Source organism: Mercenaria mercenaria, unplaced genomic scaffold, assembly GCF_021730395.1.
Source record: "Mercenaria mercenaria strain notata unplaced genomic scaffold, MADL_Memer_1 contig_4493, whole genome shotgun sequence".
NCBI lineage: Eukaryota > Metazoa > Mollusca > Bivalvia > Venerida > Veneridae > Mercenaria > Mercenaria mercenaria.
The window spans coordinates 1-65,699 of NW_026462725.1; the positions used below are offsets into that span (position 1 = coordinate 1).

The 65,699-nt window shown below is 35.9% G+C and overlaps 1 protein-coding gene across 1 annotated transcript; it reads right to left on the reverse strand.

The window, feature by feature from the left end:
- Positions 1–28,119: 28,119 nt before the first annotated feature.
- LOC128553917 (semaphorin-5A-like) lies at positions 28,120–57,538 on the reverse strand (the record flags this gene model as incomplete). The annotated part of the gene is made up of 9 exons (XM_053535116.1): positions 57,220–57,538; positions 44,295–44,467; positions 39,988–40,056; positions 39,340–39,472; positions 38,726–38,848; positions 37,802–37,972; positions 29,995–30,165; positions 29,073–29,237; positions 28,120–28,128 (listed from the first exon to the last, which is right to left on the reverse strand). Coding segments are annotated over exons 1-9 (1,333 nt in total), but the record flags the coding sequence as incomplete, so codon positions are not given.
- Between the last annotated feature and the right edge of the window lie 8,161 nt (positions 57,539–65,699).

The window sequence follows — 65,699 nt, forward strand, 5'->3', positions numbered from 1 at the left end:
AGTCCTGGTTACGCTGTACAGTTTTCTCACCCAGTGACATATCCCTCATGGAGCAGCCTATAAGTCATTTACGAGGCAAAAAATACGGTATCGTAAGTTTACTTTTTGTGGCAACATACATTGAAATGGCTGCTTCAATATTTGACATATATATGAAGATAAGGTATCACAATTCTTTCTACGGCACGCACCGTTTGAAATATTTATGCTATATCGAATGGTATACACAGAAGTTAACTGTGCAGAATTTGATCATATTTGCATCATTATTTTTTCTACAAATGTTATTTGTACTGTTTTGAAATTACTTTAGCCATGCACCCACTGTTGTCATGGTCAGAGCAAGATCTGTATCATAAATACAGATAAATAGGCTCCAACTGATGTCATGGTCCGGCAACAACAGCTAAGGTAGGTCTGTACAAGCACTATAGATAACCAGGCCCCAACTGTTGTCATGGTTGTGTAACAACAGATAGAGCATGATGTGTATAAGTACTATAGATAACAAGGCCTCAACTGTTGTCATGGTTGTGTAACAACAGATAGAGCATGGTGTGTATAAGTACTATAGATAACAAGGCCTCAACTGTTGTCATGGTTGTGTAACAAAGCCTAGAGCATGGTCTGTATTAGTACTATAGATACCAATGACCAAACGTTTCTTATGGTTGTGTTACAACAGCTAGAGCATGGTCTGTATCTGTACAATAGATAAACCTGCTCCGGCTGTATATATATGTACTATAGATAACAAGGCCCCAACTGTTGTCATGGTTGTGTACAACAGCTAGAGCATGATCTGTAACTGTACTAAATATAACCAGGCCTCAACTGCTTTCATGATTGTGTTACATCAGCTGGAACATTGTTTGTATCAGTACTTTAGATAACCATGCTCAAACTTTTGTCATGGTTGTGTTACAGCAGCTACACCATGGTCTGCATCAGTACTTTAGATAGCCAGACCCCAATTATTGTCATGGTTGTGTTACAACAGGTACAGCATGGTCTACATCATTTCTTTAGATAACCAGACTCCAACTGTTATCATGGTTGTGTTACAAAAGCTACAGCATGGTCTGTATCAGTACTATAGATAATCAGACCCCAACTGTTGTCATGATTGTGTAACAACAGTTAGGGCATGGTCTGTAGCAGTACTATATGTAAACAGGCTCTGACTGTGGCCATTGTCCGGTAACAATAGCCGGAGAATAATCTGTATTAGCACTAACGATAACCTAGCCCAAACTTTTCTCATGGTTGTGTTACAACAGCAACAGCATGGTCTGTATCATTACAATAGATAAACCTGCTCCGACTGTTGTCATTGTCCGGTAGCAACAGCTAGAGCATAGTCTATATCATTAAAATAGATACACATGCTGCGGCTGTTGTCATTGACCGGTAACAACAGCTGGAGCATGCTCTGTATCAGTGCTATAGATAACCAGACCCCAAATGTGGTCATTGTTGTGTTACAACAGCTGGAGTATGGAATAAATCAGTACAATAGATAAACATGCCCCGGTTGTTGTCATGGTCCGGTAGCAACAGCTAGAGCATGGTCTGTATCAGTGCAAAAGATAAAATGCTCCGGCTGTTGTCATGGTCCGGTAACAACAGATGGAGCATGGTCTGTATTATAACTATAAATACACAGGCCCCAACTGTTGTCATGGTTGTGTAACAACACCTGGAGCATGGTCTGTATTAGGACTATAGATGAACATGCTCCGGCTGTTGTCATGGTCCGGTAACAACAGCTACAGCATGGTCTGTATCGGTAATGTAACAAGGCCCCAACAAATCTCATGGTTATGTAACAACAGCTAGAGCATGGTCTGTATTAGTACTATAGATACCAACGACCCAACTTTTCTCATGGTTGTGTTACAACAGCTAGGGCATGGTCTGTATCAGTACAATAGATAAACCTGCTCAGGCTGTTGTCATTGTCCGGTAGCAATAGCTAGAGCATAGTCTATATCATTCCAATAGATAAATATGCTTCGGCTGTTGTCATTGACCGGTAACAACAGCTAGAGCATGGTCTGTATCAGTACTAAATATAAACAGGTACATCATGGTCTGCATCATTACTTTAGATAATCAGACCCCAAATGTTGTCATGGTTGTGTTACAACAGATGCAGCATTGCCTGCATCAGTACTATAGATAACCAGACCCCAACTGTTGTCATGGTTGGGTAACAACAGTTAGAGCATGTTCTGTATAAGTACTATGGGTAAACATGCTCTGACTGTGGACATGGTCTGCTACCAACAGCTGGAGCATAATCTGTATCAGTACTAATGATAACCTGGCCCTAACTGATGTCATGGTTGTGTAAGAACAGGTAGAGCATGGTCTGTATTAGTACTATAGATAAACAGGCCCCAACAATTGTCAAGAATGCGTTAAAACAGCTGGAGCATGATATGTATCAGTACTATACATAAACATGCTCCGGCTGTGGTTATGATCCGGAAACATTAGCTGGAGCATGGTCTGTATCAGTACTATAGATGAACATGCTCCGGCTGTTGTCATGGTCCGGAAACAACAGCTGGAGCATGGTCTATATCAGTGCAAAAGATAAAATGCTCCGGCTGTTGTCATGGATCGGTAACAACAGATGGAGCATGGTCTGTATTAGTACTATAGATAAACAGGCCCCAACTGTTGTCAAGGTTGTGCAACAACAGCTGGAGCATGGTCTGTATCAGTACTATAGATGAACATGCTCCGGCTGTTATCATGGTCAGGTTACAACAGCTACAGCATGGTCTGTATCAGTAATGTAGATAACAAGACCCAAACTATTCTCATGGTTGTGTGACTACACCTAAGCAGGGTCTGTATCTGTAGTAAATATAACCAGGCCCAAATGCTTTCAGGGCTGTGTTACATTAGCTGGAGTATTGTCTGTATCAGTACTTTAGATAACCATGCCCAAACGTTTGTCATGGTTGTGTTACAACAGCTACATCATGGTCTGCACCAGAACTTTAGATACCCAGACCCCAATTATTGTCATGGTTGTGTTACAACAGGTACAGCATGGTCTGCATCAATACTTTAGATAACCAGACCCAAACTGTTGTCATGGTTGTGTTACAAAAGCTACAGCATGAACTGTATCAGTACTATAGATAATCAGATACCAAATGTTGTCATGATTGTGTAACAACAGTTGGGGCATGGTCTGTAGCAGTACTATATGTAAACAGGCTCTGACTGTGGCCATGGTACGGTAACTATAGCGGAGAATAATCTGTATTAGTACTAACGATAACCTGGCCCAAACTGTTGTCATGGTTGTGTTACAACAGCTAAAGCATGGTCTGTATTAGTACTATAGATAAACAGGCTACGGCTGTTGTCATGGTTAGCCAACAACAGCTTCAGCATGGTCTGCATCAGTTCTGTAGATGACCAAGTCCCAACTATTCTCATAGTTGTGTAACAGCAACTAGAGCATGGTCTGTATTAGTACTACAGATACCCAGGACCCAGCTATTGTCATGGTTGTGTTACAACAGCTAGAGCATGGCCTGTATCAGTACAATATATAAACATGCTCCGGCTGTTGGTCCGGTAGCAACAGCTAGAACATGGCCCATATCAGTGCAAAAGATAAAATGCTCCGGCTGTTGTCATGGACCGGTAACAACAGATGGAGCATGGTCTGTATTAATATTATAAATATACAGGCCCCAACTGTTGTCATGGTTGTGTAACAACACCTGGAGCATGGTCTGTATTAGGACTATAGATGAACATGCTCCGGCTGTTGTCATGGTCCGGTAACAACAGCTACAGCATGGTCTGTATCAGTATTATAGATAATCAGACCCCAACTGTTGTCATGATTGTGTAACAACAGTTAGGGCATGGTCTGTAGCAGTAATATATGTAAACAGGCTCTAACTGTGGCCATGGTCCGGTAACAATAGCCGGAGAATAATCTGTATTATTACTAACAATAACCTGGCCCCAACTGTTGTCATGGTTGTGTTACAACAGCTAGAACATGGTCTGTATCAGTACTATAGATAACAAGGCCCCAACTGTTTTCATGGTTGTGTACAACAGCAAGAGCATGGTCTGTATCAGTACAATAGATAAACCTGCTCCGGCTGTTGTTATTGTCCGATAGCAACAGTTAGAGCATAGTCTATATCATTACAATAGATAAATATGCTGCGGCTGTTGTCATTCACCGGTAACAACAGCTAGAGCATGGTCTAAATCAGTACTAAATATAACCAGGCCCCAGCTGTTTTCATGGTTGTGTTACAGCAGCTGGAGTATGGTATAAATCAGTACTATGGTTAAAAATGCTCCAGCTGTTGTCATGATTCGGTTACAACAGCTAGAGCATGGTTTGTATCAGTACTATACAATGTAGAAAACAAGGACCCAACTGTTGTCATGGTTGTGTTACAACAGCTAAAGCATGATTTGTATCTGTACTAAATAAAACCAGGCCCCAACTGCTTTCATGGTTGTGTTATAACAGCTGGGGCATTGTCTGTATCAGTACTTTAGATAAATATGCCCAAACTTTTGTTATGGTTGTTTTTGCAACAGCTACATCATGGTCTGTATCAGTACTTTAGATACCCTGGCCCCAGCTGTTGTCATGGTTGTTTTAAAACAGCTGGAGCATGTTCTGTATCAGTACTTTAGATAACAAGGCCCCAACTATTGCCATGGTTGTGTGACAACCGCTATAGAATGGTCTGTATCATTACTCTAGATACCAGGCCCCAACTGTTGTCATGGTTGTGTTACAACAGCTGGAGCATTGTCTGTATTAGTACTATAGATAACCAGACTCCAACTGTTGGCATGGTTGGGTAACAACAGTTAGAGCATGTTCTGTATAACTACTATAGGTGAACATGCTCTGACTGTGGTCATGGTCTGGTACCAAGAGACGGAGCATAATCTGTATCAGTACTAATGATAACCTGGCCCTAACTGATGTCATGGTTGTGTAAGAACAGGTAGAGCATGGTCTGTATTAGTACTATAGATAAACAGGCTCCAACAACTGTCAAGGTTGCGTTACAACAGCTGGATCATGATATCTATCAGTACTATAGATAAACATGTTCCGGCTGTTGTCATGATCCGGAAACAACAGCTGGAGCATGGTCTGTATTAGTACTGTAGATACTTAGGACCCAACTTCCCTCATGGTTGTGTTACAACAGCCAGAGGATGATCTATATCAGTACAATAACCTGCTACGGCTGTTGTCATGGTCCGGAAGCAACAGCTTGAGCAAGGTCTATATCAGTACAATAGATAAAGATGCTCCGGCTGTTGTCATGGACCGGTAAGAACAGACAGAGCATTGTTTGTATCAGCACTATAGATAACCAGGCCCCAACTGTTTTTCATGGTTGTGTAACAACAGCTAGCGCATGGTTTGTACCAGCACTATAGATAACAAGGTCCCAACTGTTGTCATGGTTGTGCTACAACAGGTGGAGCATGTTCTGCATCACTACTTTAGATATCAAGGCCCCAACGGTTGTCATGGTTGTATAACAACAGCAAGAGCATGATCGATGTGGGTTCGAGCCTAACGTAGGGCGTTGAATTCTTCATGTGAGGAAGCCATCAAGCTGGCTTACGGAAGGTCAGTGGTTCTACCCAGGTCCCCGCTTGTGATGAAATTATGCACGGAGGGTCACCTTTCGTCTTCCTCCACCATCAAAGCTGGAAAGTCGCCATATGACCTATAATTGCGTCGGTACGACGTTAAACCCAACAAAATAAGTAAAATAAAGTAAGAGCATGATCTGTATCCGTACTATAGGTTATAGGTTTCAAACCATGACAACAGTTGGGGCATGATTATCTATAGTACTCATATTTACCTTGATCCAGCAGTTGTTATCGAACCACAACAACAGCCAGAACATATTCATCTGTAATACTGATATAAACTATGCTCTTCCTGTTGTTACCAAACCATGACAACAGTTAGGGCATGGTTATTTATATCTATATAACTCATATATACCGTACTCAATCTTTCGCTACCGAACCACCACTACAGTTGGGTCATGTTTAACTATAGTACTGATAAATACTACTCTCTTCCTATAGTATTCATATATCATGTTACAGTTGCTGCTACCGAACCATAACTACAGCACGGCTGTTGTTATCAAACCACGAAAAGAGTCAGTGCATGGTGATTTATATTACTCTTATATACCATGTTCCAGCTGTTGCTACTGGTGGTCATGGTAAACTATAGTACTGATATATACAATGCTGTTGTCATCAAACTCATATATATCGAACCACAACAACAGCCAGAACATATTCATCTGTAATACTGATATAAACCATGCTCTTCCTGTTGTTACCAAACCATGACAACAGTTAGGGCATGTTTATCTATAGTACTCATATTCATCGTGATCCAGCAGTTGGTATCGAACCACATCGACAGCCAGAACATGGTCATCTGTAATTAGTGATGTTCCGATTGTCGCCGATGTTCGATTAATCATCGCCAAAGTTTCAAAGTCGGCGACATCGATTCTGACCAAAAAGAATCGATTCTAGTCGCTGATTTTGCTAAAATATTAAAATCCCGCTTTCAGGACTTTTTCAGATACTTCTCGCTGTTTAGGTTAAATACTTTTGCTCTTTTATAATCTTTGGGTAAGTATTTCAAAATATCTGCTCTTTAAATTGGAGAACGCTGTCAGGCCAGCTGTCATGCTCGCAACAATAATAAAGATTTTGTTTCCCTGGCAGTAAAAAATCAGACGCCTTGAAATATTTTGGGTTCTGCATGAAGCCTGAATGCCGGGTGTTGGCTCCTTTTAAGGAAAACCTTGATACTACTAGAGCTGTTTGCAAAATATGCTTTAAAGCGTACATTAACGAAGGTACCCCACCCACATTTTTCTAATTGGAAATAATTTTCAGATTTTATTTGACATGCTTTTATTATTCCTTCAATACAAAATAGTGGATTTACTTTAAAAAAGATGACAAAATAATTCCAGACCTGCCAGCAATGTCCCCAGCATATATTCCATGTCAAATTTGGCAGTGCATCTAGCATGACTTGAATCCTAGGCCTTCAGTCATAGAGAAAAGTTGAATTCTAGTTACTTTTGCATTTGGTCCAATAGTTCCTCCCAGACCACAGTTTGGACTTATTTGTTCGAACCTTTGAACAGCCGATAAAGCTATCGGTTGGTTAACTTTTAAGGCTATATGTCGACATTTTAGAAGAATTTGAAAAACAAATCTTTGAGTTAAGGACTGCTTTATAGTGAAATAAAAAAATCCCATTAAGACAAATATTTTGAATCAAGATCTAACCAGCAGATAGGTTAACATTCGAAAAACTGGGCCATAATTGCCCAACAGTTGCTGAAGGCTGTACAGTACAGCAGCTGTGTCATAGAATTCTTCATAAAAAGTAATAAAAGTAGTCATACAAAAATCTGAAAGTCTTGAGAAAGGTTTGCTGTTACTACCATACTGCCACATTACAAAAGTCTGTATTGATCTTTTGATTCCGATTCTTTCGATTAATCGAATCGGAGAGAGATCAGAATCGGACCGATTAATCGATTCTGCTTCAGCTGTCCGATTCTCATCACTATCTGTAATACTGATATATACCATGCTCTACCTGTTGATACCAAACCATGACAACACTTAGGGCATGGTTATCTATAGTACACATATTTATTATGCTCTCACTGTTATTGGACAACAACAACAACAGTTAGAAAATGGTTCTCTGTAATACTGATATATACCATACTCTTCCTGTTGATACCAAACCATGACAACAGTTAGGGCATAGTTATCTATAGTACACATATTTACTATGCTCCCACTGTTATTGAACTACAACAAAAGACAGAAAATGGTCATCTGTAATACTGATATATACCATGCTTTTCCTGTTGTTACCAAACCATGACAACAGATGGGGCATGGTTATCTGTAGTACACATATTTACTATGCTCCTACTGTTATCGAACCACAACAACAGTCAGAAAATGGTCATCTGTAATACTGATATATACCATGCTCTACCTGTTGTTACCAGATCATGACAACAGTTGGCGCATGGTTATCTATAGTGCTACTATTTCCCATGCTCCCATTGTTGTTACTGAACCACAAAAACAGCCAGAACATGGTTATCTGTAATACTGATATATACCATGCTCTACCTGTTGTTACCAAGCCATGGCAACAGTTGGGGCATGGTTATCTACAGTACTCATATTTACCATCATCCAGCAGTTGTTATCGAACCACAACAACAGCCAGAACGTGGTTAACATGTGTACCATGTTTCGTCTGTTGCTTCTGGTGCATTATGTACAGCTGTTGTATCATGGTTAACTCTAGTACTGATATACACCATGCTCCAGCAGTACTTAAGCAAATAGCGACAACAAGTCGAACATGGTTATCTATAGTACCCATACATCACAGCCCCAGAGCTACGCATTTGCATAGTAGGCCCACAACAAAAAGAAGCTGTAATGGAAAAATATTTCAGACGGGTTCAAACCAACTCAACTGTCATGTCATATTTATTCAAAATACTCATGCAGTGCAACCTCTGTAGAGCAACACCCTTTGGGAGATACAAATATTGACTGTTATGTAGAGGTTGTTGTTCTGGAGAGGTATATTTGATAGTATAATTCTGCTTAGGGAAATTTTGATGATGATGTTATATAGACGTTTTTCTTAAGAGAGGGCCGCTGTGGTGAGGTTGTACTGTATATATTATGCACCACCTGGGGCATTGTGAACTATAATATTGGTATATACCATGTTTCAGCTGTTGGTACCGAATCATTACTACAGTTTGGAAATGGACATAAATTCTTTTGGTAATTACCATTCTCCAGCTGGGTTTACGGGACAACAGTCTGAACATGGATATATAATATATAAACCATGCTCCAGTCGCAAAAGCAACAATTGGCACAGTACTAACTATAGTACATGTACTGTTATGTGCACACTCTAGCTGTTGTAGCCGCGGCAAAAGTCAATGTATGGTTATCTAAGATACTCAGATAAACCATGCTCCAGCTGTTATGACCGTGAATAACTATACTAATGATACATACCATGCTACAGTTGGTGTTAACTAAGCTGGGCTTCTGATTTTGCTATCGAACAATAGCAACATTTGGGAAATTGTTAACTACAATGCATGTACAGATATATGCTGTTGTTATCAAACCAGGACAAGAGTTGGTGCATGATTATTTATATTACTCATGTATACCATATTCCAGCGGTTGGTACTGGAGCATTACAACTGTTAGGTCATGGTTAACTATAGTACTCAAATATACCGCGCTCCCGCTGTTGCTAACAAACCACGACAACGGCTAAAACATGGTTAACAATAGTACTGATATATACTATGCTCCAGCTGTTGTTATCAAACCATGACAACAGTTGGGGCATGGTTATCTATAGTACTCATATATCCCCTAGCTCAAGCTGTTGCTAGCTATCACTACAGCAGGGTCATGGTTAACTTTAGTACTGATATATACAATGCTCCAGCTGTTGTTACCAAACAATGACAACAGTTAGGGAATGTTTATCTATAGTACTCATATATACCGTGTTCAGTCTTGTTTCCGAAAATGAGAAAGAAGTAAAATATTCAAGTCGTCAATGACGTTTTTTGCTGCCTCAATAGACACAAATAAACCTTGATAAAAGTCATTCTTCATAGTGAATTCCTCATCCGATTCCATGATGTTAATTGAAAACAGAAAACAGGCTAGTTATCTAAAAATATACTTTTACTTGGGATGGCTATTTTTAGATGGCTATTTTTACACGATATTTGCACATGCGCATAACAATACCATGCGCGGCCTGTTGTCGTTATCCCTCTCCTATGAATGTGTCAGCGCAATGAAATTAATGTGCAATTTTTTTTTCACAAAGATTTATGACGGAGTGCACACAATGTCGTATTGTAACGAACAATAGCTCTCTACACTCAGTTATGTTCTGTCCAATCAATGACACTCGCAGGTCATATCTTTGGTCAAAATTATCCAATGATTTAGGCATTGAAACGTTTGACCAATTTTGTAGTGCAGCCTCCGAGCAACAAATGTTAGAAATGTTTTAGGGCTTTACAGCCTTTGGCTTGACTGATACAACAAGAGTAAAATGTATGAAATCATGTCTTAATTACATGCACAAAATTACGCAGTGTTAATCAAACACTACCATCGAATGGCTTGCGGCCTCTATTCTATTATGCCTAGATATTATTACAACTAGCGGGTAATAATTTATTAATGATATGTACAATATTGTAAATAGATTACTATAATTGGATTTCGAACATGGGGCCGTGACGTATACGTTCTCCTTTGCTTTTACCGCAGCAGTTCCATACGTTAAAGGTGCAGTCACGGCAGCTGAATGACCGAAATCGAATTATAGCTATAAATTTAAGTTATTAACCATGTTTAAATGTTGATTTCATTGTACAGTATGATTTACAGTTTTCAATTAACACATCTCTTCTCATTATATTTGTTCACTAAATGCTTATATTTCGTTTCGATAAGCTTTTAAAACTTAACAAATGCGCAGGTTTTACGAATCGTGTGGTGCAATTATTATTCTTCACATATGTATACCTGTTTCTGTTACAACTATATGTAAATATAATATACATATGTGTTTTGCATTTCATTTATAATTGATATTCAATATTCATCTTATGTAATTGTGTTTTGTACATTGAAGTTATATTGTACATATTGTTTTGTAACTGTGCTTTGTAAAATGAAATGTTATATTATAATATGTACTCTTCAATCTGTGGAGGCAATAAAGATATCTATCTATCGCGGATTGTCAATGACTTTATCACGAGAAACACGTGCCGGTATTTTTACATAGTTTGACAGGTTTGACAGATAAGTATCTAGTCCAAAATATTAGACGTGTACATGCTCATTTTACATTCAACATTCATTATTTTATTGTTTTACATTTTATTTTCAATTTGCACTGTAACGTCTAAAAGGGCCCTAATCAGTAGAATGTAGCATTTTCTTACACGTAAAATATACAATGTAGGCAGGTTTAAACAGTTGAACCTACCGTTATGTATCATATTCTACTGATATCGTGTTAAAATTTACCTTTAAAACCCTTTATACCCAATTATATGTCAATACACATTCCGCCAGTTTGTATTGTCCGTAAGTATTGATCTGGCACTCATTAATCTTTGCCAATATTTTCGGGCGTTTTCGTTATTTCACGTGATATTCGTGTCCTGAAAATATCTAGATTTATCAAAATAATCAATTTAGAGAACCAACGGCACAGTGGTGTAGTGGTAAGCTCTCCGACTTGAAAACACGTTACCATGAGTTCGAATTCTTTTCTAACCATTTTTTAAAATATAATTCCTTGTGTTTGTATTTGTATCTATGATTATATATTTTTTTATGACACATTGCATTTTGTATCGCTAACAACAGTTCTTTGAATTGTCCGTGCTTGTCCGGTCCTGAAGATTTTAAACGACATTTTGTAGAACGGTTTTATGTATGTAGAAGAATGGTAATCGATAGTAGAGTATTTCGTTGATAAAACATGACAAGTGTGACAAGTTTCCGTCTTTTACAGATAAAATCATAAAAAAATAATTTGGTCAGTCAGAGGACTCGAACACTCAACCCTGAGATTAGTGGCAAAACGCTTTGTCCGCACAGCTATATCTGCACATGATACGTGATGGTATATAATTCGCTTTTCAATAGCAATATCATTGTTTGGGTTCGTACACCGAAAATTAATTTACGGAAACATACGGAATATTCATGAGTGCCAGGTCAATACTTACGGACAATATGTACATTCAGCAGGTTATTGTTCCTTCTCATGAGAAGGAACACTTATGGTAAACATGTCACACTTGACTGAGCAGGTAATGAATACAAGGGTATCATCAAAGGCATCCGAATTCCAGTAGGCGCCGCCATTTTGTACTCATGCATATCCATTAGAAATAGCCTCTTTGCCAATGTGTTTTTACGCATCTTTAAGTAAATCTTTAGTGAAATAAAACTACGTAATAAACAGACCTCCAAAAACAATAATTTAGTTTAAACTATCTAACTCCTAAATTTTACATGTCATATTGTAGAATCGAGATTAACTAAATGAATATTCATCATCTAAAAATAGACTCCCGCCCAAAAATATCGTCTACTATTATTCTTCTCGGTTGCATTCTTTGCTGCTTCCAGAGGTTCTTATTACGATTTTATTTCATACCAATCTGACTAAAGTACTTGATCTTCTAAACGAAGATCTGAGAACGGCCTATTCACATTCGTCTTCTGTATATTTTGGATTTCCATTATTGCTATTTTTATGTTATCCAATCAGACGACTTGTTCGATTGTCAAAGGATAAGAAAAATATGCGGTTATTCCAGGACTCGAACCCGGGACCCCTCGCTTACAAAGCAAGTGGCCTACCGACTGAGCTAACCGGTTATCTGATACATTACGACATAAGAATTGAAAATATCAAAAGTCAATGCTACATGTAGATTTGCAAGATGTTGTAAGCTAGGCTCTGATTGGCTAGCGAAAGAGCCGTCAGAACGAGGCAATGAATAGGTCGTTTTCAGATCCTATGCGTAGCGTAATAGGATATGTACTTTAGTCAGATTGATTTCATACCAACTTTATTACTTTGACATTTTAAGTATAACCATCAAAACATACTGTACTAATAGAGTTATTCGAGATTTTTTACTTGTCTGTGAATGCTATTGCACGCTACGTACGATCAACGGATAACATCATTTCAATTACTTCCCTTGTTTTTATCTAGAACTGTATAATGCATTTCTTCACTTTACTGAGCTATAAATATTTCGAACTTTGTAATTTCATGCCTTTTGATTAAATGTTTTCTAATTTTTAAGTTGTGAACTTTTTGTACGCACTTTTTTTCAAACCCATCAGTTTGTTGGTGCCGACTTATATAAAAGCCCTTTTTCTGCTGGTTTAATGGTTCTGGAGCTGTATCCATTCATGCAATGCAATTACTGGCATATGGCAGATCTTTTCTTCCACTGTATTGCTGATTAAAACAGGGAAACATACGACTAAATTCTGATCTGTGCCACTAGCACAGCTGTCGACACTGATTCCCGAAATTTTGACAGAGATATGATTTTTATTGTCCGGTAGGATCGCTCATCAAAAGGTGTTGTTTTTTTTTAAGTTAAATAAATGTTTGTGTGAAATAACTTTAAGTATTCTTATAATGAATAGATAAAAATACACGTAAACTAGCAAAACACATAGTTCATAATTATTAGTTCATAATTATTTTATTAAAGGTCCCTTAAAAAGAATATTTAATATGCGCTAGAAAGAACCTTTTGGTAAGCTAAATCTTGTATAATATTTAGAATCGACTTACTGTGTGGCGGCCGTAAAAAGTTGCCCCGACTTCATTTCAGTGTTGTTATATTTTCTGGTCCTTCGGGATCATTGATTTCAATTAATTTAGATTTGAAAATTGAAAACTGCTTAAGCCGGTGCTAGGGGGCGTGGGCAGTGTTGCATTTTCCATTACTGCTCATGAACAGACTCAATCAAACCGAGTCTGCAATTTTCACTGTTTGCATTGTCCTCGGTGCTTCCGAGGGATCTACTTTCCGGATTATATTAGACGAAAACAATTTTCCACGTGAACTATTTGCGAGGTCATCTAGAGGGAAAATATTTCGTCTAAAATTGATAATAAAATTAAATTGTGTTTACACAACATTCGGAATAGACCGGCAATGTTGCAAAGCTTAACACATATACACGGCAATACATACAGCGGAAAGAAACAGTCTATGTTTATACATTAAAAAGTAATTTCTTTTTTTTGTATTATTTTACCTAGGCAGTTGAGAAAAGGATTTCTTTCGGTGTAAATAGTGTTCTTTCACTTCGGATTGTGTTATATTATTCATAATTTGACAAGGAGGTTGGTCGCGCACTCACTACATCTTATGCATGGTGATCCGAGAAGATCTGACATAACCAATAGACATCAAAATGTAAATTTATGTTATGTCAGGTCTTATTTATAGGACTAATAAGTATCATGATCTATATACTGGTCGTATTCTCAAATATCAGATTCATTTGAAGTGAGACTATTAAAATCGCCAAAACTGAAACATTTGCCATTTGATTAATACTTTTCAATACCCGACTCTATCTCTCAAAAAAGAATAAAATATTTCTGTATCAATTACCGTAGAATTATAAGGCAGTATATAAACACAGCACAAAAATACATGTTCATCGAATTCAAATAAGTCTTTGGATATTTTTACCCATAATAAACCATTTTGATTTGTCTCTACGGTGTTGATATGTTTATGAAGCGAATGCCTATAGTAGTGGGTTATTCCTCCACTAAATCTCCATCTACGCACATTATGAGTTTTATAAAACTGATAAATGTACACTGTCATAATCTTGTATGTCAAGGTTTAGATGATTACTTTTAGCAAATTTAGACAACCACGTCTCTGACAGAAATATTAAGTCATAGCTTGTACTAATATATATGAAATCTGGGTTATGGATTTTTCGTGTCAGCCCATTAATGTTCCAGGTGAGTAATATCCTCCTGACAGTCCTAATATGATTTTCCCATCTACGAACTTTTTGGTAGTTTTGTGTTTCACAAATCCTAGCCTATCCTCATAAGTATGTCTAGGAATACGGAACTTCCGTAATCCTACAATTACGGTACCGTAATCCTAGCCACTGCCAATTAAAGAAGCGGGGTTATTGCAATGGCTGCAAATATCTGGAATTATGGATCCGTTTTAGGAAGTTTATGTTCCATTACTAATTTAGATCTATTACAATTATTTGTATTAATGATAATTCATGATATGAGTTTGTTATGTCTTAGACTGCATTAAGATTAAATCTCGGAATGTGAAAACTCGACAAATATTCTAAACAAAAGAAAGTACGGTAAAAATTTACATCTGCACCAAGATGAAGAGAAAAGCGTATTTTGATAATATCTGTTACTCGTATTAAAAATTTACATCTGCACCATATGAGTTTGTTATGTCTTAGACTGCATTAAGATTAAATCTCGGCATGTGAAAACTCGACAAATATTCTAAACAAAAGAAAGTACGGTAAAAATTTACATCTGCACCAAGATGAAGAGAAAAGCGTATTTTGATAATATTTGTTACTCGTATTAAAACGTACTGCATCAACAATTTTACATAAATTATTATCATAGAAACCAGTCAAAAATGATAACTGTTTCAAATGGAAAAAGTTGGACTGTGAAATTTTTAAACCTAACAGATTCTCATTAGGCATTTAGCCTTAGAAATAGTGTCTCTTTTCGTGTGAATGTTTGGAAACGTAGACTTAATGTAAAAATAGTTTATGTTCCAGTTCTAAAGTTTATAGAGATCAGAATTTACGTAATCCTGGGATCGTAGACAATGACTATTGTAATTCTTTTTAATGTCATTATTGTCAAATTACGTTCTTTTTGGAAGGAAGAATGGGTTCAACTTCCAGGCAAAAATACTGCTATGATAGATGTCTGGTATGGGAGAATGACAATCATTTACATGTTCAAAGCTTGTTTTAAATTCAAAAGACGAACCATTTTTAAAAGTTAATTATCAGAATTTTACTCAAAGAAAAACGCAGTTTGCCGAAATTCTCAAAAAACAACAACAACCCCTGTTTAATTTACTGAACTGCTAAATTAACAGTCTATGGCTTTTTTAAGGTTAATATTTAAGCTCTATAGAGTAGGGATGGTAGTAGGAACCTTTTTGATATTTATTGATAATTCTCATCATTTTGTATAGCCAATAGGTTTTTTTTCCTAGTGTTAAACTCTGGTCAGTGATTTTTAAGATAGCGGATGAAATATATGTGAAAGGGGAGAAGAGCAATATGTGCTTTTCAAAGTTCAAGGCCTGTAAATTTTGACCCAAAAACTTTTTTTTAAAAGTAATATCCACTGTACAGGCAGTACATTGGAGTCTGACATCAAAACAAAACGCTTGTTGAAATTTCACATGAATGATTTTTGTTTCAATAGTTTCAAAATTTATATCTAAGTATAATAAGAAAAAAACAAGAGAAATAAAAAAAAAAAGAAAAGAAAAATGCCTGGTTATGATCGAAATCCCGACCTCTGGATTGCAAAGCGAACACGCTAACCATTAGGCCACAGTGACATCGTACCTTAGAAAAATATGTATATATAATAAATTTCAGTTACGGCAGCGTGACGAAAATCTATTCACATTGAAAATATTGTATTTTATTTTATTTTTCTACGTAGAAAATATATTTAGCGCTAATTTCTTATTATCAAACGCTCATTTACCTTTTTATTCAATGTTCAAAGCAGTAAGCGAGACGCTTTTATCATCCGTAAACAGCAAGCGTCTACTGACTCCAATAATTACTATGCGCAAAGTGTACTGGAAGAAACCCGAACATTACCGGTTCCAAAAAGTACCACGAATTTTCAACTCGATAGTATACACTATATTCATTTTCTTTTTCACACGTCTAACAGTAATGCGACGCTGTCGGCGCCGCTTTGCGGCGCCGGTAGCTCTGCTATAAACATAAAAGTGAAAATAAAAAAAATGAAGAATTTTAAAGATTACCATTTTATTATTTACTGGAATAAGGAAATGGTTCATTTTTTACTTCTGAAAATGTAGTTTACAATGGTTAATTGTTATTTCAAGTTTCGTCGCATTACGACAGTCCGTTAAAAAATAATGCAGGAAAAAACTTCAAAAAATGTCCCAAGTGTACTGGTTTTAGCGTGACTTTTAACTGAAATTATGTTTTCAACTTTATATTACTTTGTAACCACCTTACATATTAAAGAAATGTTTTCTTTATGCTGAAGTGTAATGTGTTGGTTATAGAGTTAGCAAAAGTTTAGATAATATTAATGAATAAATATTCTTCACGTCTTCTTAGAAATGTAAAGGTGTCGGGTTTTAATTTGCTCTGAAAATGGCCAATTGATACTTTTCTACACACAGCATTGAAAAGCATTATTAATTAGATGAAGTCTTTTTTCTTCATGTAGTACTGATATGTTTTTTATTTATTTTTTTCAAATTTCTTTCGACTAATTCATTTTGATCGGCACATTATTTGTCATATTGAACAATGTGTACAAAAATGTCCCAAGTGTACAAAATAGCAAAATTAATAAATATTTTTTCCTGTACATGTGAATTTGTCTATTTATTTGCATATTCTTACTAAGAGGAGGACCCTACAAATCAGTCCTAACACAGATTTGACATAGTTATGCCATATGAGATTTTTCCTGCAAATTATATGTTGTCCCAAGTGTACATGACTTTTGACATGTTTGATTTTACAGGTGTCTGTGCCCAAAAATATAAATGACATATCAACTAGGTGCATGGCAGCATTTAATATGGTTCAGTTTTCTTACAGAAGTGTCTTTTCAGTTTTAATAATGATAATCTGGCAAAATATTATGGATTATTCCAAACTGTGACAGTAAGAAGTTTTTTTTTAGATAAGTGTCCATTTTTATTGACTAACTAAATTTCTAAATCATATACTTTAATGTATACTACTATTATTTTAGCTTAAAAGAATGCATGTTCTCTTAAAAACTAATGATTTTTAGGGTAAAATGCTGCAGGTTTAAATTATTGCTATTTTTGTACACTTGGGACATGAAAATAACTTAAATATGATAATTTACAAAATATAAATAGAATTCTATTTTTTTTTTCACAGAAACATCTGAAGTGAAAATGACTACTCCCATGATAGTAAATTTGTTGTCATTTACGTACATGTTCACAAAGTTTGCACTGCTGAGAAACTGAGTGAAGTTGAAAAAACACCAGCAAGCAATACTTTAGCAGAGATCACTATAACATGAAATCTGAAAAAAATCTATTATTTGCTTAATAAAGCTACCAAGAAAATGTTTTTATCCATATGATTGTACAATGTCAATGTTTTCTTTTGAAAAACAATTAATCTAATAAGGGCTTATAATTGTCCCAAGTGTACAGACTAATGCTTACCTTAAAATATGTTGTAATAAAGTGCTATCGTATTTGCTCATTATATATAATGTCATATTTGATGCAAAGAAAAGGTTGTTAACTTAGTTCTTAATTAATGTTCTGCAGTTGTACATTCCTTGCCAAATATTTCCATCTGAAAACTTATGGAATTATAATTATTATCAGCAAATGTTCATTTTGAAGGTTATTAACAAGAGCACACATCTGCAAGACACTTTTTCATCTCTCTATTCTTCAATGATTTATTTTGTTTGTATACAACTGAGAGATATTGGTATTTTTCTTCAAACATTGTAAATATAGTAACTGACACTGTGTGTTTTTGTGTACGGAAAATATATAAAAATATGTTCTTATGAAAATCTCTATATCTTTGACAAAATTTGATATATTGTTATGAAACTTGGCACAATTCATGCATACATCCTGAAGTTTTGTAAATGTAGAAATTTACCACTAAAAATGAAGCTGTAACTGAGCTAATCAAACTTCAAGTGGTACAAGTGTTAAAACCTGACCCTTGCAAGTATAAAAAGTTTGATTTTGACACATTTTTTGTATCACCTTGATTGTTGACTGTTTAAATGTTGTATATATATTGTATTTATAATTATATTGGTCTAAAACAGCTTTAGACCTGTTATGTTTTAATTGTTTTAATATTAAAGTTTGGTACTCATTTTAAAAAAAGTTCAATAATTTTTTAAAAATCATTAGTTTGCAATTTTTTCTTGTTTTTCAAGGCACTTGCCCTTTTGATACATTTAACTACAACCTTCTTGCTATCTAATTCAATGCACAACTTTCTCCTAGCACATGGTGTGAAATTGACCCCTTAATCACGCTCAGGCTTCATTTTTTTTCACCCATAAGCAGATGAAAACATATCCAAAAGAGAGAGAAATTGACATTCATATATTTATATTTCTACACATAACTGTGAACCGCTGATTTTGATTTTTATTCTGTTCTTTTTTAAACAAAAAATAAATAACTATGCAATCCGGATTTTATTTGCAAAGAAGATGAATTTAGCTAATTGACAAATTGACTTTTTAGATTTAGAATTCATAATCGAATCGAACATTTTCAAAGTTGGCCATCGGCAGTAATAAGGTTTAAGTTATTTTTTCTAAGTTCGCGGTAATTGGGATACACTAGCAAGAAATTAATTCATTTTTTAATGCATTCATACTACAATATTTACAAATACGTTGATTGCATTCAGTGTTATCATAGCGGCCTGTTTCAATAAATAATTTGTGTGAGGATGTTCTAAATTTCGATAGTGCAACTTCGTATTTATTTTCCGATATCGAATTTAAATACTGTTCAATTTCACAGCTATGTTTAAAGATACAGTATGATTGCAAGGGGGTAGAGTTATTAATATTAGTGTACCAACGTTGTAAGTATACATAAAAAAATAAGCTGTTCAATAACGTGAAATGGAATACTTATAATAAATCGATGATTCCAAATATAATTCAATCCGCGTGTATCCAATATTGTTTTACTTGGCCAGCCCAATTTTTGCCTCTGTAGCCTATACCGTTTCAACGTCTGATTTAAGGAACATATATGTTTGTTTAACTAATGGATTATCGGGATGCTTAACGATTTTAATCAAGTATTTTATAACAGAATAGCAAATCCCCAAGCCTGGATGGTATTGTAAATGAATACATAAACAATTCAAAAGACAAAATGTTACCTCTATATATTTCCCTATTTAACATTATATTAGAAACAGGTATTATCCCTCAACATTGGACCGAAGGTGTCATAATACCAATCCATAAAAATAAGGGTGACTCTGGGGCCTCAGAAAATTATCGCCCAATTACACTGCTAAGTTGTGTCAGCAAACTATTTACATCAATTTTAAATGAGAGACTAGACAAATCCTTGATGTAAATCAAGTACTCTCAGAAAATCAAGCCGGATTTAGGAAAAACTATTCTACCAGTGACCATATTTTTACTTTGAACTCAATAGTAGAAATTTTAAGATACTATAAAAAACAGATTTTTGTATGTTATATAGATTTTTCAATAGCTTTCGACTCAGTCTGGCGTGTCGGCTTGTGGAGAAAAATTATTAATTGCAACATAAATGGTAATTTTTTTTAGATTAATCAGAAACATGTACTCTAATATAAAATCCTGCGTCTCTAATGGGGTAGTAAACTTTCCATTTTTCACATGCAATTGTGGTGTGCGACAGGGAGAGAATTTGTCCCCTGTCCTCTTTTCCCTTTTCCTTAATGACCTTGAGAACTTTCTGGAAGCAAAGCAAAAGGTCATCACGGGGTAGAGCTTAATAATCCTGAAAACGACATTGCCACTTTCCTCAAAATAATTGTGTTATTATATGCTGATGACACAGTTATAATAACTGAAAATGCTAATACCCTTCAAAGTTGCCGTAACGACTTTGTTGAGTACTGTAAAACTTGGAATTTAATAATAAATAAAGAAAAAACTAAAGTAATGATTTTTGGATCAAGAGTAGATAGAAATTTGTCTTTTAAAATTGAAGATACAACATTGGATATTGTCAATACATACAAATATCTAGGAGTATACTTCGCAAAATCTGGAAGTTTCCTAACTGCAAGAAAACATCTTGCATAACAAGCAAGGAAAGCAATGCATCTTCTTTATGCAAGAATCAATAACCTGAATTTACTACTAGACTTAATCTTTAAGCTCTTTGATAACACAATTTTGCCATTGCTTACATACTCATCTGAAATATGGGGTTATGAAAGTACTATTATATTAGAAAGAATACATACTGAATTCCTAAGGAAAAGTTTTAAATTAAGAAAAAGCACACCATTGTATATGCTTTATGCCGAACTAAGAAGATATCCATTAGAAATAACTATAAAGTGCAGAATGATTGCATTTTGGAATAGGTTAATGACAGGCAAACAAGATAAATTATCTTACCGTATATATAATTACATGTTAAATCTTCCAAATTTTGAATCAAAATGGATAAATTATATAAAAAACATTTTTAGACAAACTGGCAGAATGGATATCTGGTTAAATCAGCATGAACTCCAAAATAAAAATATAAAGTACATTATAAAACGTACCTTGCTTGACCAAAATCTACAAAATTGGCAAGCATCTTTACAGAATTCAACAAAGGGCCTTAACTTTTCAATTTATAAAGAAACAATTGAATTGGAGAAGTACCTAATAACTAATAACATTGACTAAATATGAGTCATCCCTGCTTATTAAGTTTAGAACAGGTAAACATTTCTTTCCAAATGAAACCGGAAGATGGGCAGGCCAAGATATTAATCAAAGAACATGTCCACTGTGTTTAAGTAGAGATGTGGCGGATGAGTTTCATTATCTACTAAAATGCCAGTTTTTCCATGAACAAAGAAAACTGTTTATCAAAAAATATTATTATATTAGAACAAATATACTGAAATATAAAGAACCGCTTACATCCAGGTCAATAAAGGAATTAAAAAACCTCTGTAAGTTCATAAAAATTCTATTTCAGACACTTAAAAGATAAAATTTGTACACACAATTATTATATAATCTGCCGCAACCGAATGAATAAATAGTGAAAATATTTAAAATAAAAATAATCTATAAGATATATGACAAAACATTCAATACCGCATTGTATTTACCTGTACAATTTCCTTTTTTTGTATTTTGTTTGTTTATTTGTTTGTTTTTGTTTTGAACTGTGTTACTATCTCATAGAAGCATGAAATCTATATGAGCTTTGAATGTACACTATACAAGAAATTCTGTTCTGACTCCCCATTAAAAAGTTTATTTTATATTTATAAGGTATGAAAAGTCTTGTAATAAGTGTAGGTTTTCACAATAAGCATACAGCAACCCTATGATAGATTCTGCTCTGCTTTGTAATGAAAAATAATAATGTGTAACAAAATTTCTAAAGTATGGGTCCTCACAGGTCATGAATTGTACTGCTACATCATGCCTTGATTTTTCTGTTTTGACCACATATTGAGCATGTTGAGAGATGCAAAATTTATTCCAATGTTAATCAATACGAACATACACTTTCACACCACGCCATATAAATTTTAAACACTTTTTATTCCTTTTGAATCTACTTAAACGAAAATTCCTTGTCTATGAATAAATTGCACGCTTCTGACCCGTATCTGGGTTTAATACACAACTGACACAGTTTCAATTGACACAGCGCGTGATATAACGACCAATCAAAATAGATTATTAAAATAGAATTGTTTGGAAAATCCAAAATTATGGTCTGTTTCTCTAGATCGCGTGTGCATCAAATATGTTTAAAAAAAATAGGCCAAAGTATACATTCCCCATCATTTCCTTGAATGAAATCCGCCTTTTAATTCTTTTTCAGTTTTTCTTCTTCTTTTTTCTATAATATATTGTATCTTATATCTCAAGTCAATGTAAATTTTGTCTTTTTTGTAGCTACACCATGTCACACTTTTCAGATATATGTAATGTTTTACTGTATACTCTTGTGTCACTTTGTGATTTGAGTTTAATAAAGATAATGTTGTTGTTGTTGTTGTTGTTATATAATGTTGATTTTCCTAATGACAAAAAGTGGCATACGTCCAAGCTCACCAAATAGAGCGGATAGATTTGTAGAGCGTTTTACGCGTAATACTCGACGCAAATATTTAGTATGAACTAATTCAATATCTTTTGCTCCGTGCATTCCCCATATTTCAGAGCCGAAGTGGAGGATTGAACCTACGAGACTGTCAAACAAATGAAGCATCTGTTTAATCGATAATTCGATGTTAATTAAAATTAAGAACAGGCTATATAAAGCATGTAAGGCAATAAAATTTAACACAGGTGTTGTGCGTACAAAGAACTAATTAAATACGGAATTAAACACAATTTCCTACTAATTTGTTGTTTGTAACAGTATCGCTACAATAATTGATAATTATGAACCTTCTTGCATAAAAACTACTTTTTTTGACTTGATCCGCCCATGTATTAACGGGAGAAAAATCGTGTGCAAACAAGGCAATTCACGTGCTGTTAATACATGATTTTTATTTTTGAAATGCTTTCCCAGGGACGTATGTATGTATTTTTGCGCAGACTGATATTTTGCATCTGCGTCTTGTTTCTTTCCTTTATAAGCTCGTCTTGTAGCATTAAAGATACAATGTAATCCGTAGTATATTTAGCTGTATCAGTTTCCAACTCTATTTAAACATACTGCCCCCAACAATGTACGCACCTGCTCCTCTTAGAGTTAACTCCCTCTACAAAGCGTCTGTTCAGTTGTTGTAAATAACCGTTAATGTATACTTAACTAAACAAACAACTTGAATGGATGTAATCATGACATATGCCCAATGGACCCCTTTCTTATCCACTTAATTAGTATTATACTTTGTTACCAAAGTATCGCGTGTAACTTGTGCGATTGTTAGTTTTTAGGAATCATATTAATGATTTTGGTAAGTATCATTCGGTATGTTTTTACCTGATTTTTCGAAGAACTCATATAATTATCCTTGAAAGCTAGTCACTACCTTTGTACTTATCCGTACTCTAAATGTGTTCGTACTCAAAATAATTCGAATGTTAAGTTATTATTCTTAAAATTGTGTTCCTGTTTATCAAATATTTAGGTAATATGCAAAATTATGGGTAATGTCATGTTTTTAATAACGATAAATAAAAATAAAATGCTCAAAAACCTTCAAATCATGCTTTTGGTAGTGTTGTTAATGTGTGGGCACCGGTTATGGATATTTAAAACACATTTACCGTTTCCAAGGACAGCAGAATGATAAATAAAAAATGTACCGGAATCGTTAAGTCATCACGTATGAAAACAATAAATTTAGTCATCGTGTCGTGTTTTTTATGCAAGAATAGCGACAATACACGTTTGTTTTGTGTTTTGTGTTTTAACGTCAGCAAAAGCAATTGGGATATGTTTGTGACCGAGACTTTCAGACAGAGTTAATACACGGTCTCGGTCACAAACAATCCCGCGGGCTTCTGCAGACGTAAGTACGCAAAAAAAAAAAACGTGTATTATCCCTACAACTTAACTAAACAAACACTTGAATGTATGTTATCATGAAATATGCCAAATGGACCCCTTTCTTATCCACTTAATTAGTATTATACTTTGTTACCAAAGCAAGCATAGAATGACCAGTCACAAAGAAACCATTATTTAATCAATATAATATTGTTATGTTAATAATATGAAATTAGGCGCTGCCTATCTGACGGGAAAACCTAGTGATAGTGATACGGATTCTTTCTTTTTTTTCTGCATTAAATTGTTCTTTCTGATATTTTCTGTTTGGCTTTCAGTTTTGACAGTAAGCCTGATGGTTTTGCTATTGTTATAAAAATAAGAAGAGAAAATGTTTTAAAAAGTTTTGTTTAAATGAACATAGATCTAATCATTTTTCAAATGTATCCAGACTAGACAGACAATGGAAAATAGTGTTCATGAGTTAAAGATAATAGTGATATTTGAGTGCACAGAATCTAGTCCCAAAATGCACCATTAGTTGTACTGATGATAAAATAGAGAAAAGTGGAAACTTCACATGTCGCTCAACACGACAAAAACGAAACTGTTGCATAAACCCGGACAGATAACGGCGAATTTTTGACCTGTCACTTTTTTATTTCTGCAAACTGTTATCATTTATTGGTATCAAAATAATGCCTTTGCTGAAAACTTTACATAATTCAAATTTATATCTAGTAAGCAAATTTTAACTCACACGAAGTGAGCGCCGGAAAAGAGTATGTAGAATGGGGGCTGTACGAACATTGATAAATTCGAACACTTTGTCATTTACAAAAATTTTCCTCATGATAGTATTATATATGGTGCAATAGTCATTCAAAAGTGACCCAATATCAGGCCTTTATGTGTTGTCAGTGAGCATGCGTAAAACACACTCTTCCTCAGTAGTTTTGGATAAATATTTTATTATATACAGATGCAAGTCATTTATTTATACATAACATTACCAATTTTGTTTCTGTTTACAACGATCATGCCTTTGCTATCAATTTGTTTCTCTAATACAAATTTCTGAATCCAGAAATGCACATATTCTTTTCAGTTCATTTGTTACAAACAAATAGTTTCTAAAAACGATAAAACAATCCAAAAAATAAAACACAACAATTTACACATTATGCCTGCGTAACATCACATTCAATATCATCTTGTACTGATATTCTTTTGTAGTATAGATACCGGAACTTACTTAATCCTGCTATCCTAAACAAGGACTATTTTAATTCTTTTAAATGCCATTATTGTCAAATGACACTATTTTAGGACAAATTGTGTTCCACTAATACAGCTATGGCAAAACTCGTGTACGTGAGAATGACAAACAACCATTTACTTGTGAAATTCTTATTTCAAATTCATTGTAAAAAGTTCTTGACCAGAATTTTATATATAACACAAACACTTTGGGTCGAAATTCAATTTAATTTACCTAACTGCTAACAGTCTGGGACCTTTTTTTTGAATATGATTAAGGTTAATTTCTTAGCTTGATAGTGATCGTAGTGAGCCTCTCAAGTTTATAGCCAACATTTTTTTTCATGGGCGTAGGAGCGAGTTTAAATTTGGGGGGGGGGGGGGGGGGGGGGGCCAAACCTTTTCGACCGGCGGTTTGTAGGGGGGGGGGGGGGGGGGGTGGTTAGCGGCAAGGTATCCTCGGTGCATTATTCGTGACAAAGCCTCAAAGCCTTGTACAGGCCATAGGCCCCCTCAAACCTTTATGTTTTAGCAATCATTGAGTTATTCTGATGATACACATATGACTAGGCACTGAACTGTCTTTTAATCAGTCATATTATGTATTGTTCTAATGAAGTGTGCCATTTTTTTTTACATTCTTCTGTTGAAGCCCTGGACATACAATCAATTAGCACTGCATTTGTCTAATTGTGGTATAAAGTTGTGGAAATATCATTTCCCTTGAATGGACAATGAAAAACAAAAAAATACATAATTTTTACATGCGTAAACAGGCTTAATAGTTAGGCCTACATTGATTTTGCAGACGCTCAAACCGGAACTGTAGTGATTGCGCTCAATGATATATTATTTTTATAAAATGTAAACAATTCTTGGCGTGGCGCGTACAGATTTCAGTTCTCACACTACGGAAAGAGACAAGTCAGAATACAAGGAAAGGCCAAATGCAAATCAGAAATCAGGTTGAAAAGAATTATATGATGCTAAGTAAATGTTATATTAGACTGCAATTTATATCTCTTTTCCAAAATATTCGGGGGCCAAACTATACTTTGGCCCCACCTCTCCTAGCTTGGGGGGGGGGGGGGGGGCCCTGGCCCCCGCTGCCCCCCCCCCCCCTGCTCCTACGCCTATGTTTTTCCAAGTGTAATTTTACTAAAACTCTAGTCATTGAATTGACTTTTAGAAAGTAGTTGCAATGTATGTGAAAGATTGTGGAAGGGAGGGGAGATAAGCAATATCGATATATGCTTTTCCATGCCTTCGAATATTTTGTTCAAAATTTACAGACAGAACCTTGGTTAACTATACTTATTATTGATTTGTGTTCCAGTAATTGAAAAAAGTGTAATAAATATAAAGAAAAAAAAAATAAATTGGGCCTAAGCTAAAAAAAAAAAAATATATATCAAGCACCTTACGAGATTCGAACTCGGACCTCGCGCATGGAAAATATGTGCGCTAACCACTGGACCACAGTAACATGTGATAAAATTATGTATATAAATAAATTTTGTTAGGACAGCGTGTCTATATTCGTTTTACATTGACATTTTTGAAATTATTGGCTTTTCTACATTCAAACAAATAAATAAACAATGGTTTTGTTATTTAAACAGTGCAGTAATGTAGCTTACATCATAAATCATTATTGGAAATTAAAAGCGGGCCGCTTGAATCATCCATAAACTCGTTTCATGAAAAAACCCGAATAACACCGATTTCTATTGATACCGCGAATTTTCAACTGGATAGAATAATTTGTTTTAATAATGCGGCGCTCGATCGTTCATAAGAAATTTAATCTTATCAAATGTCGTCCTGAAAATTATTTATTGCGCAAGCACGGCAGCAGGTCCGGTAGAATTATGGGAGAACAACAACAACAAAACCGGTGAAGGTATAGAACATATTCTCAAGTTGAACGGTATATAGGTTTACTTTGACATATATACACGTACACATTATCTATAGACGGAAAAACCTTCGGTTTTCCCGTATTATCATGTAGTTTTTTTATATGAAGTCATTAAGAAGCAAATCTATATTCAATATATTTATTTTTTGTCCGAACTGACTTAGTGGAAAAATACTTTAAATAATTCACTCATATCTTTCTTATTTTAGCTTTTTTTCTTAGATTTTTCTACAGGTTCTTATTGTATCCTTAGTGCCCACTTAGTAGTCCTTAGTGCCTCTTTAGTGGTACTTAACGGTCCTTAGTGGTATATTGTATGACTGTAATTAAAATACGGAGGCAAGCATGCAACGCACTTAAAACAAGAAGGCAAGAATAAGCTAAAAAAGGTATTGGGAATAGCACATAATCATAGAAGCACAAGATGTATCTACTTAAGGACTGGAATAAGGATAATAATTTATAACTGTACTGGGAGAAGCATGCAAAAATAATCCAACAGACAAACAAGCAGGGGCTGGGAAAGGCAAGCATGTCACTGCATTGTGTACAAGCACACTCGGACTCGTTGGCTGACCGGAAGGATATAAGAGTTTTAAAATTATTAGAATTATTGGTTTGCCGAAAGTTGTCAGGTAAGGAGTTCCACAATACAGGGGCAGCATACCTGAAACTGTTCTTACCAAACTTAGTTGTACTGACCTGAGGTACCTGCAATATATTAGAATATCTAAATCAGTATGAATTTGAACTTTTATTCATTAGGTCTGATAAAACTTGAGGTGCCAAATTGTATAAAATTCTGAAGGTTTCTATAGCCGTTGCTCTTTCAGTTTGTCTTCTTACATGCAGTGATGGTAATTTTGCTTTAACTAGTAGCAGGTCATAAGTACTAATATAATCATCATATAAAAATGTTAAGGCTCTTTCTGGTATTTTTTCATTTCTTTTTAGTATTAGTAACACTACAGAAATGCCACGATAAAGGACAGAAATTAAAGTTTGATTAGATGAAGCTATGGAAAATTGTAAGTCTATTTATTTTACTGAGATGTTTACCAATTCGTTTTAGAATATTAATTTGTTGTGCAGATTCTTTACAAATTGTTGTTATATGTTGATCTAAGGTCAAGTTGAAATCAATTTCCACACCAAGTAATTGGTAATTACAGCAATTTTGTCCATTATCAAGAACCATCGAGCTCTCGTGGCCCTTACCATTCTTTAAATTTCAGGAATATTGCTAAAGAAATGATGCTGCTAATATAATAACAATAAAAAATAATGCAATTTTGACTACTTCAAAGGCCAAAACTCCCGTATTACTAGAGAGGTTTTGCTAATTATCGCAGTTGTCCTAAATCTTAAAATCATTTTAATTCTGTGTGAAAACAAGGATACAGATACAACGTAAATGTTTCATGGATATTGCTAAAATATAGGGGTCTTAAATGCTACAACAGTTAAGCAGTTGAAGGACGACTGTATTTGTCTCCCTCTCCCATATCTTTGAGAATGTATACTATTTTCCGTTATATCATATCAGGAAACGCCATAAAAACAATTTGACTTTGGCGGATGCAACAGTTTTCAGTAGTTGGGTTAATTCACGCAGATTAATTCACTATTAAAATGTGTGATACGATGTATATTACCACACGATTTTGTGTTACACAATTCCATCTCAAAAGGAGTGCCGTCACAAAACTTCCCTAGTGTCGAAGGCCATGGATTTGTACAACTTCTAGAGTGAGAGCGCAAACCTCCACCACATGACGAACTGCAGCTTGTCCAGCCAGTCCACGTAGACCATCCACCGTCTGTATGTAACAAGTTCAACTGATGAAAAGCGTTTAAATGGTAAAACATATAGTTATAAAGGAAAGTAAAAGTAAACTTTATTTTCAATACGTTGTTCGTGATTCGCACTACATAAAATTATGTCTTTCTCATTACTGTTAGATAGGAAATTCCTTTAATGTGTTGTTTTAAAGAAACATAGCATTGTAACATCCTTTTGTATCTAAATGGGCGAATTTAATCTTCGTATGCATTGCAATATGCAACTTGAATAAGTAAAACATTAGAATTATGTTCATGAGAGGTTATGAAATGTGCCGCACCCCTCACGCTCTCGAGCACCCGGTTTAAGTGGAACTCTTTTACGCGTAAACATTGCATGGAATCCATTATCTAAAAGGACCAAAAAATATAACAACCCTGATATCACACTAAACTGCTTGTAAAATGTCTCTTGGTTTGGACACTAATATGTTTGGTCGCAAAGGACAATTTTTTGTGTTGTGTTAAAAATGTTCTACACATCGGGACGTTCTTTCTTAATTTTACAGAAAATATGCTAATACTCAAACATTGTTAATTATCAAAGGAAAAGATTTATGTGAACAGGCCGTGAAAACTGATCGCAAGTTTATAAACATAACGTTCGTCGAAGTCCCTTATAGTAGTACTTACTAGTAAGTTTAATAATATCTCAATAGAGATTTTTGTTATATACTTTTAAATACCGAAACGGCTAAACAATTTTCCTAACGAGATTATTTATTTCAACTTTACTTGAGCATGGTCCCGGCATGCAAATTCTGTCATCCAAAGTGTCGCCGAAACAATGGTCCCCGTATTTTGAAGGATAGGGATTCGAGCAGTTCCGATGTCTTCTCTGAATACCAACATCACAGGTGACTGAGCACTTCTCCCACTCGGACCAAAGTGTCCAACCACCATGGACTGTTGTTTAACAAATATAGAAGGTGATATTACAAACATCAAGAAGAGCTGTCACTATTAGTGACAAATGCCTCCGAAGCGTACCCAAGAATGCTACAGTTATCTGCGCAAAATATGCCAGAATAGTTTAGGTAAGAATTATTTTGTTACCTTGACCTTGACCTGAGGAGACCGTCGTCATAAGCGCGACACACCTTCTCAATATGGTTAACACTCGTGTTAAATTATTTTCAAATCCCTTGATAAATGGAAGAGTTATGGACAAAACAAGAAACAAACCATGTTAACCTTTGACTTCTAAGTGTGACCATGACCTTGGAGATAGGGGTCTGGGTCTTCGGCATGACACGTCATCTCATTATAGTGAACATTTATGCCAAGTAATTTTAAAATCCCTTCATCGATGGCAGAGTTATGGACCGGACAAGAAATATACCATGTTAACCCTTAACCTCTAAGTGTGACCTTGACCTTAGAGCTAGGGTCTGGATCTTGCGCATGATACGTCGTCTCATTATGAGGAATATTCAAGCCAAGGAATTTTGAAATCCCTTGATGAATGGCAGAGTTATGAACCGGACACGAAACAGACCCTGTTAACATTTGACTTCTAAGTGTGTGACAGGAAAGGCCGTACCGGCGACAGTAACCATCAGAACAAATCAACACCCTTTACAATATTTACAAATTTATTTACAAAAGATGATTATTTACAATGAATAGATGATATGAAGAAAAAAAAAACAAAAAAAAAAAACTGATTATAAGAAAAAAAAAGAAAGTTCAGTATCTCTAGATACAAAAGTTCTTATAGTCCATTCTAATCTGACGTGACACAGGTCTTTAATGTAATTGTGAACTTTAAGTAGCACAAACAAAACATAGCTTCTAAATTCAAAATACAGTCCCTTTAAACCGTGAATACGTTGATTCCGTGTTGGCTCCCTATTGTGGTAGGTGATTGCATCCCTGAGCTGACTTCAGAGGATAACAAAAATCATCGTCTTTGCGGTTTACGGCACAACCATGGGACGAAAGCTCTGCGCTGGGAATATCACATCCAGGCGAGTGAAGACAAGTGAACCTCGGGCATTGTACTTCCGGGTTATGACATCACCAGGAAAAATCGTCTGGCGGAAGAAGCTCGATCGAGCATAAATTTCTAGCAAGAAAATAATTCAGACATAGATTCGTCTATAAAGTCGTAAGGTGGTGTGCGCAAGGCATATCTAGTCCAGTCTATTTAAAGGATAATGTCCCGCCAAATACTAAATTTCATAGGATTCACGGCTAAGCCGTGGACTCTTACTATTTCTATTTTCACGGGATTCACGATATAGCCGGGGAATCTAACTACTTTGGCGCGAATTTAAATTGACAATTTGAGGCCCATTATAGTGGTTTTGGGGATAAAAACATAAATTACTGAAGTTTATAAAATATCAACTTTCTTATTACTGAACAGAATTTAATGAAATTTACATGGAAATTTAAGTTATGAAATACAGAAAAACATGAGAGGTATTTCATGCGTGAAATCTGACATTTACCTCAATAACTCAAAAATTTACAAAAAGATGATGCAATACCTGCATTTACACGACAGATAAAATAAGGCCCGTATGTCAATTTGTGACACACGTCCCCCCTTAAAAAGAAAATTTATAATTTTCTTAAATGAAAACAAAATGACATACTGAAAAAAGCAAACACAAAAGAAAACGCACACTGTCACTATCTGTACATCATATAATATAGCCACCTGCCTACACTCTACTCAAATAATCTGCGCCTACATTTTCTCTACCAGGAATTGCTCTAATACTGATCCTATATGGCTGTAATGCCAATGCCATCTCATCAGCCTGGAATTGCTAAGTTTCGCTTTATTCAAATAAAGTGAGCGGCTGATGATCTGTCTCTAATACAAAGTCTTTACCGAACAAATACGATGAAATCTTAGCTACTGCCATACTATCGCTAAACACTCCTCTCTATCACTGAGTACTTTTGCTCCTAGGTAGCAATTTTTACTAGCATACGCTACAGGTATTTTTTCTCCATCACTTTCCTGAAGTAATACTGAGCTAAACCTAAATCTGAAGCATCTACTCTCAATATAAAAGTCTGATCTAAATCTGGCAACTTCAAAATAGGCGGACCATTAAGCTAGCCTTCAAAGTCTGATAGCCTTTTCTTGACTTGCAACTTACTCTACAAGATTTGGCTGACCCTTTTTCGTCAAATCTGTGAGTGGAACTACAATGGCGCCGAAATTTGAGATAAACTTAAAAAATATCAATAAAAATACACATACAAAATAAATATCTGTCAATACATTTGAGAAATTGTCTAACAAGTCTACTACTTCCTGCTTACATTCTACTGGTAACTCCGGATTTATCTCTACATCTTTGTACGTTTCTGTACCCTGCTTTATAGGATACAAAACTATATCCTTTTCTACTCTACTCGAAAACTCATCACTTCTTTCATTCGGATCTAATCTGTCATAATCTCTCTGATCCTCCTCTACAATAGCTGCTCCAACCTTACTTAAAATACCCTTATCTGGTATAGACTTACTTCTGTCTGACGTAAACTGCGATCCACAATCGGTAAGCATTTCCTCTGGCACTCCTAATCTACTATACATATCTACTAATGCCTCTGCTACTCTCTCAGTTTCAATACTAGGTAGTGCTATGGCTTCTGGATATCTAGTAGCATAATCTACCATAGTCAAAATGTACCTGTTTTTCCTATCAGTCATAGGTTCGATCGGACCAACGATATCGACGGCAACTCTCTTAAACGGAGTATCAATCAAAGGCATTTTTCCTAACGGAACTTTACTTACTCTACCCTTAGCTATAGTACGTTGACAAATACTACATGACTGACAGTACCTCCTAACCTCTGCCATTACTCCTGGCCAGTAAAATTCGCCTAATACCCTATCACTAGTTTTCCTTATACCTAAATGGCCTGACAGTAACGAATCATGTGCAACTTTCATCACAGTTTCTCTAAGACATTTAGGTACAATCAACTGTCTACTTTTGTCTAATTCTGGGCGGTATACTCTCTATATAACAATCTATTCCTTATCTCAAACCTAACTGAACCTTTACCTCTACACTGCTTAATAGTACCTTCCTCAGCCTTCTTTTACACAAATCTAACGTGCTATCTTTCTGTTGCTTTTCTAAGAATTCTCTCTAGATACATCTAAAATCTGAGACGGAACTTAAGCTTACTTGCTTCTTAACTTTGGCTTGCGCCCTAGTTTCTACTGCTGACGCTAAACTACTAAACTGAGGTTCTACAGCTCCTCTACATTACCAATTATAAACATCATTGGTAGGATTTATCTACAACCAACGCCTCTACTGTACCCTTGAAATACGGACAATCAATATCTATTCTAGTACATCTGCCTATGTTCACTCCCATCTATGTACTTACATCTACGGGTTTTCTCTAAAAACTGACTTGCTTCTACTAAGTTCCGTTTCACTATCACACATGTACAACCTGTATCCCGCATAGCGATTACATCCCTTACCATTACAAGTACCGGGTTTGTAGGACATGTACTTACACTAAGCATACCTAACTCCTCTACATCACTTAGTTCTATAATACTATTTCCACTCTCTGACCTACTTGACTTACTCCTATCTCTATCTCTATTCTTCTCTACCTCTACTCCTAGATCGGTCACGGCCTCTACCTCTATTTCTATTTTCCTTACTATTTCTATTCTCCCTTTACTACTTTCTGTTCCTGCTCTACTTCTAAACTCTGCTGCTGCATTAGCACTGTTACCGCCGTATTTCCACTCTACAGTATATAGAGCTATGTCCTATTCGACCACACTATTACACTTCAGTACACCAAAGGGTTGAAAACCTCTACTCTATTAGCTACATTGCTACTACCTCTATTACTAGTGCCTACATTACGACTACTAGGATACTGTCTCTGAGGTATTTCATATGGTTTATAGCTCCGGTCCTTATTGGTTCGATTCACGACATACTTGGGACCTCCACGAGTCTTTGCAAACAAATCTGCATCTTCTGCTACATCCTTAGCTTTACCTAACCTCTTATACTCAAATTCTGGTATAGTTCTTATTACATACATCTAAAAATTGGTCCCTAAGAATAAAATCTAACAATCCTTCGTACGTTTTCTCTACTTACTCAATCTAAGCCAACCATCTAAATATCTACTTATTCTGGCTAGAAACATCACAAAGGTCTCATTATCCCGAGGCCTCTCAGTTCTAACTTTTTCTTATAGCCATCGTCAGTGAGTTCGAACTGACGTAGCAAAGCGGCTTTCAGTTTATCATAATCCTTCCTATCTTCCAACGGAAGCCTATCAAAACTCTCTTGCCGTACCCTTTAGAAGGAACGGTAAGTTAAGTGACATATCTCTTTATCCAATCCTGCGCAACAGCGTACGTTTCGTACACATTCAAGTACGCATCATGGAATCAATTTTCTCATCAAAGGGAGACATCTTAACCTTTACCTTTTTCTTACTCATCTTTTCTAGTCTGTCTTAAATTATGCTCTGTTTCTAATTTCCTACTTTCTGCTTCCTCCTTTTCTGTTTCTAACTTCATAGCTAACATTAACTTCTCCTTTCCATTTCTAACTTATCTAGTTCTAACTTACGTTCTAACTCTAACTTTTCTTCTCAGCCTCTAAGCTACTACGTCGTTCATATTCTATCTTTTCCTTCTGCAACCTAACTTCTAACTCTAATCTTTCCCTATCTGCTTCTAACCTTTCCTTCTCTCTTTCTCTCTCTGTTTCTACTCTAATTCTCTCTGCTTCTAAACTACTTTGTTTTTCATATTCTATCTTTTCTTTCTGCAACCTAGCTTCTAACTTAATCTATCTTTCTCTGCTTCTAACCTATCTTTCTCTGCCTCTGCTCTTAATTTCTCTGCCTTAATCTATCTTTCTCTGCTCTAATCTATCTTTCTCTGCCTCTAATCTACTATGTCTTTCCTCACGTTCCTAGCCTGCTCTTCCTTAACAAAGTTACGTAACTCATCTCCTTCATAACCTAACTCTTTCCTACCTTCGTTAGCTCTACTACACTAGTCATGATTACACTACGTTAACCTATATAACACTACAGTACAACAGCTACTATAACAACCTGAGACACTAGTTAAACAAACGTGAGGGATACTAGACTACACTAGTTTACACTAAGGCTATACAGTTACCACTGAAGCCAAAAACAAGTACTATACACTACGTATATACTACACAAACGTCTCACTAAAATAATACACTAAGTTGCGAACAGTACTATGTGTCAATCAAGGTTGCATAGGCAAACAATCAACAAAGTACAGTGACAGTAGGCTGTAACAATACCTTAGCCTTATCAAATATCAATCAACTGTAACTGGTGTTAACACTTTAGTGTAACAAATTTAAAACAAAAATAACCAAAGTGCTTTATCCTAAGATAAAGATAGGTATAACACAACAGTGTTAGCACTAAAACATAAGAGTAGGTTAAAGTAAATGCAAGTAAACAAGCTTGCTAACACACACAAATGAAAAAAAAATAATACTGTATCTGGTATGTATACAGCACACTAATACCTAATAGGATCACTGGGAGAAGTAGGGCGACGCACAAGTAAGAGTGAGTAGGATAACTCTCCTTGTCAAGGGCGGTCACTCTCAGCACAGATATATGATGGTTAATCATAGAGTGACACAAAACCCAAAGAAAAATAAAAGGAACGAACTCACCCCAGAATCCAAGTGTCGTAAACAACTGTCTATCAGTCTGTGACCCAAAAGCTGGTTAGCTGAAGCTACGGATCTGTCTTGTCTTGTCTGAGGTAAGGACGTCACTCTGAAAAATGAATAAAACTATTATATGTGTAACAATAAACAAACAGAGGAATCTTTACAAATTATTGCTGCAGTTAAATGGGTGTTAATACTGTTCGAATAGCTACTGTGTCTGGTCGACCAATCCACTTCGACACCATTGTGACAGGAAAGGCCGTACCGGCGACAGTAACCATCAGAACAAATCAACACCCTTTACAATATTTACAAATTTATTTACAAAGATGATTATTTACATGAATAGATGATATGAAGAAAAAAAAAACAAAAAAAAAACTGATTATAAGAAAAAAAAAGAAAGTTCAGATCTCTAGATACAAAAGTTCTTATAGTCCATTCTAATCTGACGTGACACAGGTCTTTAATGTAATTGTGAACTTTAAGTAGCACAAACAAAACATAGCTCTAAATTCAAAATACAGTCCCTTTAAACCGTGAATACGTTGATTCCGTGTTGGCTCCCTATGGTGGTAGGTGATTGCATCCTGAGCTGACTTCAGAGGATAACAAAAATCATCGTCTTGCGGTTTACGGCACAACCATGGGACGAAAGCTCTGCGCTGGGAATATCACATCCAGGCGAGTGAAGACAAGTGAACTCGGGCATTGTACTTCCGGGTTATGACATCACCAGGAAAAATCGTCTGGCGGAAGAAGCTCGATCGAGCATAAATTTCTAGCAAGAAAATAATTCAGACATAGATTCGTTATAAAGTCGTAAGGTGGTGTGCGCAAGGCATATCTAGTCCAGTCTATTTAAAGGATAATGTCCGCCAAATACTAAATTTCATAGGATTCACGGCTAAGCCGTGGACTCTTACTATTTCTATTTTCACGGGATTCACGATATAGCCGGGGAATCTAACTACTTTGGCGCGAATTTAAATTGACAATTTGAGGGCCCATTATAGTGGTTTTGGGGATAAAAAACATAAATTACTGAAGTTTATAAAATATCAATTTCTTATTACTGAACAGAATTAATGAAATTTACATGGAAATTTAAGTTATGAATACAGAAAAACATGAGAGGTATTTATGCGTGAATCTGACATTTACCTCAATAACTCAAAAATTTACAAAAAGATGATGCAATACCTGCATTTACACGACAGATAAAATAAGGCCCGTATGTCAATTTGTGACAAAGTGTGACCTTGACCTTGGAGCTAGGGATCTGGATTTTGCACATGACGCACCATCTCATTATGGTAAACATGTAAGCCAAGTTATTTCAAAATCCCTTCATGGATGGCAGAGTTATGGACCGGACACGAAACAGACCCTGTTAAGCTTTGACCTTTAAGTGTGACCTTGACATTAGAGCTAGGGGTCTGGATCTTGCGCATGACACACCGTCTCGTTATGGGTAACATTTATGCCAAGTTATTTCAAAATCCCTTTATGGATGGCAGAGTTACAGCCCGGACAAGAATTCACACACACACACACACACACACACGGACGGACGGTGCAATTTTAATATGCCCACCTTCGAGGGCATAAAAATCAGAATAAAAAACAGACGATGAAAAACGCGACAGCTTTGATTATTTAATAAGCACATGTTAGGCAGGTTAGTTAAAATAAAACTAATTGAAACGTTTTGAAATAACAGTTAATGACAACTGAATCCTTCGCCGAAAACATTATCTATGAATCAGCCAACTAGCCAAGTAATAGGGCAATAAATGTAATATCATGGTTACTAAACTAGAATTTATAAGTTTCATTACCTGGACAAGGTTGCTTAAGACAAACTTTGAAATCAGTTGAGTTCCCCTCACAGTCAAGGCCTTTATTTTCAGGAGCCGGATTTGTGCACGTCCTCTTTCTTGTCTGTTGTCCAGTTTCGCATGTTACATCACATTCTGACCACTGGGACCATTCCGCCCAATTTCCGTCAACTGTTTAAGTAAATGATTCATAGAAAAATAAGCAATGAATATAAAAGATACAAAGGATTTGTTGAAATTTGATTTTTGATAATGCTGATTATTTAAACTTTTTCAATTTGCACGTTAAATAAACTGCATTAATGACTAACTAATGTTAATTCGTATTGCACTCAAACCCTACAGCTGCATTTACTTAAATTAACAACGTGTAAGTTACAACAGAGTTTTATGAAATCCAACATTTTTTAGTTTCCTGATTAACTTTGACTTTAAATGGAAGCAAGAAGCTTTTACCCTATTAAAATTGTAAATATACTATCTTATTGTACACCTACATATTTGCTAATAAATTGTCTTATTTGGGAAAACATTATCTATTTGCCTATAAAGTGTATTTTATTAGATGCTAAATATGTGATGGTGATACCTTAAAAAACTGAAAGTAACATGTTCAATTAAGTTAAAACATCAAAGTGAAAAGTAGCAACTGCCGTATATTGTCGTTACTGCTAAAATATTAACAAATACAGACTTATTTGAAATTAACCATTGAAAGTAATTGTTTCCCTATAGAATCGTTTGCTGAACGTTTTATCAGCCGTAAACCGGGTATTTACAAGGGGGACAACCTACTATGATATGATGATGAATGAATTTTTGTGTGAAAAAAGGAAAACGTAATTTTAAGCAATTGGTCTGAAGGAAGAACCGTTTCAAACTCGTATTTATATTTAAAGAATCGAGTTATTTTAAAATATTTACCTAAAGAACATAATTGACAGAATTTAGGACAAACTGTTTTGGCGTGGTGAATATCCTGGCATATGTTGAAGAGTCCGCTCAGAAATGGACAGTCGACTTTGGCATCATCAATGCATGCAGACGCTGTAACATAGCTGTCAATAGCTATTCATATATAGAGCAAATACACAAAAATGGAGATATTTTCTTCCAAAGCAAAATAATTTCTAATTAATTTAAACACAAACATACCAGTACATGCAGTACTGTGGAATCATCTAATTTAGTGGGCATAGAATTTCGTGGTTTGGCAAAACTGGTTATCTCTTTGAGGAATGAATTTATGGATTCATATTTTAAAGATATAATCATTGTTTGTTGGAATTTAATTTTGTGGAATGAGGCAACCATAAAATCAACGAAAATAAGTTCCCGGCGAATATTGACTGCACGGTAATTACATTTACAATTTCCGACCATTGTCGCGAAAACTGTTTTAACTAAATGGTGATAATGTCTTACTGGCGAAATGCAGTAAAAATTTATTTATTTATTTACATTCTGGATTGTTTTTATTACAAACAAGTCATAAAACACCTTAATGATTTGATATGAATAATAAATAGTTTACGTACGTTTTAAGTGACTGCACAGACGGCTATTACAATGATCTGATCCACAACATTCATGGCAGTGATCGGTTTGAAGTTCATTGATCCCTCGCCCGACTATTCCGGGGCCTCCTGCGGCCGTAATTGTTCCACATTGCTACAGATAAGGATTATTATTGCTGTTAACTGGACGAGCATTCGGTTAATTGTGAAAGTACAGAACAAAAAATATCTCGAGTAATATGACAGTATCCTTCCCAGGTATTTTACGGGCTATCCTTTCCAGGTATTTTACGAGCAATACATATACACAGGGATTTCCATACGAAAACATATAAATGATGTAATACTTAGAACTTCTCTGATTAAATTTACCGTGAGCGGTCACGTAACAATGGTCAAATTGTGAATGTTTGGTTAGAGTAGGAACAAAAGTGTGCCCACCACCTTGAAGGTCAACGAATAATTTTAGATGCTGCATGTTTAATTAGCAAGTCTGAAAATTGCAAACAAGAATTTTATGTTGACCTTCCTTATTCGAATTATGTATATCCGTTCGAGAGGTACAGAGCAGTACGCCATTATTTAAGTTTTTGTAACAACGCGCGAATTAAAGTATACTTAGTGAAGTTTAAAGCATGTCAGGATTTTAAAAAAGCAGTATTAGATTACCTGATTATCAATACATCCGAGTGTAAAGGTCCGCGTTTGCCCATTAGAATGCGAATTTGTATAGCACGCCTAAAGTGAATGTAAATGAAAACAAAATACTTTTAGCCTGAAAAAAGCATGCTTTTTCTATTGTATCAGTTACATAATGACCTTCTAGTAGCAATGCTGTGTCCCAAAATGCATTAAAATTTTCTCATAGCAATCGAAATTGCAGAAATGAGTGCAAGGACACATACAATTTATTTGGCCGCATTGTAGAGAATACAGAAATTTACAATTGTGAAAGTTTTTTTCAGAATCTACACCGTAGAATGTTGTCTATACGCAGAAATGTCCATACAGTTCGAACTTTTTCCACTCTAGGTATAGTTTTTCAAATCGATCCAGCAATAAATTTAGAACACGGCCGTATATCATGTTTAACTGTTCGAAAGGAACACACACACACACACGCGCACACACACAAACACACACACACACACACACACACACACACACACACACACACACAAACAGAGCTTAACAAACTTCCATTTCATGATATTAAAGAGATTTAACATCATTTCTTATTTGTAAGACTGCCCTTCTATTGCGACGCTTCAGTATATTACCTGTCCTTGATGACATTGTGATATGTTGCGGCAAGACTCCAAGTCGTCAATACTGGTGCAAGAATAACACTCAAGGGAGGCTAAAATTAAGAAACATTCCATTTATCACGCTGTAACAAACAGTTTAAGCTTGTTATGATTTAAATATTTTAAAGTTTAGATTAGGATAGAGAACCAGCCTTTTTATTTTCTTGTACTAGTATATAGAAATAATACGGTGTATAGGAAGCAGATACACACATTTGCCAGACAGAAATCGGTTTAGATGCATAACTTTGTACGAGCCTTTTTCCTACATAGATATTATAGAGAAAATATGATGGATTTTTTAAAAGATAGTTCATGACACCTGGGCAAAATATTTTGAATGAAAGGATTTTCATATTTCGGTTGTGAATTGATTGTAATACAGAAAGTGAGTCGGAAAAGATGATAAACTTTTCTTCATCATATTCTGAAATAACATTTAGGGCCAAATCAATAGCTTTTGCCTCGGCTGAAAAGATTGTAGCGTTATTTGGCAAACGTAATTTTGATTGATGTAGGTGGCTAACGGCGGCACATCCAACCTTTAAATCATCTTTTGAACCATCCGTGTAAATTGGAAAATGATCTTTGTATGTCGACTTGATCTCATTATATTTGGACTTGAATATTTCAGGATTTGTTTCAGACTTTTTCAAGGCAGTCTTCATATCAAAAAGAACTGTTGGATAATTAAGAGTCCATGGTGGTGTATAAGGAACTAAATTTTCTTTTATATCATCGAATTCAAAATCAGTTTCTTTCATAGAATTGTTGATGCGAAATCCAAAAGGTTTAATTTGTTTTGGTTTTCTGCCATACGAATCGTGGTATTTAGGTTTAAATATAATTTTATGAGCAGGATTGGATTTGTTGGCAGCTACCCTCAGAGCATATTGCAATGACAGTTTTTCACGTCTCGTGTAAAGGGACGGTTCGTTTGCTTCAACATACAAACTTTCAACAGGCGATGTTCTAAATGCGCCAAGAGTAATACGAAGACCTTGATTATGGATAATATCCAACATGTGTAAATACGACTTTCTGGCTGAACCATAAACAACACAACCGTAATCTAGCTTGAATCTAACCAAAGCTCTATAAAGTCTTAACAAAACCTTGCGATCTGCTCCCCAATCAGTATTTGAAATTACCTTTAAAAGATTCAATGATTTCAAACATTTGGCTTTCAGGTATTTTATATGTGGTATAAAAAAAAAGCTTTTATCAAAAATAACACCAAGAAATTTTGCTTCGTCAACAACGGGTATTTTTTTACCATTTAGAAAAAGCTCAGGGTCACAATGATGTTTCCGTAATTGACAAAAGTGGACACATTGAGTTTTTGATTAGGAAAATTTAAAACCATTTTCTATGGCCCAAGTTTGAACTTTATTCAAACACTGTTGTAGTTGGCGTTCAATCGTACGCATATTTTTTGAACGATAACATATAAGAAAATCATCAACATATAATGAACAATCTGTCCCTGGTAACAAACATTTCACAATATTATTATTTTGATGCTAAAAAGTGTAACAGTTAAAATAGAACCTTGTGGAACTCCCTGTTCTTGCTCAGAAGAGTCAGAAAGGGTATCTCCAACACGTACGTTAAAATTGAGATCAGATAAAAATTGTGATATAAATGTTGGCAGACGACCTTTTAAACCTAAGTCGTTAAGATCATTCATAATACCATATTTCCATGTAGTGTCATAAGCCTTTTCTAAATCGAAAAAGACAGACACTAGATGCTCTTTTTAAACAAATGCATCACGAATAAAATTTTCCAGTCGAACAAGATGATCAGTTGTGCTGCGCTGCTTGCGAAAACCGCTTTGAAAGTTAGTAATTAGGCCTTGAGATTCAAGATACCAAACTAGCCTAGAATTGATCATACGTTCTAGAGTTTTACATAAACAACTAGTAAGGGCAATCGGTCTATAATTACTGGGGTTTGTACTATCTTTCCCGGGTTTTTGGTATTTGGATAACTATAGCTTCTCTCCAGGAATCTGGAAAAATGTCAGTTTTCCATGTAATATTGTAAATTTCAAGGAGGAGGTCTAATGATTCTTGTGGTAAATGTTTTAAAAGTTGATAATGAATTTGGTCTGAACCAGCTGCAGTATCATGACATTATCTAAAGAGTCAAGCAATTCTGTGAGCAAAAAGGGTTTATTATAATCTTCATCATTATTTGAAAAAAAATTTAAAGGTTTTCTTTCTTTAGTCTATTTAATATTTTGAAACCTTTTATCATAACTGTTTGATGAAGAGTTCTTCGAAAAAGTTTCACCAAGTGCATTGGCAATGTCCTCCTTGGTAGATGCAATAGACTGGTCTGATTTTGTTAGATGAGAAACATTCGAAGTTTTTCCTTTTCCATTTATTTTACGAATCATTTTTCATCTTTTCTTAGCTTGTTTTATAGTTCTGCGAGCTTTTGCTCTCAGAATCTTAACTGATTGTAAATTGTCTTTTGTGGGCCGTATATTGAATTTTAATGGCTGCCCTACGTTTTCGAACAGCGGTCTTACATTCATCATTATACCATGGCTTACTTTTATGTTTACCATTTCTTGAAGTTTTAGGAATGCACTTGTCAGCAATATCAGACAGAAGAACAGAAAACCGATCAACAGGATCATAGAAATATGTGAATTCTCCAAAGTCAAATTATTTTTACATAAAGACTGATAATGTTGCCAGTCAGCTTTATTAAATTTAAAATAAGTGGGATCATCTGACGTTTGTTGAACGATACTTGATAAGATAATAGGAAAATGATCACTTCCATGTAAGTCATCCAGTAGTCTCTACATTCAAAGTCAAGAAAAAGGCTTGGTTGGCAAATTGATAAATCGAGAGACGAGTAGTGTCCTGTTGCAGGATGAAGTTATGTTTTGGATTTATCATTTAGTAAACAGAGAGAATTTCTCTCTATGAAGGTTTCAATAATTTGACCTCTTGTATTGCTATCAGAACAGCCCCAAAATTCATGATGACCATTGAAATCTCCCAACAGAATTAAAGGTTGCGGTAGTTGATTGATAAGGTGGTCAAGCTCTTCAAGATTAAGTTTGTATTTTGGAGGTATATATATTGAACAAAATGTAATTGGTCGATGCATTGTAACATGTAATGCAACTGACAGAATATTAGTATCCAAAACAATTTCTCTATGCGGACATGCATTATTTATTAAAATTGATGTTCCACCAGAAGCCCTTTCTGAATTTTTATTTATAAAGTTATACATTGAATAATTTTTAAAGGAAATGTTGTCATTTTCTTTCAAAAAGGTTTCACTAAAACATAACAAAGAGGGATTATATTTTGACAGAAGAAGAAGAATTTCGTTATAATTAGCTTTAAGACCACGAGAGTTCCATTGGATTATCTTATTCGACATAAAAATGTTTAATCTGGAAATATGGTGTTTATATTAATCCGTCTTCTCAGGAGAAGGGATCTTGGTAATCCTTTTCTCCGTCGAAGGTTTGGGAGGTATGTCTGGAGGTTTGGGTGAGCGTGCATCCTCCTCCCCCTCCATGTCTACATCTATTGCTAGATGTTCAAACCGGTTGTAGCGGTTAATGGGATCATTAGATCCCTTCCCCACTCCACCGGTATTCAGTTCAATTTTTTGTTTAGGTGTTTTATTTACCTTTGCCGATGTTGAATTGTTTGATACATTGTTTATACGTTGTGGCTGTGGCTTGTAGTTGGGAATGTTTCGTATTGCGGCTGGGGTTTTTACTTGGAGAGATTTCTGTACATTTGTTGGTTGTTTACTGGGTACCGAAGTTTTAGTTGTATTTTGTTGAACAGTCACTGAATCTGTTTGAGTAAAAGCATCAATGCACTGTGTTGTTTTGCTAGAGACAGATTCAGTTATTGATGAATAAGTTTGTGCGACTGTTGGAGATGTAAATTTGGCATTGGCAATTTGTCTTGCTTCTGGAAATCCAATGCCTTGTGTGAATTCGACATGAAGGACCTCCTTTTCGATTTTCCATGTCTTGCAATCACGAGACTTGGTTGAATGTGGCTTGCTGCAGTTCACACAACGCCTGAAGGAAGAAACGGAGTGCCAAAGGTAAGAATAATAGTGTTTGTGTGAATTTCTTTTCCTAATCGCTTGATTTTTATACGTCTAGCAGCAGCTAGTGACATGCTGATCTGAAAGGCCTTGCACAATCTCCGTCTTCGAAACTCCAGCAAGGTCAGGACAACGAATGACCCCCCCCCCCTCCCACGCCCCCCTTGCGGAGTTCAAAGTACGGTGTGCAATGCACTTACATGGCCGGTTGTAAAATGAAGTTAAGGAAAGTAAATTTCGAGCATGTAAGGCTTTCTCAACTTCAACAAGCAGATCACCTGTGCGCAGTTTCTTGACTGACTTCGGTACACCAGCAATACCTTCGATCGTTTTTTCAATTATAAATGGAGAGAGGCTTGACATTTTGAAAGTTTCGTCTATTGATTGGATTAAAAGAAATCGTGGAAATGCCATGTTGGATGTGTAAGGTCGGTGAGGATTCTCACCTTCCGTGCCGTCGGAATCTGTTTCGGTATGCGGTCGTTTTTTATTTTGGTTTTCCATATTAAATGTTTAAAATTCGTCACTCGCAGCCCCCACCCGCCGCGGAGTCCAACAAGGGAACATGAAAACAGAGCGGATATACATGTTAGGGATACTGTAGTGATATACTCGGCCAGGTATTTTGCAGTCTTGTTTATGTCTCCAGCTGTATAACAAAAAATGCAATAAGGGGACTCCAGGGATTGCTACTTTACCCAACCGATTGACCCTAAGCCACCGCCTTCTAGGAAATAGAAATTGAAATACATATTACAATGAAGTGTTCAATAACTGTGTGAACGTACTGTGAAGTTTGCTGAAAGCAGTAAAATATGACAATAGAAAGGAAGACATTAGGTTTTGTATAACGTAAATTTGCCAAAAAACCAAGAATAGTGTGTAATATAAAGTTGAAAACACATAAATGCAATTCTAAATGAAGAATAGAAGATGTAAGCGTAATTAAAGTGAGATTTCCTAGGGCTTGGCATGACTAGCCGATTGATCGTATCGGGCCAATTCGACCGCCAAAACGTCTAGACCGAATAAGAGGCCAAAGAAGTCTATTGGCATCCACATCCCGAAAAGAGGATGCACACATGTAAACAAGTATGCATCACCTCCCCGGGATGCTATGGGGCACCTCAACATCCAGGACCCTCCTCTCCGGCTTACGGGTCGCCACCCACGACAAACGGACGGCTCCATTGTCGAGGGAGTCTTACCCCTCTGCATGGAGATACAGCCGGTATTTTCTATCCCCCCGCCGGCAAGGGGCCAATTTGCTAAAAGATACAGAAAGTTAAACATTGTCTGAATGGAGTCCGAAGCTAATTTAAGAACGAAACCGCGACGAGTCTTGAGAAACGCTGTTGGTTTTCTAAAGCAACCAATCCCTGGTAGTATTCCAGGTTTCAGAGTCATAAACCTGTAAAAAGCATAACATAATGATGGCATAAACAACTGCCCATAATGATAATTGTTGGACCTGAATCAGTCTACACAAAGAAGTATAAATATAAGATGCAACGCAGGGTTGTCAAATAGACTAAGTAAAAACCCCATATAGTTTCAAGAAAGCATAGGCATAAAGGGTTCCTTGCATGATGGAAGTTAACCGTTTTTAAAAGTGTCTTCCAGGCATTTTCATATACATAAAATAATCACTTATAAATCTCTGCTTAAATTTTTCATATAAATTCTAACGAGTTACTCACTCAAGTAAATCTACAATTGTTAGACATCAGATTTTGATTTTACAATGACATTTGGGACAGCTTAATTTGTGTGGAAATTGTAAAGCTTTTGATTTTGATATGTACTATGCTTGACGTTATTAAGAATGAATTGCTACAATTAAGTACACTCAGATATGAAATCACAATCTCCTTAATACTTTACAGTTATTACCTTGTAATAGATGCTATCATTCAGTTTTGTGTAAAAGCTGATTTCTGTTGCTGTACTCTATACTTAAAACCTATATCTCCAACCAAGGTTATATGGATCTGAAGAGAAAATAGGGTACAAATCTAGGTTTGGGTTCAGTGTCAAAACTCCAGCATTTGACTGGTTGTGTCTGGTAAAATTATTTCACTGGTTGTAGGTGCAAATGGGAATATCTGGCTTGTGGATAACTTTTAAGTGGTAACAATGCTGTGCAAAGCTATTGCTTAAACAGTTAATCGAGAGCTGGATATTCGCATTCAAAACTACAATCGATGAAAAATCTTTTTCTTCAATATCATGTCCAACAAATAATAGTAAAAATTATGCGAACAAATGCTTTTCTTTATAGCACGACTTTCGTACAGAAGTGTATCTAAACAAAGCGCGAGAATCAATGATAGTCAACAGAGAATACATCACGGCATTTCAAAATCAAGCAAAATCATTAAGACCCAGTTTCGTTTTATCATCTGCATCGCAATGTTATGCATTTTTGGTTAGCAGGAGAGTCGTCTTACACGCTAGTCAAATACAGGAAGATATCAAATCAAGTACACGGATACATATTACTGGTGCCCCCCCCCCCAGTTTTTGTGGTCCCTTGAATTTTGGGAACTGGTAACCATAGTTTGGACTATGCATCAGTACGTGATCTACCCTTGAGTTCAAATAAGCATTGTTCAGCTGCATTTACCATAGAACTCACTGAAAATATTTCAGTTTGTTTATAGATTACAATGCTTAATACCAGTTACTCCGTATACAAACTATATTTTCATTTTAAGATTTTAAAGCAAGAAATTTAAAAATACAGAGTAAATTATTACAAAACGTTACTTCCTTGTTTTTAGTTTAAAGGCACAACTGATGCGTTCCCTTTAGCACTCTTACTGTGTATACATTATAAGATTCTTTTACCGAGGGTAACTGTTTAGGCGGTTACGAGGCTCCAAACACCGCAAACATACTGCACATCAAACTGTAGGCATGTTTGAATATCATTCTGTATAAACACAATTGTGTACTACTCGGAGCTGGAAAATTATGCTTTTATACTAGAGGCCAAGTGTGTTTACTTATGAATTCCATTATCAGAGGGCAACGTTACAGGAGTCAAAGGCTGTAAAAAGTTTCTTCTCTGCATGAATCATAACCTGACTGGTAAAATATGGGTATCAATGTTATTTGTATGAAAGAGGTAGCAGTATACACTATCGACAAACGACAAAAAGACACGAGGAGCAAATACATACATATATTTATCAGCTTTTACAGCTTATGTTGATATTGTTTACTATTGTTAATCATAGTCAGTTTTAAGAGCGCATGTTTATTTATTGTACTTGCTTACTGAAAATAAATCTTAATGATATCTTATTTTTGTTTTGTTTTGTTTTTCTTTACATTATTTGAAACAAATTCGGTTGGCATTCCGTTCCAATTTGTAATATTCAAAATACAATTTCTTTATCTTGCTGGTGTACAATGGTTCTGATATCATGATCAGAGCGGTGTTTTATTTTACCAAATAGTAGTTTTAATACATTTAATATATCGATAAAAATCACAATTTCTGTTTTTGCCCCGACCAAGACAGACAGATTTTGATTCGATGACCTGGTTTGTCTCTTACTTTTCCCTATATTTTCATGAACGTCCACTAACAGATCAAACAGATGTAGTCTTAATATTTTCATATAGAAGCAGATTCATTTTGAAAATCGTTTATTCAAATCTACTTTGAAGTTGCAGTTTTGTAACATATATTTCTTTGCGTATTTTAGGATGTTTGTGTACTGAAAACTCATTGTTTTAAAAACATCACGTTACGAAATGAACAAATCACACATATTACCGTGCAAATGGTACGTGGTTGATTTTTTTCACTGACTTAGAGACCGATTGAGTTTTTTTGGGTTGTGTGGCAGAGTCAATGATAACTCCCAAAGATAGTTATTAATTTGTTTTTACCCAAAGACTTTCAAATAATCCTTGAAGTCTGTACTTTTGTATACGTTTTGTTAATAATACTATATCTAAAATGGCTTCAAAAGGTATCATTTGTTTAATTAAATTTCTTGTGGATGATCCCTGAATCCCATACATACCCTTCAGTTATCCATGCTAGAATGGTGAAGTTGTCAACCTGATTTGCTCAGATTCGTGTATCTCAAATGGGTTTAAAATGCACCGCTTGCTTTGTAGAATTTCCAAACATCTTGATAAAGACCCCCGGCCTCCAACTCTACTTGTACTCCAATTAGGCAGGCGAGTTATGTATACATTTCATGATTCGCTCATATATTATTTTTGTCAGAAATGGTTTTAAAATGCACCATCTATTCTTGTATAAAGTTTAATATTTCCCGGGTAGCCTCGTCCGCTTAGCTCAATAGGGAGAACGGAGATCTATGGATCTCAGGTTCATGATCGAGTTCGATCCCTGGGCGAGGTGTATGTTCTCCGTGACGATTTGATTAAAGTCATTCTGTCTGAAATCATTCGTCCTCCACCTCTGATTCAAGTGGGGAAGTTGGCAGTTGCTTGCGGAAAACAGGTTCGTATTGGTGCAGAATCCTGGAACACTGGTTAGGTTAAAACTGCCCGCTATTACATATCTGAAATACAGGTTGAAAAACGACGTTAAACCCAAAACAAACAAATAATATTTCTCAGGGATACCCCACCTCTACTTGTACTTCAATTTTGCAGGCGTGAAGTATGTACACGTCAACCTGATTTGCTCAGACATTTTGTCAGAAATGGCTTATAAGTCACCAGTTTGTCTCGTAAAAGTTCAGACTTTCTCTGATCGGACCCCAAACCCCATCTCTACTTAGGCAAATGGGTAGTATGTACAATTTAACCAGATTTGCTCAGACTGTTTTGTCAGAAATTGCTTAAATTGTGGAATTTCAAATTTTTTCCGGGAACCTCAAATCCTATCATGCACGACAGTTATCTAGAATGTACTTGTCAACAGAATTTGTTATCTAAAAATGGGTTTAAAATGCACCATTTCGTCTTGTAGTACTCAAGGAGAACCCCTCAACGACCGCCTTAACAGAAGCATCAATTCCATACGCTTCATATCGAATGAGAAAATGTACAGAACTATTATCAACTTGTAAAATCTCAGTTTGTACTTAAGCCAATATTAGCAACACTTTTTTTCAATAGCGTAGAGGTAGAGTGTCGGTTTTGAGTGAGGTAGGTCTAGTGTTCGATCCCTGACCGCGTCATACCAAACACGCGAAAATGGTACTGATAACTCCTTTGCTTGTTACTCGGTTTTAAATGATTTTACCGGGCAGGTCAATATTTGTTACTGGGTACCTAGTTTGTGGCATAAGAGCTTTGCAGCTCGAGTTGTATGTCTTAACAAAGCTTATCTTTACCTTTACTTTAAATTTATACCATGTTTGCCAAAATATCAAAATGTATTTATTATGCTTTCATAAGGATTGGGTCACAAATGTGGCATCTAGAGTGTTCACAAGCTTTTCCTTTGATCTGGCCTACTGACCTAGTTTTTGACCCAACATGACCCAGTTTCAAAATTTACCTAAAGATCATCAAGATAAACATTCTGACCAAATTTCATAAAGACTGAGTCAAAACATTGGCCTCTAGAATGTTCACAAGCTTTTCTTTGATTTAGCCTACTGACCTAGTTTTTGACTCAACGTGACCCAGATTCGTACTTGGCCTAGAAACCATCAAGACAAACATTCTGAACAAATTTCATAAAGATGGGGTCATAAATATGGCCTCTGGAGTGTTCACAAGCTTTTCCTTTGATCTGGCCTATTGACCTAGTTTTTAATCCAACATGACCCAGTTTCAAACTTGGCCTAGAAATCATAAAGACTAACATTCTGACCAAGTTTCATAAAGATTGAGTCACAAATGTGTTCTATAGAGTGTTCACAATCTTTTCCTTTGATCTTACCTACCGACCTAGTTTTTAATCTCACATAATCCAGAATAAAACTCGGCCTAGAAATCATCAAGGCAAACATTCTAACCAAATTTCATAAAGATAAGGTCATAACTGTGGTCTCTAGAATGTTCACAAGCTTTTCCTTTGATTTGACCGGGTGACCTAGTTTTTGACCCAACATGACCAAGATTTAAACTTGACCTATATATAATCAAAACAAACATTCTGACTAATTCTAATGAGCTTCAAACTTGAAGTGTAGTCTCTAGAGTGTTGACAAGATTTTCCTTTGATCTGGCCTACTGACCTAGTTTTTGATCCAACATAACCAAGTTTCAAATTTAACATAGAAATCATCAAGACTAACATTCTGACCAAGTTTCATAAAGATTAGGTCACAAATGCGGCCCCTAGAGTGTTCATAAGTATTTCTTTTGATCTGGCCTACTGACCTAGTTTTTGACCCAACATGACCCAGTTTCAAACTTGACCTAGAGATCATCAAGACAAATATTCTGACCAAGTTTCATTAAGATGGGTCGAAAATGTGGCTTCTGGAGTGTTAACAAGCTTTTCCTTTGATCTGTCCTACTGACCTAGTTTTAGATCCCACCTGACCCAGTTTCAAACTTGACCTAAAGATCATCAAGTCAAACATTCTGACCAAGTTTCATTAAGATTGGGTCACAAATATGGCCTCTAGAGTGTTTACAAGCTTTTCCTTTGATCTGTCCTACTGATCTAGTTTTTAACCCAACTTAATCTAGTTTCAAACTTGACCTAGAGATTATCAAGACAAATATTTTGACCAAGTTTCATAAAGATTGGATCACAAATGTGGCCTCTAGAGTGTTCACAAGGCGAATGTTGACGCACGACGGACGCCGGACAATGACCGGTCACAATAGCTCACCTTGAGCACTTTGTGCTCTGGAGAGCTAAAAAATTTTTTCGAGACTTCCGCAGATGTGTTCATACGGCGGTGCACATGGAACCTTCAAAGATAAACTTGCATGAAATTCGATGAAAGGCGGCGGTTATGGTCTCCAGTTAAAATAATTGGTTTGCCATAAACGAGCAAACAATGGACAGCACTAACTGGAATTTAGAAAGGGGATCTGAGGTTATGAAGCTTGCATGTCATAGAAACTGCCAAAAGGCAAAATTAAGAAGTAGGCACCATATACAAGGGGTGATTATTTAATACCCAAAGCTATGAAAGCGGTAGTAATGGAGCCATCCAGGCCGAAATGTTCAAGCTGAAAAACTAAATAGTACCACTAACACGACATAAAAGCCTTGCTGAACGATCTGAAAAGATCGAAATGTTACAACCCTGAATGAATGTACGGGGAGACTTTTGACGACCGCCACACGGCACAAACAACGTTGCTGTGATAAATGAAAATAAAAAAAGTGGCAACTCAACAGGTCACCCCAAGACAACAAAAAAATGAAAATGTTGCAGGCTTATTTTGATTGAGCCTGTTCAGGGACGGAAAGTGGAAATGCATGCTACCGTCCACGCCCTCTAGCCCCGGGTTGAGCAGAACTTAAAATTTACACACGATACAAGTGTAAAACAAGTCAAATGGTTTATCACGGCCAGAAATTTGTACACACCGGACAGAAGTTGCGAAATTGTCATTTGTGCAGGAAAGAAGCGTTTACCATAATGTCCAGTACTGGACAGGTATAGTGACCATGCACGGACACAGCCAAATTTCTCAGAGGGGTCCGATCCCCTGCCCTCCCCCCACCCTGGAAATTTTGAAATTTAGCACTTCATTTTTGCATTCTGTGACATTTTTTATGGACTAACCTGTTAAATTTGGGAAAATGATAAAATCAAGCTTTTTTAAAGGGTAAAATTCTTAGTTTCTTTTAGATAAAAAATATGAATTATGTCGGGGTCGTATGTAGCAGCAGACGCATATACTTTACATGCAGTCCTAATGTTGCCTTTTTCGAAAAACATTTTCTTTCCTTCTTGTCTTCTTTCCTTTTTTTAAAGATTTTCCAGAGGGGGTCCGGACCCCCGGTCCACCCACCTCCCCTCTGGATCCGCGCATGGTGACATATCATGCTTTCTGTTTATGCAGGTAAACTTGTGTTTGGTGAAATTTCAACAGAGCACAGTTGTCTGAACAGTGTACAAACTCATTACTGTTTTTTCAGGCAAGGGTGGAAAAAAGTGGTAGACAATGAAAGCAGTAACATTTTTTATTAAAAAAAAATAAACAATGAGACAAACATTTTCCCAAAATCTTTGGACGGTTCAAAAACCCCATGTTAAACATACGATAAAGCCCGAAACGCGTGAAAATGTTCCGAATGTAAATCGGGTGAAGTAGGCGCTCTATGTATAGAGTAAGATTATGCGTCTTGATTGATTAAACTGGGCGAGGTTACTTATTACTTGAGGATGAAAAAAACGTGTTTTTTAAATGTTGCTCTTAAACAAGGGTGGCGGTTGAACTACTAAAAGTACAACAACAGTTAATTCACAACAAATCGTACGGTATGTTTTATAATCAGTAGAAGCTAGTCGAATTTACGCTTATGAGACCTGTTTCACTCATAAGTAAAGAATTCACAGGTCCATCATGAAATATTTTCCCCAGCGCGCATATACTTTACCTATCATCGGCCGCGATCAAAAACCAACATTCGAGACATCCGCAGATGTGTTCATACGGCGGTGCACATGGAATCTTCGAAGATACACTTGCGTGTAATTCCCTGAATGGTGGCGTATGGTCCCCAGTTAAAATAATTGGTTTGCCATGAACGAGAAAACAATGGGCAGAACTTAGCAACATGAATTTAGAAAGGGAAAAATCTGAGGTTATGGAGCCTGCATGTCACAGAAACTACCAAAAGACAAAATTAAAAAGTAGGCAACATATCCAAGGGGTGATTACACAATATCCAAATGAAAGCGATAGTATTGGAACCATCCAGGGCGAAATGTTCAAGCTAAATAACTAAACAGCGCCAATAATACGAGAAAAAAGCCGTGCCGACAGATCTGAAAAGATCGAAATATAACAGCCCTGATTGAATGTACGGGAGACATTTTGCGGCCGCCACACGGCACAAACAACGCTGATGTGATAATGAAATAGAAAAAAATGGAAACACCACAGGTCGCTCAGCATGGCACAAATGAAAAAGTCTGCTCGTAGACGGTAGTGGAAAAAGCATGCTACTGTCCATGCCCTCTAGCCCATGGTTGAGCAGAACTCAACATTCACACATGCTACAAGTACAGAAAAAAAACTATAGAGACATCCACAGATGTGTTCATACGACGGTGCACATGGAACTTTCAATGATACACTTGTGTGTAATCTCATGAAAGGCGGCGTATGGTCCCCAGTTAAAATAATGTGACTGCCCTAAACGAGAAGCCATGTTGTAGATCATAGAGTATGTTGTGAGAAGTGTTGTGGTAAAGTGAGAAGACAGTTGAGAGGCAACTATGTGTTCAAGGGTTTTACAGAGAATGCATGTAAGGGAAATTGGGTGATAGTTTGCTGGATCACTGGTATCTCTTTTTTGTGAACTGGGCAGACATTTGCACTGGTCCAATCAAAGGGAATATTGCCGGTGGTCAGAGACTTTTGAAAGAGAACAGTGATGATCTCAGCAACCTCCTTTCTCGGATCTTTCAGGACAATTGGTCTTATATTTTCAGGGCCGGCAGCTTTGTTAGCATTGAGGTTGGCAAGGAGCTTTAATACTCCTTGAGGGTATTTACAGTAATTTCTCGGGTCCAGATGCCTCCGTTTTTATATGCATGTCTGTTTAAGTGAGAGTAGTGTAACTGGGAAAAAAGGACTGACATTTTGTTAAGGATATTTGCTTTATCAATGTTGTTACTTTTTAAGAAAGCCTGAGTTTTGATCTTTAGTGGGAATACCTTTTGTGAATCTTGTTTTGAAGTTTTTTTATAGGGTAATAGAGCTGTTTGGTACAGTCTTGACTTTGTGTGTCAGTTCCATCATCACCTGCAAAGTTCAGAATGTTTTCTATATAAGAATCATATGATTGGTTAATTTTAGCCTTTATTTAAGATTTTAGTTTCTTGAATTAATTTTTGATATTTTGGTAGGGCTGGTCTCTTTTATGAATTAGTTTCTTAATGGATTTTGTTATCCGGTGCAGAGATGGTTTTGCTTTAATTCTTTTAGTAGGTATGCATTTTGATATGCCATCCTCAAGTGTGTGTTTAAACTGGGCCAAAAGGTCTTAACAGAGAGGTTCAGTTCTTTGTAGTATTTCCGGTGTAGAGATTTTAATGATATTGTTTTTAATTTCAGTCTAGTTAGCTTTCTTGTACAATATGCAAATACGGGGCTTTTGTTTGAGGTAATTGGATATACGGCGGGAGATTAACTGCAATTAGGTTATGGTATATTTTATAAAACATGGTTAGCCTGCAGTCTAGTTTGCGATGTTCAAGGGAACGCCAGCCCAGGTCTTCCTGCATGGTTGTTACACTCAAAGGAGAGTACCCTCTTTTAATCATTCAAGGTGGCATTCCTTAAGAGCTGGCTGAAATTTTGTGAACAGTAATGGTGTTCAAAGCTGCAAATACAATACTTAAAAATAATGACGAGAAAAGATCGGCCATGTGTGGCAATTTGCCGCATATATGAGGAATTTCTGACTTAACATGAGAGGGGTCTAGTTAGAGGTTTTAATTAGCATATATAATATTACATTCTAATGCTATGTTAACAAGATTCTTATAAGCCTGCCCGCTTAGCTCAATAGGGAGAGCGCATGTCTACGGATCACGTGGCCGTGAGTTAGATATATCGGACAGGGCGTATGTTCTCCGTGAGGATTTGATAAAAGACATTGACGAAGTGCTCAAGGTGAGCTTTTGTGATCGCCCTGTGTCCGTTGTCCATCCGTCCGTCGTCAACAATTTGACTGTTAACACCCTAGAGGTCACAATTTTGGCCTAATCCTAATGAAACTTAGTAAGAATGTTACCCTCAATACAGTCTTGGACGAGTTCGATATTGGGTCATCTGGGATCCAAAACTAGGTCACCAGGTCAAATCAAAGGAAAAGCTAGTTAACACTCTAGAGGTCCCAATTTTAGCCCAATCTTAATGAAACTTGGTCAGACTGTCGCCCTCTATAAAATCTTGGACGAGTTTGATATTGGGTTATCTTGGTTTAAAAACTAGGTCACCAGGTCAAATCAAAGGAAAAGCTTTTTAACACTGTAGAGGCAACATTTATGACCATATCTTAATTAAACTTGATCGGAATGTTTGTCTTGATAATTTATAGGCCAAGTTCAAATCTGGGTCAGGTGGGGTCAAAAGCAAGGCCACTAGGTCAAATCAAAGGAAAAACTTGTTAACATCATAGAGGCCACATTTATGATGTATCTTCATGGAACTTAGTCAGAATGTTAACCTTGATGATCTTTAGATCAAGCTCGAATCTGGGTCATGTGGGGTCAAAAACTAGATCACCGGGTCAAATCAGAGGAAAAGCTTATTAACACACTAGAGGTCACAATTTTGACCCAATCTTAATGAACCTTGGTCAGAATGTTGCTCTCTATAAAATCTTAGACGAGTTTGAGATTGGGTCATCTGGGGTTAAAAACTAGGTCTCTAGGTCAAATAAAAGGAAAAGCTCTTTAACACTGTAGAGGCCACATTTATAATATATCTTCATGAAACTTGGTCAAAATGTTAATTCAGATGATTTCAAGGTCCTGTTTGAATCTGGGTCATGTAGGCTAAAAAACTAGGTCACCAGGTCAAATCAAAGGAAAAGCTAGTTAACACTGTAGAGGCCACATTTTTACCATATCTTAATTAAACTTGATCCGAATGTTAATCTTGATGATCTATAGGTCAAGTTCAAATCTGGGTCAGGTGGGATCAAAAACTAGGTCATTAGGTCAAATCAAAGGAAAAGCTTGTTAACACTCTAGAGGTCACATTTATGATTGTATCTTCATTAAACTAAGTCAGAATGTTAATCTTGATGATCTTTAGGTCAAGTTCGAATCTGGGTCATGTGGAATCAATAACTAGGTCACCGGGTCAAATCAAAGGAAAAGTTAGTTAACACTTTAGAGGCCACATTTCTGACCATATCTTAATGAAACTTGGTCAGAATGTTAATCTTGATGATCTTTAGGTCAATAGGTCAGGTGGGCGATACAGGGCTTTCATGGCCCTCTTGTTTATCTAAATGAATACATCTTAGCAGCTTCTAATGAGATGGTTTGAAACGTTATTCGTTATTGTCTTTAGTTGGACTGAGGCACTCAGGATAGATAGCTATGGACTGATTTTATGTCAAATTACCTCCGTTTATTTCAGATGGGTGTATCTCAGTAACCATTGAAGATACTGATTTGAAATGCCATTTGTGCCATCAGATGGTCTCGGACAATCAGGGTAGATAACTTTTGACTGAATTTATGACAAATTACCTCCCTTTATTTTATGTAAACGAATACATCTCAGCAGCATCTAATGAGATTGGTTTTAAATGTTATTTAAGTCTTTCAGGGTAAGGAATAGTCATGTTAGTACAAAAATGCAGCATTTGAGCCTAGGACCCTCAAACTTGGTGGTCTTTCAAATCCAAAACTATCTATCAAATAAATAATTCCGTTATGAAAAATAGAACAGACCCAATGATCAGCATGGGTGGTGTGAATCTGGCATGATGGAGATGTTGTTGGCTCCATAGGTTCATTTCTGTATTTCCATTTCTGTTCTGGTTTATGGAACAACGGTACACGTTCAGTTAAGCCTGAAATTTGACTTCCTACTTGTTGGCGTAATAGTTTGTTTACAGCCTCCATATGATTTGAGTTAAGTCCTTTTTTATGTAATATTGCCATTTCATCATCTATAGTTAGTCCTAATTCATTAATCCACATTTTCTAGTTTAGTGATAAGTCCTTTATCCCTACTTAAGTCTAAATCAATAAAATCACATTAATCTTGAATGCCTGGTTCTAGTTTTGGAATCCTTTTACTTAAATCATGTTCAAAATGCAATTTTCCTTTATTCTGAGACTTGGGATTTTGTGGATGTCTAATATGCCTTTTGGTGTTGATTTAGAAGTAAACAGAGATATTTTGCCTTTCCAGATGTAATGTTTGCATCTTTGTCTGGATTTTGATGTGAACTCTGATGTTTCCAGTTTAATTTTGATGGTGGAGTCAGGTGCAGCATTGGTTGTATCAGCATTGCGTCTGTATCAACTTTGCGGCCTTTTTTCGTCCCACACTTTTTCATTGCTTTGGGACTACAGCTTCTATGCAGCTGTGTTAAATTAAAAACTTTATTTTCTTACCTTCATTCCCAATAGTTTCATTGCTGCAATTATGTGGTAACAGCGACTTGTTGCAGGGCAGGAACAATGTTTATCTGGGAACACCCGAACAACATGTTTGTCATTTTTTACCCTTTCACTACAAACGAGTTCATTTTAGGAACAAAATCAATTTCCTCATCTGTTACCACACGCTCAGCTATACATTTATACTATTAAAATGATTGTTTTTCTTAAATATTTTAGACTTTCCCGGAAACTTATTTTTTACTGATAAATCAGAAATTTGTCCTTTAATGAGTTAGACAAGTTTGTCTAGAGCACAAACATTTTTCGGGAACTGTACAATATCTAATCTAGTGCAGCATATTGAAATTCATGTTCTAATATCAATTCACTGTCTCCACAGAAAGCATATAATAAGTCCCTTAAATTATTTCCATGTAAGTAATTAAAGTACAAAACTAGCTAGTTCTTCTGGTGCTTTTCCTTCCAATCCAACAATCTTTTATGTCTCACATTCACACTTTCACTGACATATTAGTTATTCCAGAGTATGGGTTGTAAATTTCTTATTTTTTCTTCTAAAACCCACCTCGCTGCATGTTGTAAAATGTCCCCTTTCAAATTGTCATTAAAGCAGTCTACAAAAGATTGACTCCAAAGTTGTTTTTCATTAATTTTTTCCTCGAAAATTATTTCAGTTTCAGAATGCAGTATATTCGTCATAAATTTTGACGTCGTCAGACTTGTCCCCATACTTCCTTACCCAAACTTTTACACCAACATAAGAAAACATCTGAATTTGTAAGCTGTGATTTAAAGGCATTGACAATTTCTTTTTCTCTGTCACTAACAACTGTTAAATTTTTATCTGTTAATTTTGATTATTTTTTTCTTCTAGAGTTCAATAATAAAGTTTTCATGACAAGATTTGAATTTCCTGTCATGAATAATATATGCCACAGGAATCATTGGTTTTTTTTTAACATTGGATGTTGAATTCAAGCAACTGATACATAAAAGTCTCTTAGATCAAATGTAGTATCACATTATATTTCTAAAGATATTTCTTCCACCTGTAACAAATTATTGACTGAAAAAAAAATCTTTATTTCCTAGAATTACCTCTAAATCAGGAATTGTTTTTGTGTATGTTATATAAGCCCCTTGCCGGCGGGGGGATAGAAAATGCCGGCTGTATCTCCATACAGAGGGGTACGACTCCCCCGAAAATGGAGCCACCTGTTTGCCGTGGGTGGCGGCCCGTAAGCCGGAGAGGAGTGTCCTGGATGTTGAGGTGTCCCATCTTCCCGGGATATGGATGCCAATGCACATCTTTGGCCTCTAATTCGGTGTAGACGTTTTGGCGGTCGTATTGGCCCGATACGATCAATCGGCTAGTCATGCCAAGCCCTAGGAAATCTCACATTTACGTTTACATTTTCTGTTGTTTATTTCAAACTGCATCTTTATGTTTTCATTTTTGTATTTTCACAAACATAATTTTGAAACAAAATACGTTACACAAAATCTAATTTTACTCTGCTCTACTGTCACATTTTACTGTATTCAGCAAACCTCATATTACAATCACACAAATTTATTTCACAATATATTTTCATATATACTTCAATCTATGTTTCCTAGAAGGCGGTGGCTTAGGGCCAATCGCGTGGGTAGAGTAACAATCCCTTGAATCTCATGATTGCTTTTCTGCAATACAGCTGGTGATATAAACAGGATTGTAAAATACCTGGCCGAGTATATCACTACAGTATCCCTAACATGCATGAGCTGGATATCCGCTCTGTTTACATGTTCCCTTGTTGGACTCCGCGGCGGGTGGGGGCTGCGAGTGACGAATACCAATCATTTAACATGGATAACCAAAACAAAAATAAAAGACCGCATACCGAAACAGACTCCGACGGCACGGAAGGTGGGAAATATTCTCACCGACCTTTCAATTCAAACATTCCATTTCCGCGATTCCTTCTCATTCAGTCAACAGTCGAAAACTTTAGGATGACAAGCATCTCACCTTTTGTAATAGAGAAAACTCTTGAAAGTATAGCTGGTGTACCAAAATCTGTCAAAAGCTACGTACTGGGGATCTTCTCGTTGAAGTTGATAAAGCGGCTCATGCTCAAAATCTAACTTGGTAACAACATCATTTTTCGGCCATCCTTGCAAGTGCATTGCACACCGTACTCTGAACTCCTCAAGAGGGGTTATTCGTTGCCCTGATCTTGCTGGGGTATCGGAGACGGAAATTGTGCAAGGTCTTGCTGATCAACATGTTACTGCAGCTAGACGGGTCAAAATAAAACGATATGGAAAAGAAATTTTTACAACACTTTAATACTTACTTTTGGCATTCCAATTTCTTCCGTCTTTTGTAAGAGTAGGCTATCTCCAAACAAGGTCACCCAATATATACCGAATTTCCTTCAATGCTACAACTGTTCAAATTTGGTCATACCGAGTCAAACTGCAAAGGAGAACACATCTGTCATAAATGTAAACAGGATGGTTATTCTCATGAGCCTGACAGGTGTAATAGACCATTGTGCTGTGTGAATTGCGGCGAGGAACATTCAAGCCAGGTCTCGCGACTGCAAGACATGGAGGATCGAAAAGGAGGTCCTCCATGTCAAGTTCACACAGGGCATTGGATTCCCAGAAGCCAGAGGAATCGCGAATACTAAATTCATGTCTCCATCTTCCACAACATCATATTCTTCAATCACAAAATCAAATACTAACAAATCAACAACCTTTTTTGATGCATCAACGCAAACTGACTCTGTACCTGCCAAAGACGTACCAAATGAAAAGCCTAAAGTACCAGCAAAACCTTCGCAAGCATCTCAAGTTCAAAAGGCAGCTGCTAAACCAACACTGCCACTAGCTATACAAAATGTCCCTAAGTATTCAAGTACGCCGTCGTCACGACAAAACGTTTCATCAAACCCTAATCAACGTGGGGTGAGTCAAACACCCAGACAAAAAATTGACTTGAAAACTGATGGGTTCGGAAAGGGATTTGAACCGGTTGACAGGGGAGGATGATGACGATCCGCCATTATCTGCTCCGTCCAGTTTAACTAGCACAAAGGAGGGGAAGATCAAAAGGTTCCCTCCTGAGTCAATGCAGCACTAACACTTCTTTAAATTTCCAGTCGCTCAATTTTTGTTTACCATTGTAAATGGAAAGTAAAATTATCCAGTGGAATTGCCGTGGACTTAAAGCAAATTATAATGAAATTCTCCTTCTTTTATCAAAATAAGATCCTTCACTTATGTGCCTTAGTGAAACATTTTTAAAGGAAACGGACAAAATAGCTTTCAAAAATTATGTATAACTTCATTAATACTAACAGAGCTTCTGGTGGTACATCTATTATTATTAATAATGCATGTCCGCACAGACAAATTGTTCTAAATACAAGTATTCAGTCAGTTGCAATAAACGTTACATTGCATCGTCCAATTACTATCTGTTCGATTTACATACCTCCCAAATTTAAACTAAATCTTGAAGATCTTGATGATCTTATAAAACAATTGCCACAACCTTTTTTGCTTATGGGAGATTTTAATGATCATCATGAGTTTTGGGGCTGTTCTGACAGCAACACTAGAGGTCAAATTATTGAAACTTTTATTGAAAGAAATGCCCTCTGTTTATTAAATGATAAATCAAAAACGTATCTTCATCCTGCAATAGGTAACTTTTCATCACTTGATTTGACAACCGAACATCTTTCTTGATTTTGGAAGGAAAGTACTGGATGACTTGCATGGTAGTGACCATTTTCCAATTATTATTTCAAATACTTCTAATCTGCCTTCAGACCACCCTTCATATTTCAAATTTAATAAAGCAGACTGGAAGCAAATTGAAACGTTATGTAAAAATGATTTGACATTGGAGAATTTTACAAATTTTTATGATCCTATTGATCGGTTTTCGGTTCTTCTGTCCGATATTGCTGACAAGTCCATTCCTAAAACTTCAAGAAATGGTAAACATAAAAATAAGCCTTGGTATAATGATGATTGTAAGACCGCTGTTCGAAAACGTAGGGCAGCCATTAAAAAATTCAATATACGGCCGACAAAAGAAAATCTACAATCAGTTAAGATTCTGAGAGCAAAAGCTCGCAGAACTGTAAAACAAGCAAAGAAAAGATCATGGCATTCATACGTTTCAAAACTTAATTCTAGGTCATCGGTTAAAAAAGTCTGGGAAATGATTCGCAAAAAAAGTGGAAAAGGAAAAACTTCAAATGTTTCCCATCTAACAAAATCAGACCAGTCTATTGCATCTACCAAGGAGGACATTGCCAATACACTTGGTGAAACTTTTTCAAAAAACTCTTCATCAAATAATTATGATAAAAGGTTTCAAAACATAAAATCGACTAAAGAAAGTAAACCTTTAAATTTTGATTCAAATAATGATGAAGATTATGATGAACCTTTTTCGCTCACAGAATTGCTTGACTCTTTAGACAAATGTCATGATACTGCAGCTGGCCCAGATCAAATTCATTATCAACTTTTAAAACATTACCACAAGAAATCATTAGACCTCCTACTTGAAATTTATAATATTACTTGGAAAACTGGCATTTTCTCCAGATTCTGGAGAGAAGCTATAGATATTCCAATACCAAAACCCGGGAAAGATAGCACGAACCCCAGTAATTATAGACCGATTGCCCTTACTAGTTGTTTATGTAAAACGTTGGAACGTATGATCAATTCTAGACTAGTTTTGGTATCTTGAATCTCAAGGCCTAATTACTAACTTTCAAAGTGGTTTTCGTAAGCAGCGCAGCACAACTGATCATCTTGTTCGACTGGAAAATTTTATTCGTGATGCATTTGTTAAAAAAGAGCATCTAGTGTCTGTCTTTTTCGATTTGGAAAAAGCTTATGACACTACAAAAGCTTTCTTTTATACCACACATAAAATACTTGAAAGCCAAATGTTTGAAATCGTTGAATCTTTTAAAGGTAATTTCAAATACTGATTGGGGAGCAGATCGCAAGGTTTTGTTAAGCCTTTATAGAGCTTTGATTAGATCCAAGCTAGATTACGGTTGTGTTGTATACGGTTCAGCCAGAAAATCGTATTTACAAATGTTGAATACTATCCTTAATCAAGGTCTTCGTAATGCTCTTGGCGCATTTAGAACATCGCCTGTTGAAAGCTTGTATGTTGAAGCAAACGAACCCTCCCTTTACACGAGACGTGAAAAACTGTCATTGCAATATGCTCTGAGGGTAGCTGCCAACAAATCCAATCCTGCTCATAAAATCATATTTAAACCCAAATACCATGATTCGTATGACAGAAAACCAAAACAAATTAAACCTTTTGGATTTCGCATCAACAATTCTATGAAGGAAACTGATTTTGAATTTCATGATGTAAAAGAAAATTTAGTTCTGAATACACCACTATGGACTCTTAATTCTCCAACAGTTCTTTTTGATATGAAAACCGCCTTGAAAAAGTCTGAAACAAACCCTGAAATATTCAAGTCCAAATATAACGAAATCAAGTCTACTTACAAAGATCATTTTCCTATTTATACAGATGGTTCAAAAGATGATTCAAAGGTTGGATTTTGCCGCCGTTAGCCATCTGCATCAATCAAAATTACGTTTGCCAAAATAACGCTACAATTTTTTTCAGCCGAGGCAAAAGCTATATGATTTGGCCCTTAATTTTATTTCAGAATATAATGAAGAAAAAATTATCATCTTTCCGACTCACTTTCTGTATTACAATCAATACACAACCGTAAAACAGAAAATCCTCTCATTCAAAATATCTTCTCAGGGTTCATGAACGATCTTTTAAAAAGTCCATCATATTCTGTTGGATTCCTAGTCATGTTGGTATTTATGGAAATGAAGATGCTGATACCGCAGCAAAGAAATCACTTTCATTAAATCAATCTAAATTGAAATTACCATATACTGATTTTAGGTCAAATATCAACAAATACATTTTAACTAAATGGCAGTCTTCATGGAACAATGCTTCGTTCAATAAACTTCGTGAAATTAAACCTACATTAGGTAAATGGCACCAAGGAAACAGATCTGTTCGCAGGGAGGAAGTTGTTCTTTCTCGTTGTCGAATAGGTCATACTCGGTGACTCATTCGTATCTTCTGAACAATGAAAAATCAGCCTGAATGTGTACCATGTCAAACCCCCGCTTACTATTAAACATATTTTAATCGACTGTATAGACTTCGATCCACAGCGCAATTCGTACTATAATGTTGAATCGTTAAAAGAACTGTTTGAGGAAATTTCAGCCGACAAAATTTTTAATTTTTTGAAACAAATAGGCATATATCATAAAATCTAAACCTTATTTGATTTTTATTCACAACTTTTATACTTTTTTATGTTTGCAATTGATTTTTACACTATATATGTATATACACTTTTACTTTAATAGTTTTATATATGCTTTACAATTAACGTAATCCATTTTTGGTTGCGGGTTTATCCCGCTACCAAAGTTAAGTGTATTTCTGACAATCATGTAGCATCTTTATTTGATTCCAAATCACATCCAAAGGAATTTGTTCATGTGCTACACAAAGTAGTCCCATTCATGAACAATGCGGATGAATTATCAATGATCTCAAGCAGTTCTTATCCATCCTCTATCCATTCACACTGGCCATTTAGATTATATAAGACCTGTTAATGATTAGGTATTCCAGCCCATGGTTACATCACTGACTTCCAGCTGTTCATGTAAGGTCAGGCAGAGTTTATCTTAGATATGAGGCACATTAGTATTTGTTTCTTATACATTTATATTTATAGATTGGCATTTAAAATGAAAATAACTCTAGCATAACCCGCAACCACCAGACATCTCAAGGCTTTGATTTTTCTTGGCGATATATGACCTTTTTGTGTCGATTCGCCGTAAAACCCAACTCATTCATTCATTCATTGTGTATATTATATAACCATCCCTCTGATTAGCAAATGCAAACTGTATAAGGAATCATGAGTTAATTTTCTGTCTTTTCAAATTTGTTTGGCAAAATTCTTAATGTGATCCTCGTTTCGCGGAATACCAACACCCTTCTTTTCATTATTTGATTTTTCACTTCACAGTTTTTCTCTAATTCTGTTGGTTTTTCATCTAAGCATCTTGCTTTAATTTCTTTTATCAGTGATGGCTTTGTTCTGTTATGTTGACAGTTACTTTTTGTTCAATTTTCATGCGGAAGGTTGCGATGTGCTGCACTATCACCAATATAAACTAGAAACACCCGTCCATTGTAATCTGAATTAACAAACCTAAATCCATGTTTCTGAAAATTATCACGCACAACACCTTGGTTGCTGATTTTAAAGCAATGTCAAAACTCCAGACACAATCACACTAGCACTGAAAATTAGAATTTCAACAATACTGTCATATGTCTACTAAATATAGTCATTAAATTTCAACCAGCAAATGCACTGAGACACACGAATCACACAAAAGTTAAATGTAGTAATCACAGTAGCACTGAAAATTAGAATTTCAACAGTTTTGGCATATGTCTACTAAATATAGCCATTAAATTTCAACCAGCAAATTCACTGAATCACACTAAAATCAAATGTAGTAATTACCTGGGTGAGCATTCTCTAATTCTATCACAAAGTGAGCATATGTCTGTGACAATCTCATCTGGTGTCTTATAGCGAATGCCATTGTG